Source organism: Prunus mume, linkage group LG4 (genome assembly GCF_029339155.1).
Source record: "Prunus mume cultivar Tortuosa linkage group LG4, ASM2933915v1, whole genome shotgun sequence".
In the NCBI taxonomy this organism is placed as follows: Eukaryota; Viridiplantae; Streptophyta; class Magnoliopsida; order Rosales; family Rosaceae; genus Prunus; species Prunus mume.
In genome coordinates this window covers 6646744-6718832 of record NC_142701.1, presented here as the reverse complement: position 1 = coordinate 6718832, position 72089 = coordinate 6646744, and the positions used below count along the sequence as shown (strand labels likewise).

Sequence of the window (72089 nt, the reverse complement as noted above, 5' to 3'; positions counted from 1 at the left end):
TTCGTTAATATACTTACGTATTCACTATATTTCTCATGTCCTCATCAACAGAGCGGTTTTGGCAATGAATCCATGTAATAGACAGTCTCCTTAGCTGATCTCACAATTATTAACACCTAATGACCCCTACACAAAATGATCCATATATATTAAATATACTTACAAAAAAAATATTACAAGGGACCAAGTATAGAAGGGGACTAACCCTAGATTATAAGGCAAGTAAAATTGATCCCCATCTGCGTTTTTTAGGCATTCTGAGAGATGTTTTGAATGGTGAGATAACGTTCTAGATTGAGAGCTGACTTGTCCAGGGTTCACAAGGCCAATAAGGTTTACCATATTTGCCATTTTTAAATAGTTAAATAAGTACCTAATTAAACATATGAAATTCAATTAAATGAGATTTTAATTTAAAAGAAAGGAAATGTAAAAAAAACAAAATTGGATTTCTAGAATTACCTCATGTATACTGCAATCACTGTGGATCCAATCTCAACCACAGAAGCAAACTGTAAAATGTCTTTACTCAAGAGCCAGGTATCATGATCAGTGCCAAAGACTTCCTCTGGCATGTGAATTCTAATGGTCTCATTAGCAGGCTTCAACTTGGAGCTTTAATGTTAAATTCTTATTTATGGATTTGTTCAATTTAATTTTAGTTTTTCTCTTTGATCGATTGATGGGTGCTTGATAATCTTATTCATAGGTTTAGTCAAGCTTTTCCAATAGTTTAGTAAAAACATCCATGCTTTTAAGATTTGAGAAAAATTAGTAGATTGCTTTGATTTCATTGAAATTATTTCTTGATAGGTTGTTGTTGTAGGTACAGGTTATACTTGAAATTCTCTCTAAACGAAATTAAATTGGGTTTTAATTGTGAACAATCATAGTGAGAATCAAACTAACGGGATTACATATGTATTTTGAAGGTGGAACCCCGACGTCTTAGTGTTTTATTATTATTGAACTTTCTTCTAATCTTTTAATCATATTATTCTTGTTGCAGTTATCTTACATATTTTGTGCACTTTAAGACCGCTCTCTGTGGATACGATACTTGACTTATGAGATTTACTATTGCGCGAGACCTGCACTTGGGTTAAGCAAGCAATTTTTGGCGTCTTTGCAAGGAGCGGCTTTATGAAGACCGCAAGATTTTCTTTACATTAGGTACACTTTCCTTTTTATTTATTTATTTGAATTTACATGCGATATAGAGATCATCTAGGAAGATTTGCTAAACGTCCTGAATCAAAAACTTTATTCGGAAATCTTTTTGATACCTCTAGTGAATCTGAAACCATGGGTGATCAAGTTACTCAAGGTGAAAATCCTTCAGTTAGAACATTAAATGATTATTTGTATCCTAGCCGTACTGCATCTCCTTCGTGCATTGTTTTTCCAGATAATATGCCCAACTATGATTTTAAAACTGGCATGATTCAACTCCTTCCTGGTATTGAGGATTCTGCCTTGTGTGTCTGGGGAGCAATAGTCCCCTGGTTGGACTACTTATTCCCTAGCCAGATGAGTATTGAGAATTCTGCCATGCAGCCTAATAAAATAATTCCTGTGTTGGATTGTTTCCCCTGGTACATATTGGTGATGTGTTTGTTTTGGGTGTGTGTACATTTATAGTTATATTTATATTATATATATATATACAGCCCCTTCTATTGAGGGATCCCTCAAATAATTTAATTTGAGGGATGCCTTTAGGGTACTCTACAATTTATTTTCAATGATCCAAACAATCTATTTTTTAGGGCTTCATTCATCGATCATCCTTACAAAAAATTAGACAATTCGGAAACCATTTCGACATCCAATTGTGTCTTACAAAATCAATGAACACAGTGCTTCTAGAAAATACTAAAATTTCAATAACTTTATTGAGTGGTCAAATGATATCGGATTCAAGTTATTTTTTGTAGAAATGATCTTTGAATGAGTATCTACAAAATAGACGATTTGGATTAGTGAGATACAATCCGGAGTGGGCCCTATAAGAGTTGTCCCTCAAATAAGCTTATTTGAGGGATCCCTCAATGGAAGCTCTCTGTGTATATATATATATATATGTATACATGTATATATGTGGATTTTACGTTCCAGGTTTGAGGTTTCTTGAGCATGTGCATTGAGACTACAGGTCCTAAATATCCTAGATATCTGAGGTTGAGATCACCACGTCGAGGCATCACCGTTATCCACACTATAGGAATTCCTCCTTTATCTTTCTCTACTTTACTTTCCCCTAGTTTTACACTGAATCTTTAGATGCTCTGCTTGCTCGTTTCGAGTTTTGATTGAGGGTGTGAAGCCCTTTGGATTAGTCTTAAGTGTTGTGCATGCCCTTACCTTGTACATGTTGGAAGTTGGGTTGTTCTGGTGTTTGCAGGGATGGTAATTTGGGAATTGTTCCAAGTACGGGGGAGATGTTGTCTAAATTTTGGTAGAAGTCGAACTATTTATCCATTTAAATTAGGGCTACAAGGCTTTTTAGTAAAGTGGGTCGACATTAGGTAGATGTCAAATGGGAAGCAAGGTTTGCCATGGATTCTTAAGGGGAATACGGGCGGGTCCTGTCAAGTGGGGATAAAAAATTTATTCTCTTTTTCTACACTTTCATATATGTATGATCTTTGATACCCCTCTTCTTGCAATCGTATGATTGATAGTCTTTGAGTAGTTGTTGTTGTTGTATATATATCCATGTACAAAAGCATCCCAATTATTTTTTCTACTTTCCTTATTTTTTTTAATTTTTATTTGGTTGTGGGTAACTGTAAGACCCTTACAAGTTGGCATAGGCCATGGGACGGTTTTGATGTTTTGTACCATGCCAAGGTAAGCCAAGGGTGCGTGGGAGGTGCACTCGTAAAGCAAGACAAGGTCGGGAGACATGTCTTTTGGGCTGGGAATTGGCAGCCAAGACATGGCAGGAGCGCAGCGCATCACACAAGGAAGGCAGCGCATAGTGCGCAAGGCAGATTGCGCAGCGCAGCACACATGAAGGTAGGTAGCGTGCAAGGCAAGCTGTGCAGTGCAAGGCAGCGCTCAAAAGGCAGATTGCACATGCACGCGGCAGATTGTGCTGGACGTGGCTAAACATGGCAGTTTGGCTAGAGACGTGCTGGAGTGGGTCTAGGACGTGGGCAAAACAGTTTTTGAGCAGTCCAGGGTGGTTGGACGTGGCTAGAGGTGCTGCATGCTTAAAACTCGGGTTGTGGCAAATCTTGGAGCATTAGTGGGTGGTTACTTGATAGTGGCAGCATGTTCCAAGTAGTGGAGAGATTTTTAAGGAGAAAAATCTGCCCCATGATGGCATGAGTGGTCTACAAGGTGACGGCTTGTGAGTGCTAGACAGGTTTTTGTGGAGGGAAAACATGTCTAGGTGGCTAATCTAACGGTTGGCAAGGTTTCCTACGTAGATGGGGGTGTCATCTACATAGTGTAGGCTTATAAATACCTTGTGAAGGTGTGTGGTTGAGATACCAAGTGATGTGGTAATCCAACTGATACTGAAAATTTGTAATCCTTTGCTATTGTGAATAGAAGGTTGGGAGCTTTCCCGTATATGTGTGTGCGAAAGTTTCCTGCGTGAGGCAAGTCTCACTTGTGGGCGTTGGTATCATTTGTTCCGCTGCGTGTACTCTAAAGCCTCACGGGTTTTGAGGTGAAGAGAAGGCTGACTTAGGTGGAGTCTAAGTGCCGGACAAGGGTCGAAAAATTAAAGGCGTTTTTCACCCCTGTTACATAACCATGGCGTCATTTTCTGTACAGTATATATATGATGGCAAACCATGGCTAGATATATAAGTAACTAATTACGAACTATATATATATATAGATAGATATATAGAGTAAGCAAACCATGGCGTCATTTTCTATACATCATATCATACAGTAAGCATTCCTACTTTTTTATTGGTTATGCCTTTTCCTTATTTATTTATTTATTAATTGTTGGAAAAGCAAAAACACCTTATAACCCATGGACTTCGAAAGAGAGCAATATGCTGTTAGAACTAATGGTTGATGTTGCTAACCGTGGATAGCGCGATTCTAATGATTTGCCAAACAAGCAAATAGTAGAAAGCAAGATACTTCCTGTTCTTAATGCAAAACTTGGATGCCAAAAAACTTATCTTTAATATCAGAGCCGTTTGAAATGGTTTAAGACAAGATATCATAGTTTTACTCAGCTTATGCATCATTGTTCTGGATTTGGGTGGGACTCCGTCTCAAAGAAATTCACAACTACTGAAGAAGTATGGCAAGATTACTTTAAGGTTAGATTTCAATTTTGTTAAATATTACTCTACATTGATAACTTTCACACTTTATGCATGTTATTAATTTTTTTTCTTCTATATTTTTGGTTTTTGCTAGTCCCACCTAAGTCAAGTGCATCTTCAAAGAGAAACATTTGCAGACTATGAGGATTTGGTAATTGCAATTGGCAATGGAACGACTACTAGGAAAAACTCAATTGGACTTGGTGATGATACCGATGCTAAAAAGTATGAAGTTGGAGAAAGTAGACCTACCAGATTGCAGGATACCAATGAGGCATTTGTACCAAGTTAAAATGAAACACCATACCAAACTTTGTCATCTGGTAATTTTACTTCATCACCTTTTCTAGACACAAATTTGGAGGCTCCATTAGAAAAGCTCTCTCCAAGAAAGAAACCTAAAACCGAGTCTAAAGAAAATACTAAGTTCAGTTGAAACCATAACTCGAGAACTGGTAGAAAAAAATTTATGTGGGCACGTATTCAATTGCTGCAATTACCACTAAAATTCGAGGATTGCATAGCCTAATGGAGAAAAGAGAGAAAGAGAGAGAGAAAACCAACAATGTTTAGGATGCTATCGAGAAGACTCCAAACTTCGATAGTCGTGCTTGTTACAAAGCGCTTGGGCTGGTTCATAAGTTGGAATGAAAAATGTGTTCCTAAAAATGTTACTTGAAGAGCGCTCAGAATGGATACTATACAATATGGAATGAGTGTGGTTCTTTGAGATTATGTTTACCATTTTAGATTATGTTGAAATTTTGGTTTAAACTATTTTTATAACTTTGGTTTGGAAGTATTTACCATTTTGGAGAAGTGTTAAGACTTTATTAGTTTGGAATTTATTCAACTTTGGTTTAGAATGAACTATTTGGTCCTATTTATTGTCTTACTTGTGAGTATTGCTTGTGTTTTATGTGCCTTTATGCTTTTTCACTTTTGTCTTTTGGTCCAGAATGAACTATTTAGTTACTATATATGTTCTTAGCGGATGGGAGGGTTCAGCTCATGATTCCAAAGTGTTAAATGATTCTTTATCAAGGAGGAACGAACTTAAAGTGCCACAAGGTACCTATTTATTTATTTTTGTCTATATTAGGTAATATTGTAAATATTAATTGGACTTATATCGCATATACAGGTAAAAATTTCTCAGTGGATTGTGGATTCCCAAATCAACGTCAATTTTTAGCTTCGTTTCGAGGTGTTCGATATCATCTTCAGGATTTTGTCGGTCAAGGTCGTGATCCCTAAAATACAGTCGAGTTGTTCAATCTTAGATATGCTTCCTTGAGAAACGTAATCGAGAGAATATTCGGTATATTTTAGTCATGATTCACAATTTTTAAGTCTGCCCCTCCATTTCCATATAAGACACAAGCAGAGTTAGTCTTAGCTTGTGCAAGGCTGCACAATTTTCTGCGCAAGGAGTGTCATTTTGATGAATTTCCTATTAAAAGAAACAACGACCATTCAACATTGTCATCATTACCAGAAAGTGAAGGAAATAATTATGACCAAGTTTTTCAAACCCAAGAACAACAATGCGTGAATGCTAACCAATGGAGGGTTGGAATATCTTCAAATATGTGGAGAGATGCTATGAATGACGGGAGTTAAAGATAAGCAATGAAGCAGATACTTATTTGTTTTTATGCATTTATAATTATAATTTACTTATCATTTTTTTGGTCATGAATTAACTTTTATGTTTTTACTTATTTTTCATAAATATGCAGACATAAATCCTTATTTGGTTGCACATTTGAACAAAACATATACTTTTTTTTTTCTTTTGATGTATACTGTTTGGACGTTCTGTTTTTGTAAAGGTAATTTTCTATTTTGAAAATATGAGAAAACAATAAATAGCCCAAAGAAAAGGGAATTTTTTTTTGAACTCTAATCAACTTAGGAAATCAGTCAAACTCTATGTGGAATTTATAGAAATCAATTGAAATATATTGAACTCTATAAACTTAAGGATGATTTTATTGGCACCCCAAAATTTTCTCTTTGCACCCTGATTCTCTTTACACCTCATTGAATTTTAGTAAAATTTAAAATTACTCACTACACCCCATTTTCTTCATAAATTACCCTCATGAACCCCATTTCTTAAATTACCTTGTTTCAGTGGGAATCCACCGAATTTGTTTCTATTTTTCAGTGGCTGTCCACTGAATGTGTTTTCATTTTTCAGTGGTAGTCCACCGAATCTGTTTCAGTTTTTGGTGGTAGTCCACCGAATTTGCTTCCGTTTTTGGTAGTCTCACTGAATTCGTTTCTTGTTCTAGTGAATTCGTTTTTTGTTTCAGTGATCATCTACCAAATTCGTTATTGAGTTTGTACTTAATATTGTTTTTTAGATATGAAGAGGACTCACCGAGGTAAAATTATAAATTTGTTATGACTTCAACTTTTTCAATTTTGTACTTTTTACTAAGGCATTAAGTTCAAATTCTTTGCTGGATATGTTGTCCTGTACTAGGCCGCTCGTGGCATTAGGGGAATCAGTTGCATTGCGTACAAGGCCTTTCCAAGTTTATCAAGCAGTTGAGACCCTGCAGCAGATTTTAGAGGGTACAAACATGCGGTCTACCATGACATGTCAACTTCGTCATGGTTAACTGACTTGCTAGCATGCGTCTATTAGAACTCATGAAACTTTTGTTGTTTTGATTAGTTATTGGATGTTTGTATTAGAACTCATGGAACTTTAGAACTTTAGAACTCATTCAGACCCTTATGAAGTTTGTCCCACCAAAAAAGGAATATAAGGAAATAAGTAGAATTATTAGATTTATAATCTCAATTCTGTAATGGGTGCATTTTCGTCAGTCATTAGGATGACCGTATCTATAGCATAGCATATAAAATTAAACTATATAACGTAAACAAATAAATTCATACCTGGATATAGTGATCATCATCAACAAAACCAATGGCAATCTAGCGTAGCTTGGTTTCGCTTGATTGAACTGAGAAGGGAAGAAATGTAAGGCATTGACACATGCTTAGAAGAATTAAAACCACATTCTAACATGTGGCCATAATATTTCCCATATCAGACATGGTCCCGTCTCAGAACCAAAAACACTAAAACATGATCCGGCAGTTTTGGCCAGTATACATGTGCCTTTCTTAGACTCAAAATTTCCTACTCCAACGGTCAACTATTTCAGTCATGCATTATATTCAACAATTAATATCTGAGAAATAATTAATTTGACTTAGTATTAAATACGAAGTCAATGCCCCTCTCTAAACCTTGTAGCTTGTAATGGATCCCATAAAGGAGATGGAGCAGGACAGGTGGCCCCTTGTTATTGGTCGAAATATGGGATACTTGCTAAGTAATGTCTTGCTTAAAGATCCCATCTGTAACCTGCAAGACAGGTAGAAGGAGATTAAAGTCGGTGCACGAAATTCATAATAAACTATATATATATACACTGTCAATTTCATAGATACAGCTACATACAGAAAAGCTCATAAAGATTTCTTCAACCATTTGCAAAAGCAGAATGACGGTAAGACAACTTCTGTTTCTGCTCTGTTTCTATGCTTTTTTTTGGGTAACAAATGAAATGAAGTTGAGATGATATTATCTGACTATTGATTACAAAACCACTTTGACATGATGCTTTTCAATTCTCAGACAGTAGAGATGAGAGTCCATATGGACTGCCCCGGATGTGAGAGCAAGGTTAGAAGTGCCCTTCAAAAGCTAAAAGGTATATGTACACCACCAAATTGAGTTTGGTGTATATGTAACACCATTAAGATAGTAAATTAGAGGGATGAAAGAAAGGAGAGAGATGGAAGAGTGCAAGAGGAGGGAGAATAAGTAAAATTAGAAATTCAGGTTCTACATTTTTGTTCCTGATGTCCACATCTGGGTTGCAGATCGACTTTCTAGCTCTGTGTTTTGATTTTTGATTTTGTTACCTTATTATCTTAATGGTTTGCACTTTGATTTGGATTAGGTGTGGACAACGTTGATATAGACATGGCCATGCAGAAGGTGACGATCACCGGATGGGCTGACCAGAAGAAGGTTCTCAAGACAGTCCGGAAGACTGGTCGTAGGGCTGAGCTGTGGCAGTTCCCCTACAGCGCAGACCACAATAACTTCAGTACAGATCAATATTATAATCAGCAGTGCAATGGCCCACTCAACGACTATGCACCTCAGCCTTCATCATGGTACAACTACTACAAGCATGGCTACGATGGCCCTTCTCATGGCTATTCTCAAAATCCTGCAAATTCCACTAGTGCTTATGGCTATCAAACCACTGCTGCCTTTAGTGATGAGAATCCTCATGCTTGTTCTATAATATGATGATATTTAAGTAAATGTTTTTCCATTTTTTGGAATAATTTGATGCATCAAAATATGCAATTAATTACCTTATGATCTGTGTTACAATTTTATCGATGCACTTTGTTGTACATTTCATGATAAAATACTTTCAATTGTTCATGTAAAAGGATCTATTTTCAATTTTGTCTTTAAATTTTTCCTTCACACAATTACGTAATTAACTCATTTTGGAGTTGTTTCATTCAAAATCAATGCGAGCTATTAAGTACCTTTTTGGTAAGAAAATGTAGACATTGCAGGCACTTCATCTAGCTACTGAAAACACCCAAAATCTCAAGCCTTAATCCTTTCTTTATGCTCATTTTCTCTTAGCTCCCACGCCACAAGCCTATCATGCAAAGCATAGTAGTAACTTGATTCACCAAAGAAAACTCTCATGCCAAGCCTGTGCAACATCAATGGACCATCTCCAACTCTTCATTTAGTTGTTGGAAACATTAGCACAAAACACGAAGCCGCTGGAAGAAGAACAAAGTAGTCCCCTAGGACCCTAGGACTTGCTTCTCCCTCGAGATGCTTTGGGCCTAGTTCTCTCTAACTCAAAAAAAGTGGCAACAAAGGCTTGATTCACCACTCTATAGCGGCCCAAGAATCAACAAGCCCGGACAAGCCTTCCGAAGGAAAAAGACCCCAACACGGGGTTAAAAAAGTTTCTAAATTCAAAAGCTTTTTGAAAAAGTAGTTGTAGTTTTTCAGCTGTTATTTAGTAGCTTGACATCAAAGTCTCCGATCAAACAACACTTCAATTAAATCCGACCGTTACAAGGAAAAACCATCATATAGAGAAACCCCACCGACTTTATTTTCTCCTCATAAAACCCCAAATTCACTTACTGTTCTTATACAATAAATCACCAACCCCACCCGCTGATTCTCAGAGCTAAATTTATTTTTAAAATTTAGAATCATTCTTTGCAAATTCAATTTGATTGTTCAGAGTATTTGTCCCACATTAAAAAAGTTAAGGGACTCATCATGAGTTATAAGGAATTCGAGTACTCCCCTATTGTCAATTAATTTTGGGTGTGAAACCTTAACTTCATTCATTGATGATATTTCTCCATTTGCTCACTCACACATCGCATTGCCAACAACTGTTTTTTTTTTTTTTTTTTGGAACACATCCTCATCATGTTTGGACATGCCAAACATACTTATTTTTCATTTTTTCAAAGGACTTGATGAAAGTTTTTCCCCTTTCTTTGTACGCCTCTTATTTTTCATTTTTCTTTAATATAAGTGATAGTCTAAACTATAAGGGAAGGGGAGTTGCTCACACATATAAACTACTAAGATGTCATGGGGTTCGAACTTGAGACCACTGGTCTGCAAATCAATGCCCTTTTCACTAGGCTGCACCTCGTTGGCTAGTTTTACTTTCTTTTAAGTTTTAATGTTAGGATTTTTTTGTCAAAGTTAGGAAGGGGAGGTAGGAGATACCATGGGAGCTTGAACGCAGGACCACTTGGGAGCACACCAAAGGTATGAGGCAATCCAACTAAACACCCAATTGGTTAATGTTAGGCTATTGAAAGTTTTAAAATGATGATTTTTTTAGCAAAAATGGCGGAAAGTTTTTTTTTAATCAATGGGGAGGGGAAATTCAAACTTTGAATGTTTGAAATATTGGAAAGATAAATACCACAACACACTAAGAGCCTTTTTTTTTTTTTTTGGTTTGGTCAACTAGACTAACATTTTTGGGAGTGCTTCTAGAGGGGCTCAAAACACTTTATGACAGCCAAAAGCGCTTCTCTGACTCCATTTGGCTGGAAAATTAAGGAGTAGTGTTTTTGAATCGTAGAATCACTTTCTAAAGAAGCACTTGTTGTGTGCTTCTTCAAGAAGCATTCTCAAGTGCATTCCTAGGAAGTAGTTAAATTTATTATGAAAATTTTAACCATTTTGTAATAAAAGTTACAAGCGCTTTATAAATAGAAGTGTTTCTTAAAGAAGCAGTCTCAAATGAACCCTAAGAACTAGTTGATGGCCACAAAGTTTTTTACTTAATTGAAATCGCAAGATATAACTTTTTTGAATTTTAACTATATGTGTAAGCTTGTGTAAGGTCACAATCAAACAAACAATTTTGACCAGAGGGATAGGTAAATTTTCTTTATATTTTTCTTTAAAAGTATTGCTTTGAACAAAAAGACTTTTGTATCTCGAATGAATGTGAGGCCATAATGCTCTGACGATTGAGTGTTATATTACCAAGACCGAGATGATCTTGGGGCCATTCTCATGTGCTAAGAATTTTGGTTGGTTTAAATTTTAAAATACTTAAAAGTTATTATTATTTGTGTTATGGTCAAAGGAGTGGGGGAATTTTGAACTTGGGATATTTTATGGTTTTCTTCAGCAATTTTTCATTTCTATTTCTCATAAAAAAGAATTTATAAGTAATTTTTTTTAAAAGAGAATGTTTAAAAAAAAAAAATTACATAAAGTAAATTTTTTTGGGTATTGAAAAAAAAAATTGTCTAATGCACCCATAATTATTTGCAATATTTCATTCCCATTTGCAAATTGGTGTTAATAGTGTAATTGGTATCTAGGTTTTATGTAATTACTTTGAGCAAAACATAATTTTTTTAAATAAAAGTTCATCTATATTGATATTACCCAACTCAAATTTTCTTGTCAGCCTGTAATTAGCACCGTAATATCACAGTCCTAATCCTTGTGGGTTAAAAATGAAAAGTTTCTAAATTCAAACGTGTTTTGAACTAGCACTAGTTGTAGTTTTCCAGCTGTTATTTAGTAGTTTGGCGTCCAAGTCTCAGATCAAGGGAGCCCCAGACTTTATCCACCCGTTGCCCTTGCTAAGGGCAGTTACTATTCATTTTTTTGTTTTATTCACAATTTTTTTTACCTCAATAATTAATTTGGATAATATTTTAGGATTAGATTTTAGGGTTCCTACATGTCAATACTATTCATATCTCATAATCGGATAAAATTTTCAATTTCAAATTTCAAATAAATTAAAAAAAAATTGGCTGGTATTTATAGAAAAAAATTCATTAATTTTTGGGTATTTTTTAAAAAAATTCAAATTTTTTCCAGTATTTTATTGCAAAAAATTGGTTGCCGTTGGATTTGAGGAAAATCGGATCGGAGAGCGGCCGTGGCAACAGGGAAAAAAATCAAATCATCGTGACGAAGTTTTGGGACCTGAAGGTTGCCGGGCAAGCCGAGTTGGTGGGTCCCACACCCCGGGCCTGGGCTGCTCCGCTGGAACACAATTTTTTTTTTTTTTCCCCTAGCCTTGGGCTAGGCTCATGGATGGAAAGGCTCTCATAAAACCCCTATTTCACCTTCCTTTATCTCACTGTTGTTATAGTAGAGAGAGTCCAAGAAACACTAGGGCTGTGAATTTTGTTGTGAAGAAGCTATCAATCATGAAAAGAAAGGCAGAAATAAAAGTAGAAGTAAACATAAAGAAGCAGAGGAATTGCAGGCGTAATCATAGAGTGAACTGGGTAAGAGGAAAGCTGATCGGAAGAGGAAGATATGGGTCTGTTCATCTTGCCACTTCCACGAAACCCATAACACGGTTTTGTCGTAGCCTGAAATTATGGTGGTGAAATCGTCTAATGGGGTGCCGTGTTTAAGGTCTGTCCAGCATGAGGCAGAGGTGCTCATCAAACTTAAGGGCTGCCCTTCTGTTATTGAGTGCTATGGTGGACAATTCACCGCCGATGAGAATGGTGAGAAGGTCTACAATTTGTTCTTGGAATATGCCTCTGGCGGAGCCTTGATCATCTGATCAAGAAATCCGACGGTTGTGGATTGCCGGAATCTGAGGTTAGGTGGTATACCAAGTCAATTCTTGAAGGGGTTAGCACATTCACCAGTGTGATTATGTTCACTGCGATTTGACCCCAGAGAACATTCTGCTTGTGCCTACCACCACAAGTTGTGGAAGTACTAGTTTGGTGGCAAAGATAGCCGATTTCGGATTGGCTAAGAGAACAAAAGAAAATGTCGGTGGATCTGGATGTAGAGGCTCTCCAATGTATCTGTCCCCAGAAGCTTTGCTTGACAAGTTGCAGGATCAGCCCTCTGAAATTAGGTCTGTTGGTTGCATTGTGCTTGAGATGCTCACCGGGAAGCCCCCATGGGATACGAGTTATTGTTGGAAGCCTCGGGATTTCCTGAACAAGCTGGTTTTGACTCTCCCAAGATTCCAGCTAAAATCTCAAAGGAGGGGAGGATTTTCTAAAGATCTGCCTAGCCTTCAATCCCTGTAAAAGGTTAACTGCAGAAGAGCTCTTATCTCATCCGTTCGTTGCTCAGTCAATACCACCAGAAGAATATAATGGAGCTTCACAATCTGATACTGCAAGTGTAACTTTGAGTTCAAGCAGTGAAGAAGTGACTCTGCTTTGATGTTATAAAGTGATCAGTTCAAGTTTGTAAGGGTAGAGACTCTACAAAATTTCTGTGTAATGATCCTAATTTCTGTCCTTTTATTGAAATATAATTAATGACTGAGATATGATTCAAAAGTAGAAAAATGATTAGCATTTGTAGCAGAGGGGATTTATTCAAGAAATAATTTTTTGGATTTGTTTGAATGGTTTCTAAGATCTCTCTCTCTCTCTCTCTCTCTCTCTCTCTCTCTGACAAACAGTCAAATCTGATGGAAACTAAGAATTGCACTAGTCTCCTGTTCAAATTTCATTGTCCTGCTTCATATAGTCAATGATCAGTAAACCACCAGAAGACAAGGACACTGCAGCAATCTGGCAAACCAGAGAATCCCAGTAGAAGTAGCACAACAGAAAAACAGCTTCTGGTTCCCCTGAGCCAAGCTAAATAGAAAACTCACTATTATCTTCTATTGGAATGTCACCTTTTCCATTATAATCAGCGCCTTGCGCCAATTATTCTCCCAAAAATATCCTCTCTCCAGCCTCTCTCATACACCCCTAACTAACAAAATGTGACTTTCAGCGATACGATCTCTATTAATTACACTTACAAGTTCAAAGATATCATTGGATATATCTATAAAGTATATATTGTAGGAATTTGTTTAAGGTGATGCTAAAACTATGCAGTGGGGTAAGAGGCAGACATCGCTATGCCACAAAGTCCTTCAGCTGCATCAAAATCTCTTTGCATTCTTATGTACCCCTCTTCACCCCATTCTGTCCCCCATGAGTTCTTTACTAACCAATGCTTGGTCCCATCATCACTCTCACGTAACCAACTGCAGTAACACCATGGTCTAGGCTCGTTCCACAAGTTCCCGTAGACACCACTTGAATAGAATTGGAAATCAGAACCACTAGCATCAATGGCAACAGAAACTGGTTGCTGAGAAACAGTGGTAAGAAGAGCCTTTTCACCCTTTGCAGGAACATCTTCATACCCAGTTATCCTGGCTGCAATGGTGGCTTCTTTCTTGGTGTTGCATGTACCATCAACACCGTTGTAGGGGTAAATAACTTCTGTTCTAATCCCATGATTTTGTTGGATGAACTGAAAGGCATCGTCCATCTAGCCACCTTCACAACCTTGGTCTTCTCCACTTGTATCACAATCTACCAACTCTTGCTCGGACAAAGAGATCAATTTACCAGTGGTAAGCTGAGTAATTCCTTCCGTGGCTGCCACTGCGGAAAAAGCCCAACAACATCCTGTATTTTGATTGCAATTAACAGTAGTTAGAAAAACATAAACAATTTAATTGTTAGTATATGCAGACCATAATCTTGCATATTAATTCAATCATAAATGTAATAAGATTCAAAGAAAATGCAGAGAGATTTCCAGAGAAAAAGAACAGTGAATTTCTGAGAGAGAGAGAGAGCTTGGAGAAGAAGCTGGCTATCTTAATTAGCTCAGCTCCAAAACATGCATATATTGTGATTCTGACAAAACCGTTAGGAATAGAATATTCCTCATTACATCACTCAATCTTAGCCATTCATGCACTACCCTATGAGATAATGACAAGTGGCATAAGCTAAAACATTCTCTGCTATACACTTGGACTATGATCCAACGCAGCCTTTTAAAGAATAGAACCTTCCTATTCTAATTACATTTTAGTAGACACACTTATACACCAACACTCCCTTCTAAGTGTTGTGCTGAAATGACTCCTAGAGCTTTCCTCAAATACTCAAACCGATCTCTTGCCAAAGGCTTGGTGAAAATATCAGCAAGTTGCTCTTCAGTTTTGCAATATAGTAGATCAATCTCACCATCTTGAAGTGCATCTCGAATGAAATGAAACCTTCGATTAATATGTCTGGTCTTGTGATGATGAACTGGATTCTTTGATATAGCAATAGCTGAAGTGTTATCACATAGCAATTTAGTTGGTTCTACTTGCTCTTCCCCAAAGTCTGCACAGGACAAACCTCACCACATAGCTGTGCAGTACTTCTTCTGCACTCATGTACTCAGCCTCTGCTTTGAAAGAAGCAACACTACCTTTGCTTGATTGAAGCCCAAGAAAACACTCCTGACCCCAAGTTAAATGCATAGCCGGATGTGCTCCTCATGTCATCTTCACTTCCACTCCAATCACTATCACAGATAACCTATTAGCACTTGCCTTTTCCCTTCTCATAAGCAATTCCATAATTCATAGTGCCTTGAATATATCTCAGCACTCTCTTTGCTGTTCCCATGTGCTTCTTGGTTGGATTATGCATGAATCTAGCCAAGAGGCTTGCTGCAAACATGATATCTGTCTGGTTGCAGTCAGGTAGAGCAAACTCCCCACCATTTGCCTATATAAGGTCTCATCTGCTAGTTCACTTCCATCCACCTTTGACAATTTTTCATTCACAGCCAATGGTGTTGCAACAGACTTGCAATCCTTGAGTCCAAACTTGTCAAGCAAGGTCTTTGCATACTTCTTCTGGTGTAAGAAGATGCAAGTATCAGTTTGTAGGACTCCAAGACCAAGGAAGTGATGAAGCAATCCTAGGTCAGTCATTTCATATTGTCTCATCATATCATTCTTGAATTCAGCCATCATTTCTTTTGAACTTCCTGTGTAGATGATATCATCCACATATAGGGATACAATGAGAATACCACTTGTAGACATCTTAGTGTACAATGTAGCTTCACTTGGACTCCTATAAAAACCAGTTTTGATGAAGTAGGAATTTATCTCTTCATACCAAGCTCTTGGAGCTTGTTTCAAGCCATATAAAGCCTTTTTCAGCCTATACACCTTATCTTCACTTCCTTGTTTCACAAAACCAGATGGTTGATCCACATACACTTCTTCATTTAGCACTCCATTAAGAAATGCCGACTTTACATCCAACTGAAACAGTTTCCAGTTTCTCTGTGCAGCTATAGCCACCAAGGTTCTCACAGTATCCAATCTTGTCACAGTGCAAAGGTCTCATTGAAGTCTATTCCGCTTCTGAGAATATCCCTTTGCCACTAGCCGTGCCTTGTTCTTCTGCACAGATCCATCCAAGTTCAGTTTTGTCTTATAGACCCATTTAACACTAATAATTGGTTTGTCAGATGGTCCATTCACAAGTTCCCAAGTGTTATTTTTGTTTATCATCAGAATTTCATCTTCCATAGCTTTCTTCTAGGACTCATCCTTTGCTGCCTCTTCAAAACTCTCTGGTTCTATAATGCATATATTGCATTTCTCATAGATTTCTGCAATACTCTTGTACTTGCGAGGTGTGTGATCAAAGTCTTGAGAACTTGGCATTCTTTCTTGATCACTAGATTCAGCACTAGTGTCAAATGTTTCACCTTCTTCACCTTATACGTCAGAGTTACTGCTGCTTCCTTCTTGGCCTTGCTTACTTGAAGTTGGTTCAGCAATTGGAATCATCACGCTTCTTTCCTTCTATGTATCCCAATCCCAGCTTGCATTTTCATTGAACACAACATCTCTAGACACAATTATCTTTCCAGTTTCAAGACTATAAAGTCTGTACCCCTTTTCATAGCTTCCATAGCCTAAGAAAATGTACCTTTTGCTTGTCAAATCCGCTTCTGCCTTTGTTGACTTGGAACATGAGCATAGCACAATGATCCAAACACTTTCAGATGCTTAACTCCAGGCTTCCTTCCACTATAAGCTTCAAATGGTGTCCTCTTATTCAAAGCTTTGGTTGGACACCTGTTCAAGATGTAAACCGAAGTATTAACCGCTTCAGCCCAAAATTCAAGAGGAATCTTCTTCTCTAGCAACAAACACTTTGCCATTTCTACAATAGTTCTGTTTTTCCTCTCTGCTACACCATTTTGCTGTGGTGTATATGGAGTTGTTAGCTGCCTTTCTATGCCTATATCTGCACAGAACCTGTCAAATTCCACTGAGGTGTATTCTCCTCCTCGATCACTTCTAAGCTTCTTTAATTTATTGCCACTTTGCAACTCCACAGTAGCTTTGAATCTCTTGAACACACTCAGTGTTTCAGACTTTTGTCTTAGGAAATAAACCCAACACATTCTTGTGCTGTCATCTATGAAAGTGAGAAAATATCGATTTCCAGCTTTTGTAGTTGTTTGCATTGGACCACAGATATCACTGTGTACAAGCTCTAGAGAGGTTGATGCTCTAGTAGAGGCCTCCTTTGGAAATGACTCTCTGCACTGCTTGCCTAGAATACAACCTTCACAAACTTCTGTAACAGCTGTAATCTCTGGCAATCCCACAACCATTTCCTGCTCTTGCAGTAATTTCAGACTGCTCATATTTAGATGCCCCAATCTTCTATGCCACATTGCAGAAGAGTGACAAACACTAGCCTTGTATGCAAGATGCATTTCAGCCTGCAATTTCATTGGGAAACTTCGATTGCCTCTCATTTGTATCCTCGCAATCAAGTTGGAATAGGAACTGTCATTGTAAATCTCCACCTTGTGATCTCCAAACACCAAGTAATAATCATGTTCTATCATCTGTCCCACACTAAGTAAGTTTTCTTTCAAACCAGGCACTAGCATGACTTCTTTGATGTACTTCTTCCCCATTTTGGTTTCAACCACAAGACTGCCTTACGTTGACTTCTACAAGTCATCAGCTCCCATTTCAACTTTTGCAGTCACATTTCAGTCAATGTCAACAAGTAGATCCTCCCTTCCTGTCATATGATTGCTACATCCGCTGTCTAAGTACCATACCTCATCACCTCCTTTTATACTAGCATTAGTTGCATTGCTAGCATAAAACATAGTTGGAGTAGCATCTACTTGGTTGGCATAGTTGACTTGCTTGTTGGTTTCTCAGTAACAATCCTTGGCTGTGACCAAGTTTGTCACAATTGAAACACTTTGGTTTTCCTGAATCGGCACTCTCAAAGTGTAATTTGCCACAGTGCTTGCAAGGATTTTTAGCACCATCATTTGTTTTGTTCTCCACTTCTTACCTTTTGATTTCCAACTCTTGTTTTGCTTAGAAGATTGATCACAGCTTTAACGGATTGGCATCCACACGAGACTAGCAAATGCCAATTCGCTTTTTTTGTAATGTCTGTCATTAATTCAAAGCTCTATTCAATAAGGCTACTACTTCTGTAATGACATTAAATCTCTTGAATGCTCAATATAGGCGAGATAGAATCATAGCGGATGGCAGACTAATGAGCAATTTTTGAACAACCATTTCCCTAGGTAATTCCTCCCCATAACTTCTCATTTGATTTATCAAATCAAATAGTTTATGTAACATAAGCAGTTAAGATTCATCATCTTTCATTCTTGTATATTCAAATTCTCTTCTAAGACTTTGTAATTTAACACTTCTTACCTGCTTATCTCCATGGAATTCTTTGGAGAATGTTCCGGGCACCTTTTGATGTCTCCTCATGAGAGATGTAGAATATCTCACTAAAGAGCTACTCTTGAATCAATCCAAGAGCCTTAGCATCCTTCATGAGTACCTCAGGAACCATGTCTTTCCCACTACCACTTGATTCTTCTTTCTCCTTTTTCTTAGTATCAGATTCATCTGACTTCTTCGGATCTGTACTATCAAATCCCTTTATCACCAAATCCCACAGTCCATGAGATTTGAAGATGGTCTTCATCCTTATGCTCCAGAAATCGTAGTTCTCACCATTGAAAATTGGTGCTCTCAATTCACCACCACTTGACCCAGCCATGTTAGACTTAGATCTGTAAAAACTCAAGCTCAGCAGATGCAGCTTCGATAGCTTACCACTAAACGTGACAGTCAAACTCTCTGGCTCTGAGGCCATGTTAGTATATGCAGACCATAATCTTGCATATTAATTCAATCAGAAATGTAATAAGATTCAAAGAAAATGCAGAGAGAGATTTCCAGAAAAGAACGTTGAATAGAGAGAGAGCTTGGAAGAAGGCTATCTTAATTAGCTCAGCTCAAAACATGCATATATTGTGATTCTGACAAAACCGTTAGGAATAGAATATTCCTCATTACATCACTCAATCTTAGCCATTCATGCACTACCCTATGAGATAATGACAAGTGGCATAAGCTAAAACATTCTCTGCTATACACTTGGACTATGATCCAACGCAGCCGTTTAAAGAATAGAACCTTCCTATTCTAATTACATTTCAGGAGACACACTTATACACCAACATTAATAAGCTCCAAAAGAAGACTATCCAGTGTTTCTTTAAATTAATAAACTTAGCTAGACGCTTAATTACCACATTGGCCTTGGTCCTTGATAGGAGTTAGCTCCTTTCTTTCTCGAGTCCATTGAAGCCGGAATTACTGCTCTTTGTAACATTTTATTTGAGAGAAGTATTCTTTGTGGAACATTCATGCCCCTTGAATCCGTTTCTTAAGGCTTTGAATTCTTCATTCGTAGGGTCTGCAATTGATGCTCAATTTGTAAGATTTCTTCATCCTTATTGGAAGATTCGATAAACGCTACGTTTTCTTTAAATATATTGAATCGCTTCTTGTTATATACGCGGCCATAACGAGCAAGCCATTGCTCATATCTCCCACCCATTGATGCATCTTGGAGACTGCAAAAAGTGGCTTCACAAGACCAAGCACCCGTCAAGAGGATCAAGCCGAAACATATAGATATAACTAGCAAAGGCACCCACCACTACTACGTTTCACTATTTCTGCGACGCGAAGATCGCGCGACGAACAACTTCGCGCGCCAAACCATACTAGCGCAACTAAAAACTATTAGTCGCCGCAATCGCACTGGAAATTTACCCCAAACTTTTATTCGCGCCAAAATGTATCTGCGACAAAACAATTTACGTACGCGCAAACGAGTTAAAAAAAGCGGGAATTTTTTAGCGCGAAACATTTTCTGACGAAATATCTCGTCGCTAAAAGCAACATTGACGAATACAATTCTCCGTCCAAAAAGGCAGTCCATGTATGCTGCGACGGAAGCGCTTCGTCGCGTGAGAGAACAAGAGATATTTTATTTTGGCGCCAAAATGACCTGGGTGGGATTATATTTTTTGCGCGCGCGTAATATATTCGCGTAAGTTCAACGTTCTGTGACGAATATCTTGTTTTTGCGCGGCCGAATTTTTGTTTATGCGCGACAATTTGCGCGTGAAATGGGCAGCGGAATACCACCAGCGTCGCGCAAAGTTAGATGTCGGCGGGTGTTTGCGTGTGAAAAAATGGGTTTAGCGACGGATGATTTGGTTTGCGGCGGAAGTTTGTGACGAATAAGTATGTTCGTCGCGCAAAGTCCTCTTCTTCATATTAAATTCTGCCATTCAGGCTGAGAATGCAAAAACAAAGCGATGCCTCTGCCTTTCTCAACCTCCGCCACACTAAGTTTCAATACATTGATTGGGTAAGTATTTTCGTCATTATTTAAAAGTATTAATTTAAGTTCGTTACTAAGGTTTTTAATTTGTTTTTCGTTAGGGATATTTGTAATTAGCGATTGGTGGAGACGATTGAGAAGGTATTTTATTTGTTTTATATATGTTTAAAATGTTCTTGTGAAGTTATATTTATATTATGTTGTAACATAACGTGTATAATACTGTTAGATGTCGGTTAATTTCGTGCTTTTATTTTTATGTTTAGTAACACTTAGTTTCCCGTTAAGATTAGTTGGATTTCGTGCATGGATCGTAATGCATATTATCCGGTCCAATTAATTCTTGAATTGTCCCATTATTTGGACAGTTTGGTAATGTATAGTGTTGTCACGTAATCTATAACTACTGAGTTAGGTTTCGATTATGGATATTTCGTTGTCATCTCGAATTACGTTCTTGGGTGAGTACGTAGGTATTTATACCTATGGCCACCTCAAGAAAGAAGCTATGGCGAGATCTTGTGAAACCAACCCGCGTCGAAATCTAATCTCATGTAATCGAGAGCGTGTGGCGAAGAAATATGTTCGAATGAGATAGGACCTTCTGAGGAGCATAAGGTGACATTATAACCGTATGAAGTTTTGTGATTGTTGTGTTGTGATTACTGGTTTTCAGGAATTATGAGCCCGAAGGTGGATCTGAGCCAGCAGATCTGTGCGCAGACATTTAATACTTGGATGGAATCGAGGATTTTATTGAGTTGCGTAGACACAACAACCCGGGTGCAACTAGAATCCGTTGTCCTTGTAGGAGGTGCAACAAACGTTATAGGGAGACAATTAAAATGTTGGATTCATTTAGTAAGGAATGGAATGATTGAGACATATAGCATTTGGAACCTTCACGGGAACAATTAGAGCATGCTTCGTCTTCAAATGCCACAAGAGTGGACAATGTTCAACCTATTGTGGATGCTAATAGATAAAGTCATGGATATTATCGACAGGATGTTTCCATTTGCATCGACCAACATGAATCAAAGAGCAAGATGATGTGCCTATACCAATAGGCGGTCGCGGAGTTTGAACAATATGAGAAATTGTTAAAAAATGCCAACCAAGAGTTATACCCCAGGCGAGCTTTTCCGTTCTCACGGCCATTGTGGAGCTAATGCACGGAAAAATAAAGTATCGTATGTCGAACTGTGTTCGATTACTTTTTGGGGTTTTCAAAGAATGCTTCCGCGGACAATGTTTGCGAAGACCATAAACACAAGTGAGAAGGTGTTGAATGGTCTTGGATTGGGTTATGAAAAAATTCATGCTTGCAAAAACAATTGCATGTTATTCTACAAAGAGCATGAATCGTTGGATACATGTCCTATATGCAATGAGTCGAGGTTCAAGATGACATCTCAGAGAATAGGGCGACTAGATCCACAAAAAGTCATCGTTATTTGCCCTAGAAACCTAGGTTGCAGCGATTTTATGTCGGCGCTTCGGACATGAGATGGCATCAGGAAAAAGCGGGTAGGCGATGATGTGATCGGCATCCTGCATGGGGAGGCATGGAAAGAGTTCGATCGACTCCCGAGATTTGTCTTTGATCCCGAAATGTTAGATTGGGACTTGCCCTGACTGGCATGGATTCAACAGATGGGGTTCTAAACCAACACCACAGCACTTGGCCGATTTTCATATTCCCATATAATTTGCCGCCTTGAAATGCATGAAAAAAGAATACATGATGATATTGTTTTGATAAGCTGGGGATCTTGGGAGGTCAATCGATGTTTACTTAAGGCCGCTTGGTTGATGAGATGAAGGATTTATGGACAAGCGGTGTTCGCACGTACGATAAATCAATCTGGAAGATGTTCACTTATGCAGCAGCATGTGGACTGTGAATGATTTCCCGGCATATGCAATGGTTTCGGTGGAGCACAAAGGTTTATGGCATGTCCAATATGCAAGGAAGATGTAACTTCTGGTTGGCATGCTGGAAAAGTTTGTTACCTTGGTCATCGGAGATGGTTGCCATGGGACCATGAGTGGAGGGAAAAAGATAAAGAGTTCGACGGGAACACTGAGCGTCGCCTTAGACCCAGAGAATGGTCCGTGATGAGATATTGGACCAGCTTAACCGGTTGGATGTTTGCTCCCTTCGGGAAAACATTAGTAAATATCGGTATCCTTCTACACATATGAACTGGACGCACAAGCCTATGTTTTTTGAGCTCCCATATTGGTCGAAACTAAAATTGAGGCACAATCTAGATGTGATGCATGTTGAGAAAAATGTATCGACACATTGGTGGGCACGATTCTAGATATCGAGGGGAAGACAAAGGACACGATCAAAGCTCGTCTTGATTTGGAAAGAATGGGCATACGAAGGGGTTTATGGATGAATAGGGACAATGATAAAGCTAGAAGGGATCTTGCATTCTTTTCTATGAAACGAATGACAGAAAGAGTTTCTAAAGTAATATCGTCGGTAAAGTTTCCGATGGGTATGCTTCTAATATCGCCACGTTATTGTGAATGTGTGAGTAAATTTACTAGACTTAAAAGCGCGAAACTGCCATAGTGTTTATACAGCGCCTACTTCCCTGTTGGTATTCGACACCTATTAGCCGGAGATGATGTAGTAAACCAATCATTTTGTTGTCAGATTTTTTAATGTGACGACAATAAAAACTTTGCAGCGGACATGTTGATTCTTGCGCGTATGACATTGTCCAAGTTCTATACAAGTTTGAGATGATATTCCTCAGCTTTCTTCCAAGTATGATTACGCGTGATGGTTCACTTGCCATAGCATTACTCATCGCATGGATGTATCAATAGAAAGGTATATAATCCTTATCGTTTGTGTTGCATCATTATCACATGCTTGCTAATTTCAATCATGTCGTTTTATTTTGAGCAGGCTTCTCGGTAGGAGCTGAAAAGTAGCGAGCGGTGCGAAGGATCAATCGTAGCTTGGGTTCAATATCATCGCTTCGCGGAATGTATTTAAAAGATGTGGAGATGGTTTCAATGTCCTCAGCGCAATCATGATGGAGAGTATGAGAAATGAAAACTTCTGTTTTTGCCCAAGCGCCACGACCCTTTGGAGATCCCGGGACGGAGAGTCGTTTTCTAGAAATGATATGGAGGTAGCGCATTGGTTCGTACTGAACAATTGTGATGAGATCATGGGATACTTATATGAGCATGAAGAGATGATGAAGCAGAACATCCATCACATTTGGTTGCCCGAAACACCGTGAATTGTTTCCACAATGGTTTTTGGATTCTGTAAGTTATCAGTGTTTGTTATTTGAGAAATAAAATTGTAGTTTTTAATTTTGTCAGACTAACATATGAATGGTTTTGTATAATATTAGGTGAATAAGTTGAAATCATCGAATTCCCCAACTTACAAGTGATGAGTTATATAACTTGGCGTTCGGCCCGATTCGCTGAATTGTTCTCTTGTAATGTCAACGTGTCAAATTTTTGGCCGAAGCACGAGATGACAAGTTGTGTACGCAAAACAGCGGTGTCCATGTCCTGTGGAGGCGAAATACGGACATTGATTTCTATGGCAAACTCACAATTGTCGTGCAATTGCTTTACAAAGATCGATACCAAGTGATCATGTTTAAGTGTCGATGGTTTGACACCAACCCAAATAGGCCGGGAAGTGTTAAAATCGATCATGGCTTACTATCTGTGAACATGAACAGAACTTGGTATGATGACGACTTATATTTTGGCAAACATGGCAACACAAATTGTGTATCTAGATGACCCTAAAGCCGGAAGCGGTTGGAACGTTGTTCAAAAGATGGATCACGAGGAACGTGTATGCTATACCAGAACTAGACCCAATCGACAACGACGTCAACAATGTGGCTGACCAACGTTTAGAATCTTCAATGGAAAATGATGCGGAAACACTTCGAGATACTAATGTTATACAAGAGCCATTTCAAATACAAGGAGTGTCTTCAATCGAAATACCGATTCAGTCAATTACAATTGACCTCGGTGATCTTCCGCGATATGATGTTGCAGTTGGCCTGAGCAACGACGATGATGTAGTTATAGAGGAGGCGGAGGAGGAGGAGGAGGAAGAGGATTGGGAGACCGAAAGTGATGATAGCAACGATAACGAAAGTTATTATAGTTCAGATGATGAATGATTAATTTTTTTGTAATTTTATTATGTTAGTGGACATATTTTGTGTAATGCAAATGTTTTCATATATGTACTTGTTATATCCAAACATTATATATGATACCAAGTGAAACATTATTAAAATAATTGTAGTTATAAACCATTGGTAAATAAATATAGCCAACTAATTTGTATCATAAAGTTTAAATTTATTTTCACAAAAAACTTTTAAAAAATGAAAACCATATAACCGAAAAAATGAATACAAAGAACATAAGATTATCAACAATCCTTCCATTCTCAAATCAAAAGAAAATAGAATAAATCATACTTTAGGGTGTAATTGTCATGATGAATAATTCAGACTAATAATATGTGAATGCAAATAATCTTTGCGCGACAAATAATATCGTCGCGCCAAGTGCCTTTCTCGCTGACGATTTAAAAATTGGGACCTTCGTAAACATATACACATATATATATATTTCTGATATATACACACGTATATAGTTGAAATTGACGATCGAAGTAGTTCACTGTATTCACATAGGGTTAAACAGTATAGCTGTAAAAAATCATCAAAATCAGAGTCAAAATAACCGTTAAATCATGACTTTTCGCTTATAACCGTCAAACGTTTTGTCCCGTTACTTGAGCTCACAATGTTTTTTTTTTCTTATTTTTGACGTATAAGATCTCAAGTATAAACAAACATATTTGACGGCTAGATTACTGAAACTAGTTTCCTAGAATGCGTATTCCATAAAAACACAATATTCATAAAAACTGAATAATTTCTTTATACATTCCTTCAGTCTAACATAAGATTATGTGATGTCTTGTACTGTAAATATCTGAAATTGAAGATCGAATTACATCTCTGTATTCATATAGGGTCAAGAACCGCAAGCGTAAAAAATTTTCAACATCGGAGTTAAAATCACCGCTGAATCGGGACAATTTGTTTAGAACCGAAAAGTTTTGTCCCGTTACTCAATCTCTGAATGTTCATTCATTATGATTTTTGACGTATATGATCTTGAACTATGAAAAAAGAAGATTGCCGGTTGGATCATTGAAACTAGTTCAGAGTTCAGGTTTAGGGCTTAGGTACAGGTTTTAGGTTTAGGGTACTAGGGTATGGTTTTGCGCGAACCTACACTTATGCGTCACAAGCAAAACATCTCGCGGCAAACATAATACCATCGTCAACAAGTAAAATCAATAAAAAAATTCGCCCCCTCTTCGCTCCAACACTTAGTGAAATTTTTTGGCAAAAGAGTTTTGCAGCGACTAACATAATACCATTCGTCACAAGAAATCAATAAAAAATTCACCCCCTCTCCACTCCAACACTTAGTGAAATTTTTTGGCAAGACATTGCGCTAACATATTTTAACCATTCGTCGAAATCAATAAAAAAAATTCGCGCTCCCTCTCCGCTCCAACACTTAGTGAAATTTTTTACAAATTTAAATAAACCCTTAATCCTTAGACAAATTTAAAAAGCAACCCAAGCACTATTTTTAAACATAGAAAACACACCCAAAATCAACCCCAAAGTCAACTTTGGGTGTTTATAAATAAACAGGTAGTGTGATGATGGGTTTTGGTGTGTGTTTATAAAGTGTTTTGGCAAGTAGGTTTTTATAATTTCAACCTCCATTTGGGTGTTGGTGAAACTCCCAATTTTAGCAAAGCCAGATTTATGCGGCGAACATTTGCCCATCTGTAAAATCAACAAAAATTGCCCTCCTCTCTCGCTCCAACACTTGGTGAAATTTTTTGGGCCAATTTTATGCGATTAACACGCATCCAATGCAAAGCCATGCGCAGTGAACATTTACAGAACATTTGGTAACACTAGATTGCCGTGACGAATACGCACCTTTTGGCTAACAATCTCATTGTTACATCTATTTTTCGCAAATCAAATCCAAAATTTGGGCGGGCGTGCGCGATCTATGACAGACTAGTTTTCTTTGCCGCGCGCCAGGTATAGAACGTTCGGCGGAAATCAAGTTTTAAGTCGCGGTCAAGTTTTTATAATATTGCGCGATATTGACGAAAAGTTTTTGCGTGCGTCAGCAAGTATTATTTGAATGAACTTTGCCGTGTATATATGTTAAATCCCAAAAGTCGAATAAGTTTCTGAAAATCGAGATCTTCTCCTTCCCACAATTTTCAAGCGGAACCCTAAACCTCCCTCTCCGGACGACCAGCTAACTCAGACTGCGCGCCACCGTCAACCGGAGCTCGCTGCCGTGTCGCCGTCCATCTGCGTGATTCCTCCGCTAGGCCGAATCTTGCGCAGTTGTTCTCTCTCCTCCGGGCACCAAATCCGACAATTGAGGTATGCGCTTTCGGGCTATTTTCATGCTCTAGCTGATGGTTGTGTAGGATTTGATTGATATGTATAGGGTAGTGAATTTGAAACCCTAGGTTTGTTTTGAAATTGAAATTCAAAACCACTTCCTCTTGCGGTGATTAGAGAACAAAGTGCCTCCAATTGATGTTTTAAACCTAGGGTAGGAACCTTGCCCTAATTTGTAGGATTTCGGGATTATTATCGCTTAGGCAACGGCCGCGCGTAAGGGTGCGCCGGTGGGAAATACTGTATAGCATAGACATTTGTCCCAGTGCAAACATTCGTTGTCACGGCCCGGTGAGGTGCTCGGTTGGAATTTAGTTGCTCGTTTGAGTCTCGAACGTCAGTTCCGAACCTCCCACGATTTTAGGGTTTGATATGTCAGCACTGTTGGATCGACTCCGTATGTGGTACCATGTTTATAGGATCTTAGGATTCGATCGATCGTGGATCGAGTCGGATACTCAGAAATCATAAACCTAGAGTAAACTATGATTTTAATTAGTTAGTTCAATATTTTACTGACATTGTATATTTTACATTGGATTAATGAATTGCGTCTGTCGAGGGACTTGATTAAGCAGTCGAGGGCGGTGGCTCTGTTCGGATCAGTTTCCTGAGCTCACCGTAGTATCCGTATCAGTGCGCTATCACCGCCACCGCCGGCCAAAGATCGATCCAGGCCCGGGACCACGGTAGCTAGTCGGGATCCCTGACGGCTGCATCATCATCTTCTTCGGTGGGCACAGCCTCTTAGCTAGGTGGGACACACCGGCCTTCCACCACCCACATCCTGACTGTTTGTACTGGTGCCTCGGGGCACCTCCCGTAATTCCTTCCCCTTTATTTTTTTTTAACATTGGTTGGAATTTTATGGTTCAATTTGATTGTATATGTAACAATATTGTCATATCCCTTTGCAGCCAAGAGGAACACCCGAGGGTCGTGGTCGGCACGGCATTCACGAGGCGGTAATCACCCGTGACCCAATGTATCGGATATGATAGCGCCATCGGGCTGCACCGGCGGCGGACTTGCATAGCTCCTGGCACTGCCACGTTGGACCCATCCGATGCAATGGAAGTCTCTGGAAGGTCATCATACGCGCGAGATCAAGATGCAAGTTGGCGCCGTTTTGGTATTATGTTTCATATCTTTTAATTATTTTCTTTCAAACTTTATATATTTCTATTAAATGTATGTAATCAATTTATCGGACGAACTCGACTTAGAGGACATCGCGAGGAGACTTTGGCGTCGTCATGATGAACTCTCGGTGAGAAATAAGCAAGCAGTGGAAGCGACTTGCAACCATTTTGAGCAGGCATTTGATGATCCAGAAGTAAGCCCTTCGGAGGGTTGAGAAGGAGCTTGAGGCGGAGGATAGTTAGGAGTGGCTTGCTTTGCGCTCATTTTCAGCGCCGATTATGTGGTATTTTTTTAATAATATTTGTTTAATGTTTATTTTATTTTTTATATCTCATTATTATTTAATTTATTTATAGTTCAATTATTACGTTTTATTTTTTGTATAACAGAATAAAGCCCAAGTGAATGGCAATAGGAAGAAGAAGTAGACTCTTCTTCATCATTCTCCTGGCCCTTCTCATATAGGATGGATGCACTACGGCCGCACTGTAAGAATAATATAATTTATATTTAATTTTTAATACGTCATTATTATTAATTTCTTTTGTTCATACTAATTATTTTTCTTCTCCTGTTCAATAAGGGTTAATTCGATTCGCAGATAAACGTCTTTGGTAGCGTTATGTTCGTAGGGAATGAGTTGGCCGAGTCCTTCATGTAAGTATTATGTATTTAATTCTTATGTTACACTTTCAATTTATATGCATTTTTGAATTTATATTTTATGTAATGTTAAATGTAGACGCAGCGATGGTGGAGAGGAGGCTTGGTTCTTCAAGAGTCCGCCTCCCAACTTCCTCCCGAGACTCCGATCGAGTCAGGATCCTCCGCATGATGCGGGATTTCAGATTTTGACGCACGTTGACGACGTTGGATCAGACTTCCTGGAGGAGGCGAACGTATTGTAGGGTATTGTAGGGATGGGAATGCCCGACGACGAGGGAACCTCGATCCGCCATCGTCGCAAACAAATGTGTCGCTTGACATCGCGGTGCTGCCGAGCTTGAGGGTCGATATCGGTGATTCGCAGTCGCGCGGTCCGCATTCCAACCCGAATTTTGCGCGCCGACCTCCGAGCCCGCCCACCCCGAGCATCCCAAGCACACCACGCCCCTATCGCACACCATACCCTCCGAGCCGCATGTATGCAGATGACCAAGTAGATTTTGGAACATTATTTGATTAGTTTTTTAATTTTTATAATTACTTTTACAATTTGTATACATTTATTTTATTTTATATAATAGATGTTTTCTTTACGATTAATTTTTTATTGTAATTTCATTTTAATTTAAAAAACTAAATTTATTTTTTACAAAATTAAAAATCAAATAATAATAATTTTTTTTAAATAATATATATTGCTTTGTCACAAAAACATTTAAATAACAAATCGACAAATATATTTTAATTCTTGCGACGATGATTTACTCGCATTTATAATCGCAACAATAAATAGCGCGCGCAATAATATGTCGTCGCAAGGTTCAGCGCATGATGTAAAATTCTCATGGTTTTTTATGACGTCCACTTGTTCGGCGCCAATATATGTGCGCGACGGACAATGAGGTCGCCCCAAATGTTTTTGAAACGGTTGTTACGTAGCTCAAACTCGCGCGCGATTTAATGACATATGTTCGTCGTGTGCAAATCCTCTTCACGAACTTTTGCGCGACGGACCGCTAGGTGCGACGCACGCGATAATGATGTTCGACTAAAATCATTTTTATGCCGACGAACCTTTCGTCGCGCAAAGACTAAAATGTAGAAGTGCGCGCCATGCTACGGGTTTTGAAACCAAATTGCATTCTAAAAGACGTTTGAGAAAAATCATATTTTATAAGAAGAGTTGATAAATTTTCTTTAAAATTGAATCATAATTGAAGACAATTATGAGAAAGGAAACTTTGCCCAAATTCAATGCAATCAACTACCACTAAATATAGAGAAATTGAGTGGGGAAATAAGTTGTGAACAATGAAATATTATGTATATAATGTGTACATTAATAAGATGAATGAATTGAAAAGGAAAGAGCATAAACTCTGATGTGGAAGTAGGAGAGGCATTTTGGAACCCTTTGGCTTTCTTCTTCTTCAAACCGATAATTAGTAAATTGTCGTAATCTCACACATTTTCTTCTAGTTTTATGTTTATCAGGCAAGACAAACACTTTCATAAGAGATTTCTATACCATTTGAAATGGCAAACTATGAGCTTTGCATCATCCGATTTCGCATCTCTAGTCCTTTTACGCATTATGCAGAAATTTAAAACCCCAAGCAACAGATTGATAATCTGGAAAGGAGAAAAACATGCATTTATACAATTTTAAATTATAAGCAAATGCACCGTGATATTGAAGAACCACAGAAATGAGAATTTTCAAATGTCATAATATTTGGCAATCAATAAGCTACAGCCACCATGCATGCAATCTTTTGAAAATAGATGAAACACTAACCTGTAGTCAAAGAAGCTATCAAGCACTTCAAAACAGCCACACAAAAGCAGGATCACAATAAGCTATCTAAAATACAAAGACAGAAAAACAAAATTAGGCTAATAAGTATAATTATGGTTTTGCTTGTGAGATAAGACAGTCTCAATTAATGAATCTGTTTCAATACTGATTTTCGTATTGAAGAATATCAAGAACCAACAGAAACTATTTGTTACATTTCCTTTTCTTATACAAACAAATGAAAACATGAAAATATTACGATAATAATTGAAGACTGGTTTCTTTTCAAATTCCTTGAGAGGAGAATCACATGTTAATTGGTTGAAAAGTAACCAACACCATAAAGAGAAAACTAAATAAACACATCACAACTCATTTCAAAATCCATAAGCATGCAAGACAGTGTAGACCAATACCAAATGTTCCGTAAAAAACAAATTCGATAAAACCAAACATCGACCAAACCCTATATAATTAGTTAAGCCAATGTGGTCAATTTGTTTCTGGAAATTAGTTCAATGGCCCATAATTGTGACTTGCAACCAACCATTTGCAGAGGAGCAATTTTAAATAAAATTAAGCAACAATCAAAAGAGCGAAAAATAAAGACATTCTAGATTCTAAAATGGCTCAACAACTTGGTGATCCCCAATTGGAGCATTAGTGCCACATGTGCTACATCTTTGACAGTGTTTTGATGTATAGCCAACCTTTTTAAGAAAAAAAAATCTCATCCTCTTTGTTAAAAATTGATGATCTTTTCCCACTTTAAAGTTATTTCCACTATGAATAGAAAACATAAAAACATTTATTAAGAAAAAGTTCTTTCACTAACTGTATTGCAATGGAGATGCTACACTGTCTATTTAAAAACTATTAGATGCTGCATTTGAAATAAAGAGTATACGATGACTGATTATAATGTCATGCTTTTTAATAATGTGTTCTTTAATTTGAATAACTTTGCTGCATAATAATCAAGCACCGTAGCTGATTTACATGGGTTCTTACTAAAAAGTTAATGTATATATTCACAGGGAATGCTTTGATATCAAACTTGCATACCAAAAATTCATCATTAAAAAATTAAGAACAGTACATATGCCTAAATGATCAACACAAATGGGAAATTGATGCCATTGGCTAAAGCAAAATGGAAAACAATTAATTTCTGCCCATTAATTTCAACCAAGAAATTTGCCTCTTGCTTAACAGAACCAAAAGTAGGAACCTATCACTACTACGTTTCACCATTTGCGCGACGAAAGAATGCGCGACGAAGAATAATTTGTCGCGCAAACCATACGTGCAACGAAAGAAATTATTCGTCGCGCAATCCACTGAAAATTTGCGCCACCAAAACTTTCACGTCGCACAAAATGTATATGCGCGATAAAACAATTTTTCATCGCGCAAACAGAGTTAAAAAGCGGGGGAATTTTTTGGCCCGAAACATTTGCGCGACGAGAAACATCGCCGCTAAAAGAACATTGCGCGACGGAACATTGGTTCGCCGCAAAAAGGACAAGTGGGTCCCTTATTTAGCGGCGGGAAGATGTTTCATCGCGTAAGAGAACGAGGGATATTTTATTTTTGCGCCAAAATGACCTGGTTGGGATATTTTTTTGCGCGACGAGTACTCTTCGTCGCTGAAGTTCCACGCTTGCGATTAATACTTTGTTTTGCGCGACGGAATTTTGTTTTTGAGCGACAATATTGCGCAACAAAGGTTGTGCGACGGAAAGTACTAGCGTCGCGCAAAGTTAGATGTCGGCAGGTGTTTGCGCGATTTAAAAACGGTTTGCGCGACGGACGATTTGGTTTTTATGCGCGAAGTTTAGACGAATGTATGTGTTCGTCGCGCAAAGTCCTTCTTCTTCATATTAGAATTCTGCCATTGCAGAGGCAGAATGCAAAAACAAAGCATTCTCGCTCCGCTCTCTCAACCTCTCTACGCCTTTGGGATTTCAATACATTGATTGGGTATTTTTCACATTAGTTTAAAAGTATTAATTTAAGTTCGTATTAAGGTTTTTTAATTTGTTTTCGTTAGGGATATTTGTAATTAGCGATTGGTGGAGAACGATTGAGAAGGTATTTTATTCGTTTTATATATTAATAATGTTAATTTGTTATGTTTAAAATGTTGCTAAATTGTGTGTAACGTAGTATAATCTGTTGTGATGTACGAAGTTAATTGAAATTAACTTCGTGCTTTTATTTTTATGTTTAGTAACACTTAGTTTCCCATTCGAGATTAGTTTGATTTCGTGCATGGATGCGTAATGCATGACTGCGGTCCAATTAATTCTTGAATTGTCCCATTATTTGGACAGTTTGGTAATGCATAGTATTGTCACGTATCTATGGCTACATGATTAGGTTTCGATTGTGATATTTCGCTGTCATCTCGCACGCTCTTCGGTGGTACGTAGGTATTTATACCTATGGCCACCTCAAGAACTGTAGATGTCAAGAAATTCATCCACGCCAATCTAATCTCATGTAGTCGAGGTTACGTGGCAGAGTATGCATTCCCGAATGGGATAGGACCCTTACCGAGGCATAAGGTGACATTATAACTTCGTATGAAGTTGTTGTGATTGTTGTGTTGTGATTCGTTTTAGGAATTATGGATGCGGTGGATACAAAACCCCAGATGCGCAGATTTAATACTTGGATGGAATCGAGGATTTTATTGAGTTTGCACGAGACACAACCCTGGGTGCAACTAGAATCCTGTCCTTGTAGGAGGTGCAACAACACATTATGGGAGACAATTGAAAATGTTGGATTTCATTTAGTAAGGAATGGAATGATTGAGACATATAGCATTTGGAACCTTCACGGGAACAATTAGAGCATGCTTGCCTTCAAATGCCACAAGAGTGGACAATGTTCGACCTATTGTGGATGCTAATGATGAAGTCATGGATATTATACAGGATGTTTTTCCATTTGCATCGACCAACATGAATCAATAAGAGCAAGATGATGTGCCTACAAAGAATAGACGAGTATGGAGTTTGAACAATATGAGAAATTGTTAAAAATGCCAACCAAGAGTTATACCCGGGGTGCGAGAGCTTTTCCGTTCTCACGGCCATTGTGGAGCTAATGCACGGAAAATAAAGTATCGTATGTCGAACCTGTGTTTCGATTACTTTTTGGGGTTTTCAAGAGAATGCTTCCGACGGACAATTGTTTGCCGAAAGACCATAAACAGGCGCAGAAGGTGTTGAATGGTCTTGGATTGGGTTATGAAAAAATCCATGCTTGCAAAAACAATTGCATGTTATTCTACAAAGAGCATGAATCGTTGGATACATGTCCTATATGCAATGAGTCGAGGTTCAAGATGACATCTCAGAATAGGACGACTAAGATCCCACAAAAAGTCATGCGTTATTTGCCCTCAATCCTAGGTTGCAGCGATTGTATATGTCGACGATACTGCCACATACATGAGATGGCATAAGGAAAATGGGTAGACGATGATGTGATGCGGCATCCTGCAGATGGGGAGGCATGGAAAGAGTTCGATCGAACGTTCCCCGAGTTTGCTGCTGATCCCCGAAATGTTAGATTGGGACTTGCCACTGACGGATTCAATCCGTATGGGGTTCTAAACCAACACCACAAAGCACTTGGCCGATTTTCGTATTCCCATATAATTTGCCGCCTTGGAAATGCATGAAAAAAGAATACATGATGATGACTGTTTTGATAACTGAGGATCCTGGGAGGTCAATCGATGTTTACTTAAGGCCGCTGGTTGATGAGATGAAGGATTTATGGACAAACGGTGTTCGCACGTACGATAAATCAACTGGGAAGATGTTCACGGCGGGCAGCAGCATGTGGATCGTGAATGATTTCCCAGCATATGCAATGGTTTCTGGGTGGAGCACAAAAGGTTATATGGCATGTCCAATATGCAAGGAAGATGTAACTTCTGGTTGGCATGCTGGAAAAGTTTGTTACCTTGGTCATCGGAGATGGTTGCCATGGGACCATGAGTGGAGGGAAAAAGATAAAGAGTTCGACGGGAACACAGAGCGTCGCCTTAGACCTGCAGAATGGTCCTGATGAGATATTGGACCAACTGTTGATTTTGCTTCTTCGGGAAAACAGCTTAGTCGATGTACCTTCTACACATATGAACACGACGACAAGCCTATGTTTTTGAGCTCCCATATTGGTCTAAACTAAAATTGAGGCACAATCTAGATGTGATGCATGTTGAGAAAAATGTATTCGACACATTGGTGGGCACGATTCTAGATATCGAGGAAGACAAAGGACACGATCAAAGCTCGCCTTGATTTGGAAAGAATGGGCATACGAATGGGGTTTATGGATGAATAGGGACAATGATAAAGCTAGAAGGATCTTGCATTCTTTTCTATGAAACCGAATGACAAGAAAGAGTTTCTAAAGTTCGATCGCCAAGAAAGTTTCGATGGGTATGCTTCTAATATCGCACGCCAGTGAATGTTGACGGGGGTAAATTTACTAGACTTAAAAGCCATGACTGCCATGTGTTTATGCAACGCCTACTTCCTGTTGGTATTCGACACCTATTGCCGGAAGATGTAGTGAAGCCAATCATTTTGTTGTCCAGATTTTTTTCCCAACTAACGGCAAAAACTTTGCGAAAAACGGACATGTTTCAGTTGCGCCATGACATTGTCCAAGTCCTATGCAAGTTTGAGATGATATTTCCTCCAGCTTTCTTCACAAGTATGATGCACGTGATGGTTCACTTGCCATAAGAGGCATTACTTGCTGGTCCTGTCAACTATCGCTGGATGTATCCAATAGAAAGGTATATAATCCTTATCGTTTGTGTATGCATCATTATCACATGCTTGCTAATTTCAATCATATCGTTTTATTTTGGCAGGCTTCTCGGAGAGCTGAAAAAAAGTGTACGCAAGTATGGCCCGAAGGATCAATCGTAGAGGCTTGGGTTCAATATCAGTCGCTTACTTTCTGCGGAATGTATTTAAAAGATGTGGAGACGGTTTTCAATCGTCCTCAGCGCAATCATGATGGAGGTATGAGAAATGAAAAACTTTCTGTTTTTGCCCAAAGCGCACGACCCTTTGGAGATCCCCTGGACGCAGAGTCGCTCTAGAAATGATATGGAGGTAGCGCATTGGTTCAGACGAACAATTGTGATGAGATCATGGGATACTTATATGAGCATGAAGAGATGATGAAGCGAGAACATCCATCACATTTGGTTGCCCAGAAACACCGTGAATTGTTTCCACAATGGTTTTTGGATTCTGTAAGTTATCAGTGTTTGTTATTTGAGAAATAAAATTGTAGTTTTTAATTTTGTCAGACTAACATATGAATGGTTTTGTATAATATTAGGTGAATAAGTTGAAATCATCGAATTCCCCAACTTACAGTGATGAGTTATATAACTTGGCGTTCGCCCGATTCGCGCTGAATTGTTCTCGGGTTGTAATGTCAACGGCGTCAAATTTTTGGCCGAAGCACGAGATGACAAGTTGTGTACGCAAAACAGCGGTGTCCATGTCCTGTGGTGGCGAAAGTACTGACATTGATTTCTATGGCAAACTCACAAGCCGTGCAATTGCTTTACAAAGATCGATACCAAGTGATCATGTTTAAGTGTCGATGGTTTGACACCAACCCAAATAGGCCGGGAAGTGTTAAAATCGATCATGGCTTATTATCTGTGAACATGAACATAGAACTTGGTATGATGACGACCCTTATATTTTGGCAAACATGGCAACACAAATTGTGTATCTAGATGACCCTAAAGCCGGAAGCGGTTGGAACGTTGTTCAAAAGATGGATCACAGGAACGTGTATGCTATATCAGAACTAGATCCAACTGACAACGACGTCAACAATGTGGCTGACCGACGTTTGGAATCTTCAATGGAAAATTATGCGGAAACACTTCGAGATACTAATGTTATACAAGAGCCATTTCAAATACAAGGAGTGTTTTCAATCGAAATACCGATTCATCAATTACAATTGACCTCGGTGATCTTCCGCGATATGATGTTGCAGTTGGCCCGAGCAACGACGATGATGTAGTTATAGAGGAGGCGGAGGAGGAGGAGGAGGAAGAGGATTGGGAGACCGAAAGTGATGATAGCAACGATAACGAAAGTTATTATAGTTCAGATGATGAATGATTAATTTTTTTTGTAATTTTATTATGTTAGTGGACATATTTTGTGTAATGCAAATGTTTTCATATATGTACTTGTTATATCCAAACATTATATATGTGCAGAAATGAAACATTATTAAAATAAATGTAGTTATAAACCATTGGTACATAAATATATCCAAGTAATTTGTATCATAAAGTTTAAATTTATTTTGACAAAAACTTTTAAAAAATGAAAACCATATAACCGAAAAAATGAATACAAAGAAAATAAGATTATCAACAATCCTTCCATTCTCAAATCAAAAGAAAATAAAATAAATCATACTTTCATACAATTAATTATATGTAATGATGAATAATTCAGATTAATAATATGTGAATGAAAATAACCTTGCGCGACGAAGGCATAATTGTCGCGCAGATTTTGCGCGACGGAAAATGTACACGTCGCGCATACTCTATTATTTGCGCGACAAATATTTTAAATCGAACAAGACACCCCGTCGCGCAAACATATACACATATATATACTTCTGATATATACACACGTATATAGTTGACATTGACGATCGAAGTAGTTCACTGTATTCACATAGGGTTAAACAATATAGTTGTAAAAAATCATCAAAATCGAGTCAAAATAACAAGTAAATCATGACTTTCGCTTATAATCACGTAAACGCTTTGTCCCGCTACTTGATCTTTAAATGTTTTCTCATTTTCGACGTATACGATCTCGAAGTATAAACAAACATATTTGACGGCTAGATTACTGAAACTAGTTTCTAGAATGCGTATTCCATAAAAACACAATATTCAAAAAAAATGAATAATTTCTTTATACATTCATTCAGTCTAACATAAGATTATGTGATGTCCTGTACTGTAAATATCTGAAACTGAAGATCGAATTACATTTCTCAGTATTCATATAGGGTCAAGAACCGCAGCTGTAAAAAATTTTCAAGATCGGAGTTAAAATCACCGCTGAATCGGAAAATTTGTTTAGAACCGTCAAAAGTTTTGTCCTGTTACTCAATCTCTCAATGTTCATTGATTATGATTTTTGACGATATGATCTTGAACTATAAAAAGAAGATTGCCGGTTGGATCATTGAAACTAGTTCAGAGTTCGTTTAGGCTTAGGGTGTTTTAGGGTTTAGGTACAAGGGTATGGTTTTGCGCGACGAAATATCAACTTACTCATCGCGCAGATCAGCGACGAACTAGTGCTTCGTCTTGCGCGAAACCCTGAACAAAATTCGCTGCCCTTCTCCGCTCCAACACTTAGTGAAATTTTGTTTGGCAAAGCCGATTGCGCGATTTAACATGAGTCCATTCGTCGCGCAAAATCATTAAAAATTCGCTTTTCTCCGCTCCAACACTTAGTGAAATTTGTTTGGCAAAAGCCGAGATGCGCGACGAACATGAGTCCCTTCGTCGCGCAAAATCATTAAAAATTCGCTGCTCTTCTCCGCTCCAACACTTAGTGAAATTTGTTTGGCAAAGCCGATGGCGCGATTTAACATGTGTCCTTCGTCGCGCAAAATCATTAAAAATTCGCTGCTCTTCTCCCAACACTTAGTGAAATTTGTTTGGCAAAGCTAGATTGCGCGACGACGAAGTCCCTTCGTCGCGCAAACTTAACAATTGCAGCCCTTTTCTATCCAACACTTGGCGAAAGTTTGTTTGGCAAAAGCTAGAATGCGAGACGAACTACGTATTTGTCGCGCAATATTATTGAATTTATCTTCCCGCCTAAAATCAAATCCCAAAATTTTGGGCGGCTGGACAAATTTGCGCGACGACACTAGATTTTTCGTCGCGCAAAGTTTATATTTTCAGAACTTTGCGCGACGAAATCATTTTTTTCAGTCGCACAAAGGTCATATTTTTATAATATTGCGCGACAAAAGTGCATTTTTGCGTCTCGCCAAAGTTATTTTAATGAATTTTGCACGACGGATTTATATATTCGCGCGCAAAGTCGAATAAGTTTTCAAAATCGCGATCTTCTCCTTCTTCCCAGCCAAACGGAACCCTAAACCTCCCTTTCTCTCCGCTGCGACTCATTACTCCGCCCCACTGCCGCCACCACCGCCAACCTCGAGCTTCACCGCCGCTTCCATCCCGCCGCCGTGATTTCTCCGCTTAGGCCGAATCTTCGCCGCCGTTGTTCTCTCTCCTCCGGGCACCAAATCCGGCAATTGAGGTATGCTTTCTGGGCTATTTTTCATGCTCTAGCTGATGGTTGTGTAGGATTTGATTGATTGTGTGCATAGGGTAGTGAATTTGAAACCCTAGGTTTCGGCCGGTTTTGAAATTGAAATTCCGGCCACTTCCGTCCGTTTTTCGGGGTAGGTCCGAGAACAAAAGTGCCTCCAATTGATGTTTTCAACCTAGGGTAGGAACCTTGGCCCTTAATTTTTAGGATTTCCCGGTGATTGTTATCGCTTAGGGCACCCCATTGCAGCGCGTGTGGTGGCGTGGGGTATTGTGGCATAGGGCATTTTGTCCCAGTGCAAAGATTTAGTTGTCACGAGTGCATAGGTGTGCTCGGATTGGAATTTGGTTATCGTTTGAGTCTCGAACGGTTCGAACCTATTGTGCGATTTTAGGGTTTGATATTTCGGACCGTTGGATCCAGCTGAAACTCACGTATGTGGTACCCTGTATTTATAGGATCGTTTAGGATTTGACGGATCGTGGATCGGAGTCCCGGATACTCCAAAATCGCAAACCCTAGGTCAAACTATGATTTTAATTAGTTAGTTCAATTTTTTAATGACATTGTATGTGCCACATTGGATTAATGAAAATTGTGCAGATGTCGACTTGATTAGACGTCGTAGGGCGGTGACGGCTACACAAGTTCGAGCCCGGCATTAACCGATCACCGCCATCGCCAAAGACGATGGAGCAGACCACGCATAGCTGGTCCTGGGGGATCCCACGGCTGCATCATCATCTTCTTCGGTGGTGCAGCCTCTTAGCGCTAGGCGGCGACACCGCCCGCTACCACCACCGACACCACATCGATCGATCGCATCGGTGTTCGGGGCACCTCCTGTAATACCCTTCCACTTGCATTTTTTTGTTTTTAACATTTTTTTAATTGAGAATTTTATGGTTCAATTTAATTGTATATGTAACAATATTGTCATATCCCTTTGCAGCCAAGAGGAACACCCGAGGGCCGTGTGCAGCTGAAGACGGCGAAGGTCACCCGACCAATGTGACAAGATCGGATATGACTAGCGCCATCGGGCTGCACCGACGGCGGACTTGCATAGCTCCTTGGCCCACGACATTGGCCACGTCGTTCGGACCCATTGCCCGATGCAATGGAAGTCTTGGAAGGTCATCCCTGACGAGATCAAGATGCAAGTTCGCGGCTTGTTGTCGGTATGTTTCCTATCTTTTAATTATTTTTCTTTCAAACTTTATATATTTCTATTACTTAATGTATGTAATCAATTTATTGCAGACGAACTACGACTTAGAGGAACATCAACGAGGAGACCTTGGCGTACGTCAACAGACTCTTCGGTGAGAGGTACAAGCAGTGGAAGAGCGACTTGCACCACCATTTTCAGGCGTTTGATGATCCGCAAGTCGCTCTTCAGGAGGGTTGCCCGAAGGAGCTTGAGGGGCGGGAGGATAGTTGGGCGTGGCTCTGCGCTCATTTTCAGGCGCCCGATTATGTGGTATTTTTTTAATAATATTTGTTTAATGTTTATTTTATTTTTTATATCTCATTATTATTTAATTTATTTATAGTTCAATTATTACGTTTTATTTTTTGTATAACAGAATAAAGCCCAAGTGAATAAGGGCAATAGGAAGAAGAAGACTCTTCTTCACCATTCCTGCCCAGCCCTTCTCATATAGGATGGATACACGGCGTCGGGTAAGAATAATATAATTTATATTTAATTTTAATACGTCATTATTATTAGTTTCTTTTGTTCATAGTAATATTTTCCTCTCTTGTTCAATTAAATTCGAATTCCCAGAGATCGACGTCTTTGGTGACGTTTATGTTCGACCTGGGAATGAGTTGGCCGAGTCCCTTCATGTAAGTATTATGTATTTTTAATTCTTATGTTACACTTTCAATTTATATGCATTTTTGAATTTATATTTTATGTAATGTTAAATAGACGACGATGGTGGAGAGGAGCCAGTTGGTTCTTCAAGAGTCCGCCTCCCAACTTCCTCCCGAGACTCCGATCGAGTCCGGATCCTCCGCATGATGCTGATTTCAGATTTTGACGCAGACGCTGAATCGACTCTCGGGAGGAGGCCGGAACGATTGTAGGGGATGGGAATGCCCGACGAGGGAACCTTGACCGCGTCATCGCCGCAGCAAACAACCGTGACGGTTTTGACATCGCGGTTGCCGAGCTTGAGGGTCGATGTCGGTGATTCTCGCAGCCTCGCGCGGTCCGCATTCCAATCCCGGACGGTGAGTCGACCGAGCCCGCCCACCCCGAGCATCCCACACCACGGCCCTGCAGACGCCCATACCTCCGAGCCGCATGTGTAGATGACCAAGTAGATTTTGGAACATTATTTGATTAGTTTTTTATTTTTATAATTACTTTTACAATTTGTATACATTTATTTTATTTTATATAATAGATGTTTTCTTTACGATTAATCTTTTTATTGTAATTTCATTTTAATTAAAAAAACAAACCAAATTTATTTTTTTACAAAATTAAAAATCAAATAATAATAAATTTTTTTTAATAATATATATTGCTTTTGCGCCTAAAGACAAAGGACGCAAAAACTCACAAGCAAGAAAGATGGAAGACGTCTGAGTCGAAGGATGTAGAAACGATGAGAAATCTCCCGACCACAAATCTGTGAGACAAAGACTAAAAGTGCAGCTGGATTTGCAGCCCACCTCCCAAACGAAAATCGACGGCCCCCCACGCATGTCTAACAATGAATGCAGATCTTCCATAGCTGCCCCCAACCACCGGGTTGAATGGACTGAAAATGGACACCTTCTCTGTAACGAAACGCTCGCAGCGGAGGGAAAGGGGCAAAAGGGAACATAAGAAGATGTTTAGTTGAGGGCAGTTTCGTCAATTTACGGTTATGAAGCGAAAACAAAACAAAAACAATAGCAAAATGAGGGGCATTTCCGTCATTATACTGTGCTTAAGAACAGTGTTTAGTTGGATTGAGCTTTAGTATATATATTATTTGCACAGCTGGTTGTTAATCAATTCCATTGAAGCTAGTGCTAGTGGCAAAGCAGCTAGGATTTGATAAGGTAAATGAATCAATGAGCAGGTGTACTGAAATACTAGACTGCTCTGCAGTACTTTAATTACATAGAGAACATAATGGCCTTTCTTTACATCTTTGTGTCGTGCCCTACAAATTAATCTGCTATTATGATGTTGACTTGCAAGATTTATAGCTCTTTTGATGCCACGGTAAGTTACTTGCTAAACGCCTAAACTATGAGGACTCTAATACCTAGCTATTCAGTGCTATTCTCACAATTTTTGTCCCCACTTATTAAAAACAAGAAATAAAGAAAATTGTAAAGTTTAGATACGTGGTGCTACACCTAGCTAGCATGTTTGTTGCACTTCTCAAATTTTGATGTTGGTGTGTTTCTCATGTTTGTTTTTAATATGACTAATTTTTTTGCTTTAGTACTTGTTGGCTATATATATGCAGAAGCTGGATCGTAAGCATGTAACTTGCATATTATTTTCATGTGGTTGCAGGGACGAGCGCAGGTGGCCTTCTAGCGGCCATGCTCACTACCCCATATGAAAATAATCGTCCCTTGTATGCTGTTGAAGATATCATTCCTTTTTATCTTGAACACTGCCCTACAATCTTCCCCCAATTCAGGTACAGTTGATTGTTGACAGAGAGACCACATTGTTGTACTACGTACCTTTCGTATGCATATCATATTCCTTGCATCGTGAATTCGCACATTATTTGAAACTTTTAAGAGGACCCAAACCAAAGCAATCTTGACGATGAGAGAGCTGTTGGACAAGGAATGTTGTATGCATACGAAAGGTACATAGTACGACAATGCGTTCTCCTTGTCAACAAGTAACTGTACCTAGTAACTGTACAACAATGGTTTCTCAGACTCTCTCTCTCTCTCCTTTGTGTTGCTACAGAAGTGAATGTTTAATGTGATAATGTTGACAAACTGAGTAAAATCTTATATGCTTTATTTGTTTTTTAGTTTTTTTCAAAACTCCATTGATAGAAGTTTAATTTGTGCGTATAAGTTTTCGAATTCCACTAGTCTCTCCTGCATCAAATTTCATTGTCCTGCTTCATGTAGTCAATGATCAGTTAACCACCAGAAGAGAAGGACACTGCAGCAATTGGAAAACCAGAGAATCCCAGTAGAAGTAGCACAACAACAAAAATCACAAAATTTCTCTGAGCCAAGCTATATACATTCATAACCACATGAAATAGAAGACTCGCTATCACCAGTCAAATCATTATAGATATCCATTTATGTTCTAAAATATCATCAGTCCCCCCACAAATCATATCCTTCATCCAATTATTCTTCCAAAATATCATCTTAAAGGCATAATAGAAATGGAAGTGAAGCTATTTTAAAGGCATAATAGACAGCTTGTCTCAGTTGCTGTAATATTACTATATTGAGACCATTAAAAGTACACAGATATTTCGATAAAAACTTGAATTATATGTTTGTACACTTTTGTGGTTACAGACTTGACATGATTGATTTGAATTGATTCATATTACAAACAAAAAAGGAATACAACAACAAACAACCTAGCTGGAATACCGAAATCCGGCAGGGAACGATGCTTTCATTGTACAATGGCAGAGTTTGCATGGTAATCTGAGCTCGGTTTGAAGCAACATACACCAGATGCGTAGCCCAAAAAAGAGTTAACCAGCTTCACCTTGGTATGACCCTCTTTTGATGATTGTGGCTGCGCTACGAATGGACGAGACAAGAGACTTTCCGCTGTTAATCTTTCCCTGCCGTTTATCGCAAGGCAACTCTTGAGAAAATCCATGGCCACATCTGAGATTCCAGTCGGAATTTTGCAAGTACGTAGATGATCAAACATCAACACGTCAGGGAGATTGTTTGGATTGTAACCAGGCTTCAAATTCCAGGGCGACTTGCCGGTTAGCATCTCAAACACAATACAACCTAGAGACCAAATATCAGAGGACTGATCTTGTTTGTTATTAATAAAAGCCTCTGGGGACAGATACCTAGGCGTGCCTCTCCATCGACTGTAATTCACCTTGGTTTTCTTAGCGAGTCCAAAATCTGCAATCTTGGCTACAAAACTAGTACCACCAGAACTAGTTGTGGTGGTAGGCACAAGCAAAATGTTGTCCGGCTTCAAATCGCAGTGAACATAGTCACACTTGTGAATGTGTTGAATCCCTTCAAGAATTGACCTTGTGTATCTTCTAACATCATATTCGGGTAATTTATGACCTTTGGATTTATGTATGAGACCATCTAGGGTTCCTCCGGAAGCAAATTCTAACAACAAGTTGTAGACCATGTCACCTTTGTCTGTGGTCGTGGTCTCTTCACCCAAGCGCTCGATAATGAAAGGGCAACCCTTGATCTCAAGGAGAACGTCTGACTCATGTTTAATGGACTCAGAAGCAGAGACCTTCGCTGATTTCACCGCCATCATTTCTCGCAAATTGAGCATACGGCGGCTATGCTCATCCTTTGTTGGTTTCCTGGGAGTAGCAAGAAAAACAGAACCATAGCTTCCTTTTCCAATCAACTTCCCTCTCAACCAGTGCACTCCATGACTGCACATGCTGTGCTTTTCTCCGTCTAATTTTTCTTCTACCTTTCTTTTCATTATTCTTCTTCACTCAGTAGTTCTTTGTTTTCTCCACAAGGAAATAAGCTTGTCTTTCTGACAGAATTAGCGGCTGCTTGATTGTGCTCTGTAATGCTTTATAGTTTACTCTAGGGCATTGGAAGATGCATCGAATGTGTGGTTTAGGGTATAAAGTCGGTCAGGTTTAATTGATGCTTATCAGGTTTTCATTTGTGACGTGAAGACCAAGCTACTAGCTAACCAATAACATAATTTCCAGATTGGTTTATCATTTTTTCTTTCTTATCTTTTTGTTAAATTTTAGAAACTTCATTTACCTATAACTTAGGAAAGAGTAAGGACTTGTCGCTTGGAAAGATCCTAATCTTGACCAAACAAATTTTTACATTTTAATTTGGAGATGGCGTTAATATGGTAATTATCTAAAAAACCATTTTTTTCATATTTCAATATATCTCGCAAGATTTGGATTTCATGTCTTTTCAATGCTAGGATTTATTTTCTTCAAAACCTAGTTTTCTTCTCCATTTTATAGAAAATTTGGCACAAGTCCAATTCTTATGAGAGATGTTGGGTGAAATCCATGTAGAAGTTGTTATTGATTTAAGTCTTTTGACTTTTACCAAAGCCGACAATATCGTGTACTTACTGCTACCAGGGTATAAGGGATGATCTCCATCTCCAATCACATTGGCAAACTCATAAGGATCAAATCCAATATCGCCTAAATCATTATCATCCGTCCCTACTTCTTCAGAAACAAAACTGAACCTACTTTGCTCATCTTCTTCCACATTTCTACTAGCATTAGTAGTCCATTCCTAAGGTTCTTCATGCCATGTCCAAATCTTATAGCTTTGGTCAATTCCATTAAAGTATAAGTAGTCCCTTATAATTCCAACTCCAAACAATCAAATATTCCCACATTTAACACATGGACAACGAATATGAGTTGTATTTTCAAGATTTTCTATAGCAAAATTCAAAGATCCTTCCACACCTAACTCATATGCCTTTGATCTTCTATCCGCATGGATCCATGACTTATCCATCTCACACACTATAAAATCACACATATGATAAAGTGAAAAGACCAGCAAACAATACTATATTGACAGAGAAAAGAACAAAGTGGAAAAAAATTTAAAAAAAATCCACCAGAATCAAACGACGGTTTTTACAAAATAATAGTCGCGTAACATAGATTAAGACGACGACATGTCTATTTACCATCGTCTTTAAGCAACTAACAAGATATTTGTTAGGTTAGGTTACGGCTGTAGTAAATAAAAAGCCGACGTATAATAAAAATTTTGACGACGGTTGGTCCCACCAACCGTTGTCGTGGCTTACAAAAAACCAAAGCCTAATTCTTCCATCTCCGTTCTTTTTCAAAGAACCCTTAACAAAATGCAAACATTACCCATATATAGCTCCCGTCAAGAACCCATAGCTCTCAAAACATAAAAGAACCCGTATTAAGAAACCAAAGCTGAGAGAATATACAAACTAACAGAATATTTAGAGAGATCTGAGAGAATATATGTACAAACTAATAAGAGAATATTGAGAGAGAGCTGAGAGAATATACGTACATGGATATTGAGAGAGTTGAGAGAAAATATCAAATGCTTGAGAGAGCTCAGAGAATATACCCAATGCTTTGAGAGAGAGCGAAAACTTTAAGACAAATTTACGTTGAAGAGAGAGAATGAAATACTTTAGGGTTAAAGGAAAATTCTGAAAATTTTAGATCCCGGTCAAAAATTTCAAAGGACCGCGTTTATTAAAGACGACGGTAAATACAACCCAATCGTCGTTGTATTTCAGACTTACAACGGCGGTTATGTTACACCGACGCCGTTGTAAAGCATTTTGACTTCGCCCATACAAAAACCGGCGTCTAAAGTATTCAATAATTAGATTTGCTTTGCATTTCCTGGGATTCCAACGCGCGTAATTTACCAAAAAGTGAGAGAGAAACCGGCGTCGTTTCAATAAAACCTAAACCCTAAACCCTAAACCCTAAATTTTACAATAATTATAAAAAAATACACAAGTATGAGTAAAATGAACCGAAAATTGTTACGGACTCCTTACAACAATGCCTTCTATATAAGTAGGCCAATATCCATATTAAATATTTTGAATTTTATGACCACCAATAGATCACATAAACCTTATGGTTATGTTATGGAAAGTATATGACTATTGTGCTTTGTCTCTAAATCCTTTTGACTTTTGTTATCACTTCTAATTTTGAAATCTAACATTTAAATTTTCAGGCATGTAGGGGGGATATATTGCCTCAATGAGTGCATAGAATTTGTTGGATTAATTTTTGGATTTTTTTTGAATCTATTTTGAATATTAGTAAATAAATACAAATAAAAAGATTTTAAAAATTAAAATTTTTAAACATTTAGGGGAGATAAAATCTTTCAATGAGTGCATGGTAGTTGTCAGTTTATTCTATGGAATTTGTTTTTAAATTATTATGAATATTAGGAATAAAATATAAAAGTGATACAAAAATTAAATGACAAATGTACATAACCGACGTTGCATCCGTTTACAACGGCGGTACATAACACATAACACCGTCCTAGAAACATTAGACGTTGTAATGTACTCCCCGTCATGGTTAGTATGTTACTACGTCAACCTTTTCTTAATAACCGACGTAAGTAGAATTTAAACCGTCGATTATTATGTTAATGAGGACGTTGTTTAGATATACAACGTCACGTTTTACCTTGTAACCGACGTTGTACTCTTTTAACACATCCTCTCTGTTGTACTAACAGACGTTGTATGTTTATATTAACCTTCGTGTACATAAACCTTACATGACGTTTTTGAGAAATGCAATCGATGTTTTCTTTCCCTCTACTTCAAGACGGCGGTTGTTCATAGATATGAGACGTGTAAATAAGAATGAGACGTCGGTTTTTGGAATTTAATTTAAATTTTTATGATATATTTTCATTTTATTTCATTTAACGACATAAATATTTTATCCAAAAAACTAGAAACAAAAATATATTTCATTTGATTTTTTTGATGAATGTTCAATTAATTACCAAAAATATGTTTATATACATTATAAAAAATTAAAATAAACCTAAATATTTTAATAATAAATTATATCACTTATTGTTCTGTAATTGCTTGTTCACGAATTCTGCCCATTCCAGCCTTAACTTCGTCAATAAGTTCTTGAGTATACACAACTGTTTCCTTTTTCTTGTTAAACTGCAAATAAAGAACAAAAATCGACGTGTAATAATATTAAAATGACGGTTTTAAAGGAAAACGTCGTGGTATTAAAACAAAGAAATTATATCTTAAATTTTAACTTCTTCTCAATGCTAGGCCTGGATCATGAATTATATCTCTCATGAAACGCATCACGTAATTGCCACACTCTACATTTGTTGGTTGTCTAGGAGTGCCTTGTAGATTTTTCCATATGGGTGATTTACGTGATGATTGTTTGCCTGTGTGAGAGTTATACATTTTGATTGAACTGTTTCAAGAAAACAAAAAGTGTTAATGACAAAACTAAAAATCAGCATTAAAAAATATTAACCGTCGTGGTAAATAAGTGAAGACGACGGTTTGTTAAAACAAATGACGTCGTATTTTAGTTGAAACGGCGGAAAATAAGAACTGTCATTGTGTATCATTCTAACGTCGGTGACGAAGAAAAACGACGTATAACCAAAATTGTTTTTAAATTTTAAAGTTGAACATAAAAAATTAAAACGTCCTAAAATGAAAAACACAAACGACGTGATATTTCAATTAAGATGACTTCGAAAAAATACTCGTTGTAAATGATTTTAAACGTCGGTTATAATATACCATCGTTGTATTTTCACTACAACGTCGGTATTTGAAAAATCTGTCGTATCATTCAAATGCATAAATAAAAAATCTTACTTTTTCGTTAATATACTTACGTATTCACTATATTTCTCATGTCCTCGTCAACAGAGCGGTTTGGCAATGAATCCATGTAATAGACAGTCTCATTAGCTGGTCTCACAATTATTAACACCCAATGACCCCTACACAAAATGATCCATATATATTCAATATACTACAAAAATATTACAAGGGACCAAGTATAGAAGGGGACTAACCCTGGATTATAAGGCAAGTAAAATTGATCCCTATCTGCGTTTTTCAGGCGTTCTGAGAGATGTTTTGAATGGTGTAACACCCCGACTCCAAATTTATCCCATGTTTTAATTAATTTGAGTGGAATTACAAATTTACCCTCGGGATAGGGGTAATTTGGTCATTTCTTATCCGAAGGAATTTGGGAATTTCGGCTGTACCGTTGCGTAGAGCACAGTGAGATGAGTCCGTAGACACGAAGTGGGCTTGAATCGGAGTTGTAACGAGAGAGTTACGATCGAATGAAACTCAGTGGCATAATCATAATTATTTGAAAAAGGGATTTTGATAAAAAGTCAAAATGCCCTCAGCTCTCTCTCTCTCCCCTGCTCTCTCTCTCTCCTCCTCGCGACAGCCGCCTTTCTTCCTGTAACTCGCCACCGCCATGGACGAGGACGGATCGGTGCCAAAAGGATCGGCTCAGCCCCTTGCGCCACGACCCGCCCTTCCCGATAGCAGCCGCCACTCCGGCCGAAAAAAGTGATTTTCAGGCCGGTCTTGCTCGATTACGGCTTGGTTCGCCGTCGTCCGCCTACCATTTCAAGAGCCGGGCGTGTTGACTCGACGTGGCGGGTGCGCCCTGATGTATGAGGGGAGATATGTGATTGTTTTGAGGTCGCACATGTCGTATGAGTAGCCGGGCGAGTTGATGCGGACTCCCATACGTGGCGTGTGGGACCGACGATGAGGGGAGATATGTGATTGTTTTGAGGTCGCGTGTCGAGGAGTAGTCGGCGTGTTGATGCACTACATACGCGGGCGGGTGCTGACGATGAAGGAGATATGTGCTTATGTTGAAGTCACACGCGCCGCTGGAGTAGCCGACGTGAGTTGATGCACTCCCATACGTGGTCGGGTGCATCCCGGACGCGAGGAGATATATGATTATGTTGAGGTCACACGTGTGGGAGTAGCCAGCGGTTGACAGACTCATACGTGGCGGGTGCATCCCGACGATAAAGGGAGATATGTGATTATGTTGAGGTCACGTCGTCGTAGAGTAGCCAGCGCAGATTGACAGACCCCATTCGTGGCCGGGCGCCCCTACGTATGAGGAGATATGTGATTGTTTTGAGGTTGCACGTGTCGAGGAGTAGCCGGCGTGTTGACGCACTTACACGTGGCTAGGTGCGCCCCGGCATATGAGGGGAGATATGTGATTATGTTGAGGTCACACGATCATTAGAGTAGCCGGCGTGTTGACGAGGACTCCATACGTGGTCGGTGCCCCGGACGATGAGGGGAGATATGTGATTGTGTTGAGGTCATACGTGTTGTTGGAGTAGCTCACAGACTGCACTTCTTACACGTGACTTTGGATATTCTGGCGTATGGGGAGGTTTTGGTGAGTTATGACTTAAAGAAAAAGGGTTTCAAAGAAAAAACTACGTGTGGCTTGATCCCTTAGTAAGGTACGAGGCAGCCTGGGATAGCGCCTAGGTGCAGCCGCATACTAGGTTTAGTTAGGTGCTTTGTTGAGTGGTGCTGACTTTGTCTTTGGTCCTAAAACTCGGATGAGACCGAGTTTAGATGTGATTAGATAATTGTTCATACTCCCGTTTGACTACGGGAGGGTGGTGTTAGTGTGCTGTGGTTGAATTAGGGGCAGACCCGGTTGGGTTGTTGTATGATTAGGGTAAGGCCTTAAACTACTTGTGTTTGTGTTAGGAGGTTAAAACCTCATATGTTGGATTTTTGGGAAGTTAATTTATGTTATATGAAGGCCGGAGGCCGATTATTTGGAATTGCATGAAATTATATTGTGCATGCTGCCGGTTGGGAGATAAAAATGTGTTTCATGCAGATGGAAATTTTGGGGAATGTTCAATTTATAGGGGAGACTCTGCAGAAATTTCGGCAGAAAGTCTCATACCCCAACTCCTTTTTGAAAAAGGAGGTTACAGCCTAGTGAGTGGGCCCGATATCGGGTGATATGGGTTTCCACAGATTCGCCTCCTGATTCCGGAAAATTCGGGGCGGGTCCAGTCAAATGGTGAGATAACATTCCAGATTGAGAGCTAACTTGTCCAGGGTCCACGAGGCCAATAAGGTTTACCATATTTGCCATTTTTAAATAGTCAAATAAGTACCTAATTAAACATATGAAATTCAATTAAATGAGATTTTAATTTAAAAGAAAGGAAATGTAAAGAAAAACAAAATTGGATTTCTAGAATTACCTCATGTATACTGCAATCACTGTGGATCCAATCTCAACCACGGAAGCAAATTGTAAAATGTCTTCACTCAAGAGCCAGGTATCATGATTAGTGCCAAACACTTCCTTTGGCATGTGAATTCTAATGGCCTCGTTAGCAGGCTTCAATTTGGTCTCCACATATTGGCATAGGGCTAACAGAGGAGCAGGCATGTCAAGCTTTGACAGGTCATGTGACAAGAAATAAATAAACTTTGTACATTAAGTAAAATAAACGACTCCAACAAATCAAAAATCGACGTGGTATATAATATCAACGACGGTTTCTAAAACATACTGACAGGGTAAAGGTTATAGACGATGGTAAATACATAATAGTCGTTGTGTAAACGTTCTAATGTTGCTACACAATAGAAAGGTCGTCTAGGTTAAACTAGATGACAGGTTTTAAAATAAACACCGACGCCTATTTAAAATTTAAAATTCTGAAAAAGCAAATGCACTACTATAAAAAGTGAAAAAGACGACCAGAAAAACACGACGGTCTAAGTGAAAACCGTCGTTGTTTTTTAAAAGACGACGGTTTTATAAAACCGCCATGTAATAACACCTTAGACAACCAAAAAATGGAGATTCAAATGACTGTTCCTAAAACACGACGTACTTAATTAAAAACCCAACGTCTTATTGAAATAGGATTTTCAAGTGAAAAATCAGAGCCAACAAATAACGGCGGAAGTTATGAACCGACCGACGTAGAAAGTCAAGACGACGATTTCAAAAAGCCGCTGCTTACCTGCGACATTAACACGACCAAGTTTTCGTATAAGGCGTCATATAATTACAAATAAATTCACGGTGGTAAAATACAAAATATCGCCGTATTAAATTAATGTACAACTACGGCAAAGATAAATATAACGACGTCTTTCTCGTATTTCTACGACGATATATCTTTAAATAATCTCACCAAGTTGGGGTTTTCATTTAACGACGTATTATACAATTTAACGTCGTATTTATCCAATTTATACGTCATACATTATATTTACACCGCCGTCTGAATAAATTTTTTTTTTAACAATTTATTTCTTGAATTTTGTTATCCTACGTCGATAGATCTACTTAATGACAAGAATTGAAATAACCACGACGGTTTATATAGAAAACCGCCGACATAATCAGATTTTTCTGAGATCACAAGGGTTAGGAAATCTTACAAGATGGAACTCTGTTGCTCATTATAATCTTACCAGAAAGACAATACTTTAGAGGTTAATGATGTATGTGTATTTGTGTCTTTGAGATACACAAACGCACATACACATTAACATCCAAAAATTTGATTCTGAAATTTAACGATGGCAAGCCTCAGATTTGCATTCAGAGAGACAATTTTTTGGAAGTGGATGATGTGTGTGCATTTGTGTATCTACACAAACGCACACACACATCAACATCCAAACAATTGCCTCCTCAAACTTCACGACGGCAGCCACAGATTTGCAATCAGAGAGACAATTTTTTGAAAATTGGTGATGTGTGTATGTTTGTGAATCAGATACACAAACATACACACAAACCAACATTCAAGCAATTGCCTCCCAAGAGATGAGGTGACACAGAGAAAAGGGCAAGAAGAAGTTGAAACCCTAATCGAATACTAAAACTGAAAGCACCCGTGAAAAAAAACCCTATTTATAATTAAAAACCAAATCCACGCTCTATATTACACATAATGACGCTTAACAAAAATAATTTACGCTGCTTTAGTCTTACTTAAGACGACAAGAAAAGACGATATGATAACAAAAAATAATGTTGTTTTTATATTCAGATTTAATTTAAATCACCACCCGTAAAAGAAACTTTACAAATTCTAGAACATTAATTTCCTCGGGAAAACTCTATTTATAAGGCAATCGTTGAAAAATAAACAAAGAAAAAGGGAAAAAAAATTATATTTATAATTATAAAATAAAATCCACGCGCTTATATTACACATAATGACGCTTTGAAAACGAATCCACATCGCGAAAAAATATTACGCTGCTTTAGTTAAAAAGACGACGGTATAACAACAAACAATGTTGTTTTTATATTGGCATTTGATTTAAATCACCTCCGTAAAAGAAACTTTACAAATTTAGAATATTAATTTCTCGGGAAAAAAAATTCTATTTATAATTATAAAAATACAATCCACGCCGGTTATATCACACATAACGACGCTTGAAAACGAATCCACGCGTCGCAAATATATCTTTTAGTTAAAAAGACGACGGTATAACAACAAACATGTTGTTTTTTATATTGGTATTTGATTTAAATCAGTCCTCCAGAAAAGAAACTTTACAAATTCTAGAACTTTAATTTCCTCGGGAAAAAAAACTCTATTTATAAGGCACTGTTTTTGAAAAATAAACTCAAAGAACAAGGGAAAATAAATTCTATTTATAATTATAAAAATACAATCCACGTCGGTTGTATTACACATAACGACGTTTGAAAACGAATCCACGTCGCAAAAAAATATTGCGTCGTTTTAGTTAAAAAAGACGACGGTATAACAACAAACAAGTCGTTGTTTTTTATATTTTTATTTGATTTAAATCAGTCCTCCAGAAAAGAAACTTTACAAATTCTAGAATTTTAATTTCCTCGGGAAAAAAAACTCTATTTATAAGGCATGTTTTTGAAAAATAAACTGAAAGAACAAGGGAAAAAAAATTCTATTTATAATTATAAAAATACAATCCACATCGGTTATATCACACATAACGACGTTTGAAAAACGAATCCACGTCGCAAAAAAATATTACTGCGTCGTTTTAGTTAAAAAGACGACGGTATAACAACAAACAGTCGTTGTTTTTTATGTTGGTATTTGATTTAAATCAGTCCTCCAGAAAAGAAACTTTACAAATTCTATAACTTTAATTTCCTCGGGAAAAAAAACTCTATTTATAAGGCACTGTTTTTGAAAAATAAACTCAAAGAACAAGGGAAAATAAATTATATTTATAATTATAAAAATACAATCCACGTCGGTTATATTACACATAAGACGTTTTTAAAACGAATACACGTCGCGAATAAAATTATTACGTCGTCTTAGTTTACAAAAAGACGTCGGTAGAACATAAAACCGCTCGTTGTTTCAATTTCTTTAACCGTTCTCTTTCTGAAGCCATTTCTATTCTATATCGCATTCTTGAAAACCCATCTTCTCCTTCAGAAGCTTTATGGATAACCCATCTTCTTCAGAATGACGATAACCCATCTTCTTCTATCACAAACCTGACGGATCTTCTTAGCCAAGAAAATCGAGCAGCCGACATCCGATCTTCAGGTTTCGAAGCGAACCTTCCTTCGACAACGAGGGAGGTCAGGCTTGCATCTCTTTTGATGGAAAGCAAGGAGTATTCAGAAGCACTAAGTCTCCTATCAGGATTGACAAGCTTCCTCTTGTGGACATAGATTTGTTGGAGAGTAAGCTCCATTTCTCTTTGAGAAAGACATCCAAATTATTGTCTTCGAGATGTGAGAGAGAGTGTCTTTGAGAGAGGAAGAACTTGGAAACCTAAATGAAAACTGAAAGTGAAAGAAAGCGACAAATTTATACAATAAATTTTTAAAACCAAAGGCGGTCCTTACAAAAACCGCCGTCTATTTACAAAATTCCACGTCGGTATATTACAACAAAACGACGTATATTATAATAATAAACGTCGTCACATTAGAAAAAACGGTCGTGTAAATAATTCTACCATGACGCGAGATATTGATTTATCGACTTTTATTTAGGAGTTTACTACGGTGGTATCTACAACACTACTGTCGTATTTATTTACCACGTCCTAAGTTCAAAATATCGTCGTAGTTTGTCTATTAATACGTCGTTGTTCTATGTAAACCGCCGTCTTATTACTAAGAAACGGTTTGTATACATATACAACTTTTCGTCTACCTGACTTACACATGCACTGTTTCCAAACCCGAGAAAAAATTTCAATCTCCCAGAGAAAACTTTTCGCCTTTTTTCCTTGTCAGAGCAAGCCTTTGTCGCTGAGTATCTCATCGCCTTCCTCTCGCCTTAGTCGCTGTGGGAACTTAAACACCAAACTCCGAGAGAAAGCTTTCATTGCACGCAAAAGGTAAGCTTTCATTTCTCACTATTTTTGTTGCTATTTTGCATGCTCATACGGTTTTTGTTTTCAAAATCTTTTTACCTTTTTTCTGGCGAAAATCATTTTTATTCTTTCCAAGTTTGAGAAAATACACAGACAGAGAGGGAAAGTTTCCAACTTTGAACACAACTAATTCAACTAAATAAGACGACGGTAGCTTCTTATTTACGTGGTTAAATATGTAGACCACGATGGTTCGTCAGTCGTCCTAGCATCGTCTTAAAATTGATTTAAGTTGTTTTTAAAATGACGGTCAATTTTTTATTTGCTTGTTTAATTGCAGGTTTGATTTCTCTGAACCATGGTTTTCGTTTTTTCTAATTTGATAAAATACAAAGACAAAGAAAATAGGGTTTGGTATCTTATATAGATGACGGTATCTTATTATTGACGCCGTGTGAATGTTCATATCACGACGTTATACTAAGATACCGTCGTCTATAAAAGATGCCAAACCTTTCTTTCTTTTTCTTTGTATTTTATCAAATTAGGAAAAACAAAAACCATGTTTCAGAGAAATTAAACCTGCAATCAAACATTCACAGAGAAAGAAAAAGGTTTTTGGTTTCTTAGAAATACGACGGTAGCTTATTATTTACGTCGTGTGAATATCCATAACACGACGTTATATTAATATTTACTTCATGTGAATTTGAATATCACGACGTCGTGTAAATATCGCTGTAATAAGTTCTTATTACGTCTTCTGTAATATTGTTTTGTCGTTGTTTGAATACTCTCGTTTTAAACATTTATTACGTCTGATGTTATGTTATTACGTCGTGTAAAATCTTATCATACGTCGTATTTTATAAATAACCGTTGTTTGTGTTCTAATTTTTTTCCTGAAATATTTTCACTTGCAGTGTTTGTTTTTTCTGTAACCATGGTTTCTCAAGACCAAAGTAAGGACTTTGGCTCCAAAAAAAATGGAGGTAAGGAGCTTGAATGGTAACTCCTCAAGACAAGCCCTTGAAGAAGATGAAGTTTGTTTCATCGGCTGAGACAGACCAACCAGCACGACAACAATTTCTGAGGATTCAAAGTCAGGTCGAGGTATGAGCACAATGCCTCGTGTTGTGAAGAGAAAATTGCAGAAAATCAAGCCGTTGTTGAGTACAATAAAAGGGGGAAAGGATGTGGCCCTGCACATACGAGATGCAGTCCTACATTGGTGTGTTGGCACGCTCCAGAGTCCCACTTGTGGACAAGAAATGGGCTAAAATCCCCAAGGATATAAAGGAGCAGATTTGGGAAGCCGTTGACATGGCTTTTGTGGTAGGTCAAGGGGCAAGACCTCGGTGTAATCTTCTTGCCAAGAAATGGAAGGATTTCAAGTCTACACGACGCAGGCATTATATCCTTCCATACATCAAGGAGAGTGAGAAATTAAGCCAACCCCCTGAAGTATATAAATTCATAGAGAAAGCTGAATGGGATGCCTTTGTAGCTTCAAGGTTATCCAAAGAATTTGAGTCTGTGCATTCTCAACATTCACAGATTAGGAGAAACTTGAGTACAATCATCGATTGTCTCGAAAAGGATATGCTGGTTTGGAGGATCAATTGGAGGAAACCATGCCTGGGGTAGAAATTGATCGATCTACCTTATGGAAGAAAGCTAGACAGGACAAACATGGTAACATCCCGGATCCAAAGGTGGTAGAGAAAGCAAAATTAATTGTAAGCCTACACACTCTGTTTTAAATTTTTATTAAACTGTGTATAATTCTTATTACGTCTTATGTTATATTTTTCCATCGTGTGAATGAATTTACTACGTCGAAATGTTTTAAAAAGCGTCGTGAAAGATCTAAATCTGGAATCACAACTCCATTTTCTGTAATTATAGCATAAGACGTCGGTGGTTAATTTTTTCGTCGTTTGAATTATATTACTACGTCGAAATGTTTTCAAAACGCGCGTGAAATATCTAAATCTGGAATCACAACTCGTGAATTATAGCATAAGACGTCGGTGGTTAATGTTTTCGCTGCTTGAATTATATTACTACGTCGAATGTTTTCAAAAACGTCGGAAAGATCTAAACTGGAATCACAACTCTGCTTTATGTAATTATAGCATAGGACGTCGGTGGTTTATTTATTTCGTCGTTTGAAACAACTAACCACGTCGTTATTTAAGTAAGGTCGTTATAAATGTATTATAACGTCGATTTCAATGTTGTTTCGTCGTGTGAAATTATATAATGCGTCGCTTGTTTATAAATAACCGCCGTGTGTTTTCTTGTGCTGACTTTTTTATATGTCTTTGTTTTAGGATGAATTGCAAAAACAAGTGGTCAAGGCAGCCTTTAGTGTATCTCAGAATGATGTGTTGACCTTGGCTTTGGGTCCCGAGCATCCAGGGAGAGTAAGAGGGGTAGGTGCTGGGATTTTCCCTAGGCAATTCTTCAATTTACCTAGACAACAGAGAGTAAAGTTTGCCGATCAATTGAAGGAAAGTGTAAGAATTGTCCTTCAAGAAGAGACTAAGAAGATGGAAGCTAGATCAAGGGAAGAGGCTTTAAGGATGGAGGCTAGAACCAAAGAATTGGTAGAGGCTGAGAGGGAACATATACTAAGTCAGCTTTCCCAACTCATCCCCAATTTTGATCCAAGCATGCTTAAACCGAAAACTAGCCCCTGTCAAAACCAAGGTCTAGAGCAAAGTCCCAAAAATCCAATGTCGATAAAGCAAGCTGTTCTGGGGCTGATGTGAGATCCCTACATTTAGAGGATGATACTGCCAAAAATGGGGAACAGCAGGAAGAAACTGTAATATACTTGAACTTTGAATTCTCTGTTTTTTTAAAAACATTAGACGTTGTTATTATGAAGAAACCCGTCGTTTTAAAACTATACCACGACGATTTTATAAATAAACCGTCGTTTTTATTTAAATACCACGTCGTATTTAGTTTACTTGTTTTACAAGCCATTAGATGTCGTACTTTGTGGTTTTTAGACGACGGTTTTAGTCCTTACCGGCGTAATAGACAATTACCACGACGCTTATTATTTACCATCGTTTAATAATTTTAAGACGTCCATAATTCTTACATACCGTCTTATGTTATGCCTTACCACGACGTTTTGATTTAATTTTACTTTCTGTTCAATCTGTCTTATATATATATATATATATATTTCTTTTTTACTTAAAACAGAAATCTGGGGCTTTAGAAAATCAAAAAGAGAAGAAAGAAGAAAAAAAAGTTGAAGAGAAGAAGGGAGAAGAAAAAGATGAAGGGAAGAAGGAAGAAAAAAAAGAGAAAAAAGTTGAAGGCAAAAAGGAAGACAAAAATGATGAAGAGAAGAAAGAAGAAAAACAAGATGAAGAAAAGCATGACGAAAGAGGTATATTCTCATAACTTTCCCTTTTTTATTTGTTTTTCACATTTCAGACGTCGATATTTTTCTTTAAACCGTCGTTTGTTTTCAAATTAGACGTCGGAATTTATTGCCTATGACGTAATAAATTGTTTAAAACGACGGTTTTTTATTACCGTCGTTTAAATTATTATCAGACGACGTTTTAATTTAAACCGTCGTTTTTATTGAATTACCACGTCATTTTATTTTGCTTTATTTCTTTAAACAGGGTAATGAAGTAGTTGATTATTCAAATGTGGAGGTGCCATCTTCCTTACAGTCCCTTTGTCGTTATGTGGAAACGACACTAAAGCCTCAGGAGAAGATCATGGCCTTCACAATTGAGAAGGAGGTATTTAGTGCAGAGTGCAGTACCTTCTCTTGCATGAAGATATTACACACTTTGCGCATGACATGGAAGAAATTGGGGCTACGGTTGCAGTATATATGAAGTTTGTCCTTTTCAAATATCAAACATTATAGCCTAAGACGTCGGTGGTTTAATTATTACGCCGCTTAAACCACTAACCACGTTGCTTTTTTTCCGCCGTGATAAATTAGTTATAACATCCGCTATATTTGATTTTGTCGGTGAAATTGTATAATACGCCGCTTTTATAGGGTTAACCGCTTGTTTTATATATTCGTGGCTTATATGATCGCTGAGAGATGCAAATATGTGCAGCATGGTTGGCTTTATCGACCACCCTAGCTACTGTATTTGGGTCACTAAGCCCGAGTTATCGGAGACGATAATTGAAAGATGAGCGGATGGTGAACAGATTTTCATGATGCCTTACAATCCAGGGTTAGTCTCCTTGAAAGGATTTTGTTTGTATGATTTTCTCACTAATTCCACTTATAAAATTGTTTAACTAATTTTGTGTCTTTGAAACATCTAACCATGTCGGTTATTTATTTATGGGTCGCTTGAAAACAACTAACCACGCCGGTAGTTAATTACCGTCGCGTGATAAATTTATAATGACGCTGCCGATGATTACGCGCTTATTACGCTGTGGTGAAACTATAAATACCGCCGCTTGTTTCAGCTTGTGCCGTACTTTCTTATATTAACCCGCTTTTTATTTTAATTTTGTCACAGCCGCTATCGGGTCTGCATTAGCAAAAGCCGAAACCGCATTTTCTGATCCTCTGAAATCGGTGGTGGCTGATGAGGAGGGGCACAAACATCGGGTGAGCGTTGCTTTAAAAATTTATAATTCCACATAATAGCGCGTACTAGCGTAGTAAAAGCACCAATTTGAAACTGCCCAGTACACCAAAGCAACCCAGGTGGTCGAATGGTATTATGTGATGCGCTGATGAGGGACATCATCATGGATCCTTCATTGGAGTTTGAGAAGAAGGTAAGAAGAAAAGTTTCAGAAACATTTTATGGTTTTTTGTATTATCAGCAGCACGCACACCTTTAAAATACGTTGGCTACAATCGGAGCATCCCTACTTAATGAAAAAAAAGTCTGTTAATTTCTTTTTATTTTTAAAGCTTAATAATCATTGTTTATGGATTGCAGTTTGCCATTAGGAAAGATCAGCGCCATATACAATGACCAAACATTGCATTGGTTCAAGAATGGGCAGAGTTTGTTTGCCTTCATATGGAATAGAGGATTTTTGGAACACATGATATTTTTATATGTACTAATTTTGTCTATAATATATAATGTACAAATTTTGTCTATAATATACATCCTTTCCCTCAAATCGCAGTATTTAAACTTAAACATGTTGTTATTATTACTTATATACACGGCGGTGTTATTTAACTACGTTCGTGGTTATAATTAGACGACTTGTTTGTTGAAAATGCGCGCTGGGCCTATATGTATGTAAAATACCTGTTTTTGTTTAAAAACCGCCGTCGCTGCTGCCTCGTTGCTTTTATATACTTGCTACTTGCTATTAGACTTTATATAATCTGCTATAGTGATTGTCATTGCTTGTCTTTTCACTTTATTATATATGATAGGGCAGTGTCGTCGAGATGGATAAGTCATGGATGCACCTATAGAAGATCGAACATAGTTAGGAGTTAGGGTGGAAGCATTTTTGAATCTTTTCAGAGAAAATCTTCTAACTACAACACATATCCTTGTCCATGTGTTAAATGTGTTAATTTGAAATTGTAGGTTGGAATTATATTATAAGGATCACTTATACTTTAATGGAGTTGACCAAAGCTATATAAGAATTGACATCTCGGAGAACCTTGGGAAGCAAACTACTAATGCTAGTAGAAATGTTGGAAGAAGATGATGACCATAGGTACAGCTTGTGTCTAAAGAAACAGAGATGATGAATGATTTTGGTGATTTTGGATCAGTCCTATACAATGTGATTGGGGATGGAGATCAACCATTGTACTGCCGTTGTAGAAAGTACACGGTTACACGGTTATCGGATCATCGCTGAAGTTGTATAATTTGAAGGCAAAACATGGGATGAGTGATGTACTGCTTTATAGAATTATTGATACTTCAAGGCGATTTGCTAAGGAAATATAATACGGCCTCTATGTATGAGGCAAAAAAGACTTTGTGTGCATTGGGGCTCACTTGAGAAAATGCACGCATGCCCTAATGATTGCATCTTGTATAGGAAGGAGTATAAGGATTTAACTCATTGTCCTACTTGTGGTATCTCAAGGTGGAAGGAAGGCAAAGATTCAATCTTGAAAGAGGGTGTGCCAGCGAAGGTGGTGTGGTATTTTCCTCCAATTCCAAGGTTTAAAAGGATGTTTCGATCACATGAGACGCTAAGAGTTTGACTTGGCATGCTGCTAGAAAATCAATTGCGGTTATATGTCTCATCCGGCGTGATTCCCGTCTTGGAAACTTCTTGATGATAAATGGCTCGAGTTTGGTAATGTGCCGAGAAACTTGAGATTGGCTCTTTCATCGATGGATTCAATCTCCACGATTCTCTAAGTGCGATATAGTTGCTTGCCTTATCTTAGTTACATATAATCTCCCTCCATGGCTGTGCATGAAACGAAAGTTCATGATGTTGACCTTATTGATTTCCGGTCCTAAACAGCCCGGAAATGATATAGATGTCTACTTGGAGCCTTTGATTGATGATTTAACATCTTTGTGGGATGGGATTGGAGGAGTGTATGATGCACATAATGGAAATACTTTACACTTAGAGCTGCATTAATGTGGACAATTAATGATTTCCCCGCCTATGGAAACTTATCTGGTTGTGTTGTTAAAGGATATAAAGCTTGTCCAATATGCGGTGATGATACACCTAGTCACAGGTTGAAAAATGGCCACAAAATTTGTTACATTGGGCATAGAAAATGGTTACCAATCAATCATCCATATAGGTGGCAACGTGCGCATGCTTTTAATGGGAAACTCAATATGGCACGCCTCTGAGCCATTAACAGAGAAGAAGTGCTGCATATGGTTGAAGATGGTGACAGAGTTTGTTGAAGAAGAAATCAATATTCTTTGATCTAAGTATTGGAAATACCTTCCTGTGAGGCATGTCCTAGATGTTATGCACATTGAGAAGAATGTTTGCGATAGTATCATTGGTACATTGCTGGAGATCCCTGGAAAAAATAAAGATGGGATTGCTGCTCGATTAGATTTATTGAATATGAGAGGTCAAAACTGTTTTGCAACTTGAGTATGAGAAAGGACGTGCTGCCTCACCCGCCTTGGAATTTGTCAAGAGCAAGAGAAGAGAGAGGTTTGCAATTCTTTCTATGGTATGAAGGTCCTTGAAGGTTATTCTTCAAATATAAAAATCTTGTATCTTTACAAGATTCAAGACTTCTTGGCCTTAAATCACATGATTGTCATACCTAATGCAACAATTGCTCCCTGGCAATTACATTTGGAGAAGCCCCAAGGTATGCAATAACTCGCTTGTGCTTCTTCTTCAATGCTATATGTGCAAAGCACCTGATGTTTCCGAGCTAGATAAGTTGGAAGAAGATGTAGTAGTTACTTTGTGTTTGCTTGAGAAGTACTTTCCCCCTTCATTCTTTGATATCATGGTTCATCTAGTACTACATCTTGTCGAGAAGTTCGTCTATGTGGGCCAGATATTTTAGATGGATGTATCCGTTTGAAAGATATATGAAAGTGCTAAAGGGGTATGTTCAGAATCGTATCTTCCAAGGTTGCATTGCCGAGCGGTAGTATATAGCTAAAGAAGTCGTCAGAGTTTTGTAAGCATTTATCCGATGTTAGTATAGTTGGAGTGCCTTCAAGCCAAACGATGGGAGTTTCAAAGCCATTATCAGTGTTGCATAGTTGAGCGTAGTTAATCGGGACTCTGTTGAACCAAGCACATCTATATGTCTTGGAGAATACGGAGGAAGTCCTACCTTATATCGAGCACGATGAGTTATTCTTTAAGTTTCTATTTTAAATTATTTCTTATGTTTATCTTATATGTTTGGGACCGTAATACTTGAATTTTGTGTGTCATGTAGGCAACATATGATCCACATTAAGACCGCTTATCCAAAATTTAGAAAGAGAACAAAGTGGCTGCAGGATAAGCACAATAGCAATTTCATTCAATGGCTACGCTTCAAGGTATATGTTATTGAATAACATATTGACTTTAATTTTCTTCATTCTATGTTAGATTGAATTAAGTTATGATTAATTTGCAGGTTCAAAGTGAACTTAATGAGGAAGACAATCATGGCGTATCAGAAAATTTAAGGTGGCTAGCATGGTCCAAACATGGCAGCATTATATAGGAGCTATCTCATTAAAGGTATTAAATTCAACATCAAGGCACAAGATGATGTGCGGACAACTCAAAATAGTGGAGTTTATTTACTTGCACATACTATGCAAGTTGTTAGTGCCAAGGATAAAAACCTAATTCTCTCAAATATGGGTTTCTATGGTGTCATTCAAGAAATTTGGGACCTTGACTACCAAAGTTTACAATCCCAGTACTTTAGGTGTGATTGGATTGATAATACTGGTCTTGTAGTGGACTAACTTGGATTTACCCTTGTAGATTTGAGTAAAATTGGACATAGGAATGACCAATTTGTTTTGGCTTCTCAAGTCAAACAAGTATTTTTTGTTGACTACCCAATGCATCATGGTTGGTCGGTAGTGTTATCAATGCCTAATAGAGAATACAATGATGTTATTAGTGATGATGTCTTAGGTGATGTGAGAATTGAGTGTGAGCCATTTACTAGAGGGATGCCAAATGTTGACACATTTGATGAAGTGGTGGTTGAGTTAGGGAGTCAAAATATTCGAGATGGGTGTGAAGATATATGGGTTGAATGATGCTTTATGTAATTGGCAGTGTATGACATTAATTTTGTAATATATTGTAATGTGATTTCTTCACTTTCATTATACTGTTTTGGCCACAAAACAATCAGCACAAAAATTACTGGTTGCAGATTACAATAAACACAACGGTTATGATAAAAATGTGAAAAACAAACGTCTGTTCTAATAAATAACGACGTTTTAGAGCATTCAACGATCTGCAATATATTTACCGACGCCTTAAAGCAACGAATAATGAAGAACCACGACACTATTGTGAAACAAGTTATTCAGATAACAAGTCGGATAGCATAAAGAACCGCCATGTAATTCAAAATAACACGACTCCAATCCCATAATACCGACGCCTAAAAGACAAGAATTTTAACTCAAAACGCATGTTAAGCAGCGTCGTCATGAATATACCACGTCATGTTCTTTCATAAACGGCGGAAAAAATGAATTCACGGACGGTATTTGAAGTCCATTAAATTTTTCGACGTTAAGATATATGAATTAAACGATGTTAATTTTCTTAATGAAGGCATATAAATTATTAAACACGACGGTCTTTTTCATTATAACGACGTTAGTATATAGACGACATAAGCGCGTCCATATAAATAGTCGTAATTAATGACCCCATCATTTTTCCACGCCCTTTATTTTCAAAATATACGATAAATTCTATATCGGCTCTCATTTATTTGGAACCGACGTTGTTTACACATTTCAACGTCGTCTCGAAATACATGCGTCGTAACGACCACTCGCATCTATTTCCACGTCAGAATTCCTAGAAAAATCGAAGTGGAAAATATATTTTACGACGGTATTTGAATTTCATTAAATTTGTCGACGTTAAGATATATGAATTAGACGACGTCAGTTTTATTAATAAAGACGTATAAATTATTAAAAGCGACGATATTTTTCATGGTACGGCGTTGTATATAGACAACGTCGTCCATATATTAACTGTGTCGTAATTAATGACCCCATCATTTTTCCACGTCGTTTATTTTAAAAATATGACGTATAAATTCTGTAGAATACTGGCTCTCATTTATTTGGAACCGACGTTGTTTATCCATTTCAGCGTGCGTCTCTGTAAATACATGTGTCGTAAGTAATGACCGACATCTATTTCCACGTCATAATTCATAGAAAAATCAAAGTGGAAAATTCATTTTACGGGACGGTTGTTGGAAATGTTGTGACGTAGTAGGTGTCAATAACGTGCCGTCTATTATGATTGTAAAGACGTCATATTTATATTTGTCATTAAATATTTATTTAACGGCCATGTTCTGTTAATATATGTCATATGTTTCCTTTTTAACGACGTTTTTTCGTTGGAGTTGGTCGCTCTATTCTCATCCTCACTGTGTTTTTATGTCTTTTTGCAGCATACAAAGACGTCGGTTTTGATTTTTTGATGACGTTTTTTTTTTAACAACGACGGTTATTCACCGTCGTGGTTTTGTTATGAAAAGATGTCGGTGGATTCCACGACCATTTGAAAACAGAATACACGACTGTGAATTCGCGCGTGTTTTTCCTCTTTTGTAGTAGTGATGTCAGAGATTTTACCGTTTGATCTTGACGGTTTTCAAGCTTATTAGCATCATCATCAACATCAGCATCATTCGTGGGTTTGTCTTCATCCAATTCAAGGCCTCTCACATTAGAGCAGCTTGCTTTGTTAGACATAGGATTTTTTGGGCTTTGCTTTTGAGGAATTGGAGGAATTGGAGTAATTGGTGTAGTTGGTGTAGTTGGAATTTTACTGAGCAAGTTGGGATCAAAGTTGGGTAGTTGATTGAATTGTTACAACATAATTTCCCTTTCTCTGTGGATCGCTTCCATAACACTCTTGCTTTGCCCTCGCCTCCATCTTTGGTTTCCTCTCTCACCGCTACCATAACACTTTCCTTCAATTTGTCAGCAAATTTTACTGCTGTCTAGGCAAATTGAAGAATTGAGTTGGGGAAACCTCAGCCCAACACTGACTCCACCATGTCTGTGGGTTCCCAAAGCTAAGGTCAAAACATCATTGCTGCCAGAGACAGTCAAAGTGCCCTCAGAGACTTGTTTTTTCAAATCATCCTAAGAGTGAGAGAGAGAACGTTAGTGAGTGAACAAATAGTAAAATTGATTAAATAAATAAATTAATAAAAATATTAACGGATGTGGTAAAGTGATTAAGACGAGGGTTTATTTAAAAAACAGCCTCAGAAAAGAATTTAATACGTCGGCCCAAAACTACCGTCGTGTTGTATACGTTAACACGTCGTCCATTAAAAATCATCGTTTATTTGACATCAGAGATAAAAAAAAAAAACTTAACCAAAATATTCATTGATCCAGACATAGTGTACAAACCAATTGCCGAGAAATAGAAAGGGAGAGAGAGTGTGTGTGTGTGTGTGTGGTGGATATGAAGAAAGTTCAAAATTTAATTTTAAAAACCTAACACATAAACATAAAACCATCGTTGTAATTTTATATAGACGTCTGTTTTATAAAAATACTGACGTTATATATTTTTTAAAAAGCGGTAATTAAAAACCGTCGTGGGGTTTCATGTTAACGGTTACTAAAAAGATCGACGTTTGAATGAAAAATAAAACCTCTGTTTTACAAGTTTAGAACAGAGTCAGTGAGACTTACGATTAATTTTGCCTTCTTTGCAACCTTTGGATCGTGTGATGTCGCTTATCTTCTCTGCCTTCTTCCCTAGCAGAGATCAATCGATTTCTTCACCGGGCATGGTTTCTTCCAATTCATCCTCCAAACCAACGTACCCTTTTCGAGACAACCTATGGTTGTACTCGATTTCCCTTCTTGTGTGTAATGCATTCAAAATCTTGGGATAACTCTCAATCTACAAAGGCATCCCATTGCGCATTTATGAAGTTATAAAGTTGAGGGGCTCTTTTTAACTTCTCCCTCTCATTTGCGAATGGAAGGATAAACTGCCTAGTTAAGGTAGACTTAAAATCCTTCCATTTTTTGGAGACGACAACACCATCTTCTTGCCCCCTTCCCCAACAACATAAGCCATTTGAACAGCTTCTCAAATCTGCTCCTTTAGGTCCTTGGGCAATTCAGTCCATTTCTTGTCCACAAGAGGGACTCTGGTGCGTGCCAAAACATCAATGTAACTCTACATCTCAATAGCATTGCCATGTGGTCTGCCATTTTTATTGTACTCAACCACAGGCTTAATCTTATGGATTTTCCTCTTCACAACACGGCTTATTGTGTTGATACCGCGAGTCGATTTCATCACTTCATCAAATGTCGCAGAGCTTGGGTCTTTCTCGGAGGATGAAGTAACTCTCATCTTCTTTGCAGGATTGCTTGGAACAGATTTGGATTCAGCCATTTGTGCCTTTGAAACTGCAATGTCCTTGCCTTGACCTTTTGTCACTTGAGCCTCCTTACTTTGAGATTTTGAAACCATGTTTAGATAGAAGTACAAACTGCAAGAAAGATAACAATAGTTAGGTAAAATACAGACGTAAAATGAATGTTCAGACGACGGCAAACAAGCAGAACCGTCGTGCTAATCTATAAAAACGTGGATGTGCTAATATGACGTGGTCATTAACTTAAGACGAAAGTAATTAAATACAACCGTCGTCGTATTATAAGTTCACAAATTAAATCATCAGCTTTTCCTTCTCCCATGTTTGTTTCAAATCGATTTAATTATTTCTCTTTTTCAAACGACGATATTAACACACCACGCCGCTTATTATGATACCAATATTGAAATAGCAAGAATTTAATTACCGCTATGGTGTATCAAAAAATGTCAAATTGATAAAACTCATCGTCTCACATGAACTGGGTGGGAATAAGAAGATTTGGCCCTTTCATACTTAGTCTTGTTTCAAACATCAGTGTGACTCGTTTTTTAAAAAAAACTTCAAATGAAAGGGAAAGTGAAGAAAAAAAAACGGAGTGATAAAATACCTTTGGCTTGCAAAGAAAGTTTTCTTGAATAAAATTTTGAGACGAAGATGAGGAAGAACGTAAAAGAGAGGGAAACTGAGAATCAGAAACGCAGCTTTTCTGAAAAGAAGAGGGAAATTGAGAGAAAACTGAAAATTTTAGAGAAAACGTAAAAGTTTAGGTCAGGTGACCAAGAAGTTTATATAGTGTCCCAAAGATAACGACAACAACGTAATCATAAACTGCCCTAGTATGTACTTACCACGACATTAAAATAACATCAACCAATGTAGTTAGTAAAAAAGCCTTTTGACTTTTTGTATTCCAAAACGACGTGATTAGTTGGGCACTACCCCCAAAAGTTTACTTTAAAAGAAGTATTATAATAAGTTCCCATGTCGCTTTTTTATAGGTAACCGACGTTGTTTGTCTACTCCTCGTTGCCTTTAGTTTAATAACCGACGCTGTTTTGGTATTTAATACGTCTTCCGTGTTTCAAGAACTGACATAGATTACTTGTTAAATGTCGTTAGGTGTAATATAACTGACGTGTAGGCGATTGTTTGGATGTTGATGTGTGTGTACGTTTGTGTATCTGGAGGACACAACACACACACATCATCAAGTTCCAAAAATTGTCTCTCCGAATGCAAATATGTTTATCGCCGTCGTCAAATTTTAGAGGCAATTATTTGGATATTAATGTGCGTATGTTTGTGTATCTCGAGGACACAAACACACACATCATCAACTTCCAAAAATTGTCTATTAGAATGCAACTGTACGTTTTCACAAATCTTAGAGGTAAATTTTTTTGGAGGTAAAGCGCTAGATTCGAAGACACAAACACACACACATCCAACGCCTAAAATATTGTCTTTATGTGGTCCGATTATGATGAGGAATAGAGTTCCATCTGGTAAGATTCAGAATCCCTTGGATCTCAGAAAAATCTGATTATGTCTGAGCTTTCAGAAACTGCCGTGGTTATTTCAATCTTTTGTCATTAATATGATCTAACAAGGAAACCATAATAATATAAATAAATTGAAAAAAAAATACTATTAAGACGACGGTTTAGATATAACGTGAGACGTATAAAGTGAATAAATACTACGGTAATTTTAACTTCACGACGTATCTCTTGGGATCTCGAAAATCTGATTCGCGGCGGCAGCTGTTGGCAGCTTATATAAACCGCCGTGGTTTTTGTCAATTCTTGTCATTAAGTTGGTCTACCATCGTAGGATATCAAAAAAATAGTAACAAAATAATATTATTAAGATGACGGTTTATATATCCGCGTTGACGTCTAAAGTGAATAAATACGAGGGTAAATTTAACTTCATGACGTGGTAAATTTTATTATACGACGTTAATTGAACAAACCAACGTGGTCAGAGTTAAAGATACCATCGTAGTATGCTACAAGAAATAAGTCGATAAATTTATCTTACATTTATTTAATACGACGGTGTTTTGTAATTTACCTCCGTGGATTCTTTTGAAATTATATGACGCCGGATAAGAAAACTTGGTCGTGTTTCTTACGGAGTAAAACGCGGCTATTTATTTACACCATTGTCTTTACTTTCTACGTCGGTAGATTCATACCTTCTGCCGTTGTTTTTGCTATAGTGTACTCTGAGGAAAACCTTTTTCAATAAGACGCCTGCTTTAAATTAGGGTGTGCTTTTTTCTAACACTCATTATAATCTTCATTTTTAGTTGTTTAAGTTAATAATACACGCGTTTTATAAAACCGCCTTTCAAACACAACGATTTTTCGTTGAACCGCCGCTTTTTTCGCCGGTCGCCTTTTCACTTTTTGTAGTAGTGATATCGCTTTAAACCCAATTATTTTGAGTTATCATGAGCTGTCCGATCCATCTCTACAACATCAAACCCTAATCCTAAAAATACCTATTTTCCGCTGCAGCAAATGGCCTATACACTCCTAAGCCTCGGCTGCCTTATATCTCATCGCCTTCATCACTCACTTTTTACACGCTATTCATCACCATGTCGATGTCACCGACTCTTCTTCTTCTACTCCAATTGTGACTGGCTCATACCGAATCATCCACTAACCTACCTATGGGATTCAAATTGAATGATCCACAATGAGATATGGCTTCAAGGATCGAACTCCATGCTACATAAGGCAAATTAGGTTACTCGACCATGACATCGATGCCCCGATTCCAAAGACCCAAATTTGGGAAGTGAAAATTGCCTGTTCGCTGGAAAATTTGTGTCGTGAACTATGGAACCCTTTGTTGAATATGTTTCATACTCTACCTACCGCTAAGGAAATTTGGGGTATTGCGACCGATGTTTTATGATGGTTTGACATATCCTGATTTATGAATCATGTACGTGCTACCTGCCTCAAGAAAGAGGGTCGTCATGTCTCTACCTATTTTGCTGAACTTAAGGCAATCTTGCTTGAATTGGACAAGAGATGTCCTTTTCAGATGAAGTGTGATGATGATATGAAGACTTTTCAAGTTGCTGTTATGGCAGATTGTGTAAGGATTTTTTGGCTGGCCTTGATGATACTTATGACAAGGTCCGCAGTGATATTCTACGAAGTGATAAAGTTCCAAGTATCGAAAATATATTTTTTATGGTTCGTCAAGATTGGGGAACCTGCTGTTGTATTTGCTTCCAAAAACACTGCTTTGGTTTCTCCGCTTACAAGGTCTGGCTCTTCTGCTGTTCTTCCTCGTCGCCTGAATTCTGCAGAAAAAGACAAATTGAAGTGTGATCACTGTGGTGAAAAGAGACATATTATCGACACTTGCTGGGCATTGCATGGGGTACCAGATTGGGAGAAGGAGCGGAGGCGCTAAAAGAACAATCAATAAAGAAAGCTCATATGGTCATGTTCTCTCTACATGGTCGACATCACCACGGGTACGACCATCTTAGTGCTACTCCTCCTCCGACTTTGACCGTTGTCTCAAGCACTCCAACACCTCCGCCTCCAGGTAACTTTGGCAAGGAGTTCCATGCCCATGATACTTGAGATACAGGCTGGATTATTGATTCAGAACTACTGACCATATGTCGTATAATTCTGCTTTATTTTCTATTACACTTCTGCCTCATCTTGATCATGTTTTGACTGCTAATAATGCTACCGCTCACTACTGGGCCGTTCTATACTCTGACACTGCTACCATTGGACAAAGTGTTACTGGTTCCATCTTTGTCTAGTAATTTAATATCTATACCGCAAGTTACTGAGCAGTTAAACTACGTTGTACTGATGTATCCATCTTTTGTCTTACTATAGGATATCCAGACTCGGGAGATCTTTGGTCGTGATACTAAAAAGGAGGGGCTTTATTATGTGGATGATGTGGCAACTAGTCGCTCTTCGTACGTAAAATGAAACTTAGCATTGCCTGATTTGGTTGCTCCATTACCGATTTGGTCATGCCTCCTTTGGATATTTACGGCATTTATTTCCTGCATTATTTAGTGAGGTCAACGAATCCATTTCCTTAAGGTCGGACTTGTATTTTAGCTAAGAGTCATCTGTATCCTACCTCCAAGTTGTAATAAACAGCTTATGCCATTTGATTTAGTTCATTCTGATGTTTAGGGACCTTCCCCGGTTTCTACAACCTTGGGAGTTCGTTGGTTTGTGTTATTTGTGGATGATTGCACTGGTATGATGTGGTTATATGGGATGAACAATAAAAGTGATGTGGTTGACTATCAGATGATTCAAACTCAATTTATGCTCCCTTTCAAGGTTTTTCGATCTGATAATGGTGGAGAATTTGTTAATTCGGCGTTATCCCATTTTTTTCATACTAAGGGTCTACTCCATGAGACTATTTACTAGAACACAATGGTTGCTCGACATAAAAATGGGCAGATCCTTTGCAATACGCTGCTCTCGCTGCTTGCATCGGCCCAAAGCGGCTTCGATGGATGCTATTACTTATGCATATCTTGAATCGCTACCTTCACGAGTTTTGGATTTCCAAACTCCTATGTAGGTACTGACCCATCATATCTCTGCCTATTCTATGCTCACTCTGTCTCCAAAGGTGTTTGGTTATGTTGTCTATGTTCACCTCCCAGAATCAGAGGAGTAAGTTAGACCCATGTGCTCTTCACTGTGTGTTTTTTTTTCCTCACTCATGGCTACCGATGCTATCATCCTGCAACCCGACGTCTGTATGTCTCTATGGATGTTACCTTTATTGAGGATGAAATGTTCTTCTCCGATACACCCAAGTACGTCCTTCTGGGGGAGACTAGTAGT

At 38.0% G+C, this 72089-nt stretch overlaps 2 protein-coding genes and 2 pseudogenes across 3 annotated transcripts; 2 read left to right on the top strand and 2 right to left on the bottom strand.

The window, feature by feature from the left end:
- Positions 1 to 7764: 7764 nt before the first annotated feature.
- On the top strand, positions 7765 to 8727 carry LOC103328476 (heavy metal-associated isoprenylated plant protein 28-like). Of its 2 annotated transcripts, XM_089050903.1 has the most exons (3): positions 7765 to 7840; positions 7969 to 8044; positions 8297 to 8727. In XM_089050903.1, exons 1-3 carry the CDS (start codon positions 7835 to 7837, stop codon positions 8653 to 8655), a joined length of 441 nt encoding a protein of 146 aa, XP_088907029.1. In that variant the 5' UTR covers positions 7765 to 7834; the 3' UTR covers positions 8656 to 8727. The 2 variants fall into 2 exon arrangements, with proteins under 2 accessions (XP_088907029.1, XP_088907028.1); XM_089050902.1 differs by lacking the exon at positions 7765 to 7840 and having other exon boundaries at positions 7861 to 8044.
- Positions 8728 to 12052: 3325 nt separating this feature from the next.
- LOC103328482 (mitogen-activated protein kinase kinase kinase 20-like) lies at positions 12053 to 13220 on the top strand (annotated as a pseudogene).
- A 170-nt stretch (positions 13221 to 13390) lies between these two features.
- On the bottom strand, positions 13391 to 28228 carry LOC148917793 (senescence-specific cysteine protease SAG39-like; annotated as a pseudogene).
- A 15397-nt stretch (positions 28229 to 43625) lies between these two features.
- On the bottom strand, positions 43626 to 44701 carry LOC103343822 (mitogen-activated protein kinase kinase kinase 20-like). Its single transcript, XM_008247462.2, has one exon. It carries the CDS (start codon positions 44658 to 44660, stop codon positions 43626 to 43628), a length of 1035 nt encoding a protein of 344 aa, XP_008245684.2. The 5' UTR covers positions 44661 to 44701.
- Positions 44702 to 72089: the final 27388 nt, after the last annotated feature.

Excerpts from the sequence above, each read along its gene's own strand:
- LOC103328476 (XM_089050902.1), top strand. The coding sequence starts at position 7,948 with ATGATGCTTTTCAATTCTCAGACAGTAGAGATGAGAGTCCATATGGAC. Across the intron at positions 8,045-8,296 it reads TGCCCTTCAAAAGCTAAAAG|GTGTGGACAACGTTGATATA; the intron begins GTATATGTACAC and ends GATTTGGATTAG.
- LOC103343822 (XM_008247462.2), bottom strand. The coding sequence starts at position 44,660 with ATGAAAAGAAAGGTAGAAGAAAAATTAGACGGAGAAAAGCACAGCATG.